Source organism: Nannobrachium achirus (assembly GCF_963921795.1).
Source record: "Nannobrachium achirus genome assembly, chromosome: 19".
Taxonomy (NCBI): domain Eukaryota; kingdom Metazoa; phylum Chordata; class Actinopteri; order Myctophiformes; family Myctophidae; genus Nannobrachium; species Nannobrachium achirus.
The window spans coordinates 8,498,269-8,555,567 of record NC_137826.1 but is presented as its reverse complement, the minus strand read 5'-3'; the positions used below and the strand labels follow the sequence as shown (position 1 = coordinate 8,555,567).

Below are 57,299 nucleotides of genomic sequence, written 5' to 3'. Positions count from 1 at the left end.
GTAGATAATAAGGACTTTTTATGTATTCTCGTGCTGACTGTTAATCATGGCCTCTCTTATGAGAACTCTGCTCCTAATTAGAATGGTGGAAATGACCATGTTACAGATAAGTATTGGTAATTATTACTCCCATGACTTTAACTTGGGTTAATGGTGGAATAGTGAGGAAATACACTCGATAACTTTTTTGTTGCTTTGCTGTGTCAATTCTTTTGCTGGCAGATTTAACGTGATTGTTCCTTGCTGTGTTGAGTGTTCCATGCTAGTTTAGCGAAGCATCAGTTTTTTTATGTTTGGTTTTGTTAAGTTTGCAAGTCAGTGGATGTTTTACATTTGCCATGTACAGTAGGAGTTGATGATGTACTGAACTTCATCCCCCAAGTCACTAAACATGGAGTAACGTGATGTACATCATGGCAGGTATTGTGCTTTTTGAAAAAGGTGATTACAAGGGCCCATTGAAAAGCAGGGCCCCAGATGTATTTAAAGGAGTAGTTCACCGGCACCCCCAAAATTACTTTTCTTTTCTTCTATTGATTACTCACGCCATGGAGACTTGAGTTCAATAATATTTTTTTGTTTTTTGTTGCACTCCTAAGACAATTTGATTACAATAAATGTACCCCCGTTTATTCCGGATGGGGACCCAAATGCATTTGGGTCCGGAATCAATCAATGGGGGGTGAATTTACTATGATACATTTTGTCTTAGGAATGCAACAAATACAAAAAGATATTGAACTCAAGTCTCCATGGCGTGAGTAATCAATAGGAGAAAAAATATATACAGTATATATATTTTTGGGGGGTGAACTCCTTTAAGCAAAAATTACACTAAGAGCAGCAGATGATTATTGACGAAACCAGTTACTTATCCAGCTTAAATCCACAACTCTGTAGAATATTCTTTAATGTAGTTTTAATAGTGATTCTCTTTTGCGATCTCCAGAAGCCATTTCTAGGGCTGTCGGCATGCCTCACAACTGTTAAGCATTCTGGCTAATGTTCTTTTTTCTTTTATTTTATTTTATTACTGTATCTGTCGCAGTCCACACAAAATGGCGCCGGTATGTATTGCTGTGCTTTATTTAGGAGACTGAAACGTAACGGATCAATAAACGTTTATTTTTAAAACAAGGATTGGCGTTCGAATACATTTGACCTTTCTGTGGTGCATTTAAGACCATCCAGCTTTCCCCCAAGAGGTTGTGATTGGTCATTGGCGCTGGTAGGTTATTTTTCTGGTATTCTACTGCTGTAGACCTCCACCTGTGATCCCTTTAATAAAAAGTGTTAATATGGAATCCTACGGCTTGCTTGTTGTTCATATGGACAGAAACACTGCAGCACTGATGCCCATTTATTAGTGATGGAGTAAGTGTGTGTTGGAATGTTTGATTTGTAGGATCAGGCCGGGACAAAGCATGCAGGGAATTTCCCTACATTTTGCCACATAATGGTTATGCAATTTAGTCATTTGCCACCTGAGTTATGCAATTTAGAGTTCCTATTTTGAGAAGGAACATAGTATTATGAAGACACTATAGCAACAATTGAGTACCTGAGACGAATAAGAGTATAAGTCCATATTTGAATTGTTTTGAATATACTGTATATATTTTAATCTGTTAAATTGTTAATGCAATCCCCCCTCATTTTGTTTAATTGTCGGTTTTAATGTTATCTGCTCCCTTTGTCTGCTGAATATTGCTTGTACGGACTTAGACTGTTGTTCCACAAATTGCTGGAGATAAACTGTTTTTCCACTTTCCATAAGTATTATGTCTTATAATTCCTAATATATATGGGTTAAGTAAAACAATCTAACAAAACAAAATGAGGGGGGAGTACATTAAGACTTTAAGAAATTAAAAACTTCTAGTTTGTGGTTTACAGTCTGGTAAATAAAATAAAAAAGTCTTTATCCAAAATTTTAAAATACGGACTTAGACTGTTATTCGTCTCAGGTACTCAATTTATGATCCATAAAAATACATCGGTCGTCCTTTTAGATGAGCCACAAACATACACATATCTATAGACAGAAGAATGATGATGTTCACGTGGTTAGCCTAAGAACTTACAAGAAAACTGTGTGCAGTGCCAGTTTGAACTATCAGGTTTATCTTACAGAGCAGCGATTCCAAACTTAGGCTGTCAAATAATTGCCAAAACACTTAAGATTGTATTGATAATATAACCAATATTAAAAAGTTAATGGCATGGCATCTTTACTTTGAAAACCATGAAAAATTTGTTTTCATTGTGATACCGATAAATGACTTAAAACTTAAAGTATCCTATCGTCGTTGTCGGGTGAAAACCTTGTATGTATGCATTTATCATTTTAAAAATGATTTAAACTAGTGAAAACAGGCGATCTACAAGCACACAACGCCTCGCGGTGCGAGGCGTTGTGTGCTTGTAGATCGGCTGTTTTCACTACCATTGTGCGGCGGCCTTGAATGAAGCAGAGCTTTACTCTGCGAAAGAACGAACACATTTGAAACTTTGAGATACAAGGTTTCCAGCCGACAACGACGCTATGTTAGTTCCATTGATCCAAGCCGGAAATCATATCGATTGATTGATTCATTACAATTAACTTGAAAACACACGCAGCCCACCAATCTGACCTCTCCATGACAAGTGGACAGATGGGTGGGCCGTGAACGCTTTTTGAGATTTCCAAGTGAGCCCTGATCCAGAAGAGGTTAGGGAACCGCCGCTGCATAGCACCCAACAAATGCTTTATTGTTTTCCCGTGGGAGAGTAAATCGATTGGTCACAGATGTAAGCACGGTTCATTTCTCTGTCTCCAAAAACAATCCCCCCATTTTTTTAGATCATGCGAGTTCCTAATGTCAGAGGGAAGACGAGCGTACTCAGAGTACTGAGCACGGTCATGGGAGACGGTGTGTGCATCGCATTAGCACAGAGACACATGACAGCCAGGAGGAGGAAACAAAGAGGCTTTATGTCCGTTGCTGACGTCTTTATCCGCAAGCAGAAGGCATCATTTCTCTTTGAGAAAGCCAAGTGGGGTCAACCACTCTCGGCTATGTGGGATGATGAGGCCTGGACAAAGTTCACCAGAGTTGAACTCCAGGCAAAGCATGAGATGTTAATTTACTTTGCCACCACAAATTAATAATAAAGAAATCGTTCACATGACGCTCACATACTGTAGCTGGAAGTGAACAGGAGGCAAGTGTTCAGTTTGTGCGTGAGTGTGCCCTTATACCCTTATGCATTATTTCTAGGCCACCACCAAAGAAAAACATTAATAGTCTGTCTTGTGTGTGCTCGTGTTGTAGGCACTTCAGTGCATTTTTGAATCCATGTGCTTTTCTATTTTGCTTGTCGTCGGTCGTCGGTTCAGTCGTCCCTCGAATCCCCAGTGTGGCTCTTTTTCACCTTTCAGCAACAATTAGCTTTCCTGACGGTGGGTTTGCCTTTCTCCTCTGTAGTGATTCCTGGGTACCAAATGAAATCACACGGTGTACATTTCACATTAGGAGACACTTTGAAACACGTCGGTAAAATGAGCAGCATTGCAAGGAAACAACACAGTAAACTGTTTCATATAATTATTGAATATAATTGTTTTTCGACGTGTTGCGTTGACACTTATTTCATTTGAAAATGCTTAATTTTTGTCTGCTGACACTGTCAATAGACACTTGTTTTACAAAGCCATAGGACACTTTTTGGAGTTAAATGAATTTGCAGCAGCTGTGTGGCTTACATAATAGTTTTGTATCAAGCTCAGCCAAGCCCTTTAGATAGCTTTGAACCTTTAATTAATGGCAGCAGTCACACAATTTGCCTAATCCCCCTTTAAAATTATTACATGGCATTTTCAATTCACAGTTGTGGTTTCTTTCTGGGATTTTTGGGGGGTGGACAGTAACACAATACATTTAATTGAGTGCAGTCATATGACATTTTGGAGTATCATTCTGTACTTTGCTTGAGTATTATTATTATTATTTATTTTTTGGGTGGTTTTCTGCCTTTATTGATAGTACAGGAGGTAGACAGGAAACAGGGAGAGAGAGATGGGGAGAGACACACACAGCAGAGGTCGTCGGGACTCGAACCCACGATGCATTATTAGAGGGACACCAGGGTTCATGTGGACCTATTGGATGAGCAAACTTTGAGAATCAACAAAACAAGTCAATAGAGACACGTGACCACCGTCTTAACTGATGTGTGTTGATGCTGCAGACACCTGCTAATTAATGCAGTCGTTCTCAAACTGTTGTCCCACTTTAACCCTATAGCGCAGGGGTAGGCAACCTTAGGCACGGGTGCCAACATTGGCACAGGGGAAGGTCATCACTGGCACATTGGCAAATGTGTGAGAGAGAGGATTTTTATTTTCAAATCTAATTTGTTTTAAATGTGGTCAATTCAAATTAAGTCAGCTAATTTGCAGCAAATTAGATTTTGCACATAATTCTACATTCATTAAAGCTGAACACTGACTTGCTCTGAGTCTAATGCCATAACAACGTCCTGACAATCATAATGTCTGAATTTTTGAGGGGTGTCTTGAAAAAATGTACAGTATGTTGACATGGCACACTGACTATCTAGAAAATGAAAACATGGCACCACATTTAAAATCTGGAAGAAATATGACAAATTCTGAATATTTTTGAAACATATTTTTGCAACACAAATCTTCGGATCCCTTGCGCAAATTATTTTCAGATGGGGGTCTGCAGCCATATTCATATTAATTTGGGGGTCCTTGACATGAAAATGCTTGAGAACCACTGGATTAATGAGTCATCATTGAGGAAGCCAACTCACGGATAATATCACTGACGTTCCTCGACCCGTCCTTCTCGAGCTCCGAAAGAACGTTGGCCTCAAACGCAAGAGACGCCACGCGGAAGAATAAGTCCCTGATACCATCCCCTGACAAGAGAAAGAAAGACATACTGTCAATAAAATTGCCATTGTGAGCTTATATATTTCTTTACGGAAACCTGGAGTGGCCATTGACAGGAAGAAAACATTACTTGTGGCCTCGAATTAGCATTTCGTGGCCTCGAATTAGTATTTCGTGGCCTCTAATTAAACTAATTTGATACTATACTATGCCATTTTTGTGGCAACGTAAAACTAATTTGTGGCCACAAAATACTAATTCGAGGCCACGTGTTTTCGTTTTTCTGTCGATGGTCACTCCGTGGCTCAGTACTTTTTGATGTGCTCACGAGTATATTAATGCAAACGTATGTGTCTATTCCCTTCAATTGTACATACATTATATTGTTTTGATTGTATTGTTCTACTTTTGCTTTGGCAATGTTAACGTATGTTTTCTCAAGCCAATAAAGCCCTTTGAAGTGAAATTGAATTGCCATGCGTGTGTGCGAGCTTGTGTCTCCCACCTGACTTGGCAGACACAGGCCAGTACTCGGCTTTGATCTCCTCTGACAGCCTGACGGCCTCCTGCTCTATGTGAGCCAGCTGCTCCGGAGTCTGCAGAGAGTTTACAGCCAAGGAGAACAGGCAGGTCAACCACAAGCAAACAAACAAGGTGAACCACAAGCAAACAAACAAGGTGAACCACAAGCAAACAAACAACCATTCCATCACTCCACTCCACGCCATGTCTCTCGCCATCTCTTCCCAAGTATTTTCAGCTCAAAAGCCAAAAGATCAATAGTCTCTGCCCGGCGGGATACAATACAATCTATTGTGTTTTGAGCTTGTAGATCTGCCATCTTCATAATTTCTTTTCTCCAATATGGATTTTTGTTGTTGTTGAAATTCTTCTTGAAATTGGATTATTTATTTAATTTTAGGAGAATTCAAATTCCTTTTACTCCTTTTAACTTTTTTTGGGAAAATATTCTAAATCAGGGGTCTTCAACGTGTTCAGGCCAAGGACCCCTTAGTTGAGAGAGAGATGAAGGAGGGACCCCCACAAACTGTTAATAGATTCCATATAGTTTCATTGTTTGACTCATTTTGGATTCATGTTAAAGTGTGTTTTCAGATAATTTATTTAACCACTTGAACCTTCAATAGTTAATAAACTTGACCTTTCACTCAGTACTTAGTCTGCTTTTTCCCCCTCTACACCAAATCGCTTTGCCGAGCTACGAGCTCACTGCGATGCGTTGTGAGCTTGTAGATCTGCTATTTTGGGCTAAAGTTCTCAGAATATGGACACTAGGGTTCAAGTGGTTAATATAAAAAAGGGGGTGAAAAAGATTTGGAGGACCCCCTGTAGTAACTCTGGGGACCCCTAGGGGTCCCGGACGCCCTGTTGAAGACCCTTGTTCTAAATAATGATTTACTCACAGAGCTGAAAATAAAGAATCATAAAAGATTTGTCATTGGATGGTTGAGTTGTTGAGATGTCACTCACACTGAGGTCCTTCTTGGTACCGACAAGGAACAGCAGCACACTGGATGGGTCGTTCTCCACCATAGCATCCTCCAGCCACTGTCTACGCACGCACGCACGCACACACGCACGCACGCACGCACGCACGCACGCACGCACGCACGCACGCACGCACGCACGCACGCACACACACACACACACACACACACACACACACACACACACACACAGAGGTTAGAGAGGTAAAACAATAAATAAAAGAGATTTGACATCATTTACATAACTTGTATAGGCATTCACCAAATATTCGAATATTCGAATATTCGAATACCAAAGTCACTATTCGACATTGTTCACCGAAGTCGAATATTCGCTTATTTTAATTGTTTTATTGTTTTCTCTTAAAAATATAAAAATATATAAATCTCTTCATCAAACATATAATTTTCCAAATGTCTGTCTGTCTGTCTGAGTGTCTGTCACAGCGTTTCTCCTCAGTGGCTGGAGCAATTGATCTGAAATCGCATCAACATTAGCATATGAACACACCTAACATAACTGTGAAGCCTGTTTGTCACTTTCACAAATCGTATGCTGTATATTAGCATTTTTATGGTGTATCTACTATCTATTCTGCATCTAGCATGAGGCTTATCTATTCTGCATCTAGCATGAGGCAACATGTTTAACCAGCTGTGTGTGTGTGTGTGTGTGTGTGTGTGTGTGTGTGTGTGTGTGTGCGCGCATGCGTGCGTGTGTGCGCACGCGCACAGGCAGGGGGGCGTGATTATGGATCCCACTGGGAAAGATGGATAACCACGCCCCGGACTCATTTTTGAAGCTTGTGATTGGCTGAACCGGACGTAGGGAGCGCTCCGTTGTAGTCACTTGGACCGCGCGAGGTGCACCAAAACCCAATTATCATTGCGTTTATCGTGCGCTTGCCCAGGCCTTACGGCCTGGGCATAAATAGAACGATAGCATTCACCACGGCTTCGTAACTCGCGCGGCCGGCGGCCCTGGCCCACTCTTCGCGGGCACTCGCGCCTGCGGAGCTCGGGCGCGAAGAGCAGGACCAAGGTCCGCTGGCCTTCGCGCCGCTTGCAATGTCGTGGTCGTGGACAATAACTGAAAACGAGCGCTCTATGCCGTTTCCATCCATCTTTCCCAGTGGGATCCATAATCAGGCGGCAGGCGTGTGGTGGGGGGGGGGGGGGGGGGGGGGGTATGTCTGGCCCTGTTACAGATGTTGTCCAAAAATCATGCAGATCGGTACACAGTATCTCTGTAGCCATTAATCGAAACGGGTATTCTTATATTGACGCTCCTACATATTATCATGTAAGCACCAGTTAAAGTTACTTTCCATCCCTCATATACTGTGCACAGAGCACATCCCATAACACACACACTGCACATCATTTCAGAGCTCATGTCTTTGAACGGGTAAGGGCTAGTGGTTTATAAAGCTTGGTAGATAGGAAGTCATAAGAATGAGTTGTCAATGCCCCTGGTGGATGAATTTGTTAATGCTCTATACCAGGGGTTCTCAAACTTTTTTAGGCCATGACCCCCAAAATAAACATATTTGAACTGGGGTCCCCACCCTGACAAGCACTTGGAATTGTAGGTATTACATTTAATGTGACTCGGTTCCACAGATAAATATTGTGAAAATAGCCGATCTACGGGTACATGCTCACAACGCCTCGCAAATGTTCACCTCTTGCTTACTTAATATTTAACAGTTTGGCAAGTCCTGTCGAATATTCGACTATTCGAATACTTTGAGGTCGAATAATTCGAATACTAAAAATCACTATTCGTGAATGCCCTAATAACTTGTATAATAATGTATTTCAATGGCATAAGATGGCAATAATAAGGCTTACCTGGCATGTGCTAAAGACCCGACATTGCTCAAGTCAAACACCACTATGATAGCTGTGGAAATATGAATGGACAGACACATTAGTGACGGTAGTAAATAATACAAAGAAACGTTTGTCTGCATGCGTGAGATGGTGTGTATCACATTTTTGATGTCATATATTGTTGTTCAGGAAATCGATGCTTCCAGTGGTGTACTGTAAACTAACTAAGTAAGTACATTTACTCAAGTACTTTACTTAAATACTTAGCTGACAGAGTACAGCATCTTGCAATGGGCCTGGTGTACAAGATACACTACACCTCCAAGATACCCATGTACCTGACAAACTATACTTCCTTAAGGTCAAGGATGTTCACGATCACAACACCAGAGGCAGTTCCACTTATCATCATCAACGTAGATTTAACACTAAACAACTTCTAAAAAATTCTTCAATGAATGAATGAATCAATCAATACTATTTTGGGGTATGTTTACTAAATGAAGTACTTCCTTCTAATTTTCAGTACTTTTACTTCTACTCCACATCTCAGAGGCAAATATTGTACTTTTACCCCACTACAATTATTTGAAAACTTCAGTTACTAGTTAGTAGTTACTTTGAAGATTTTGATTATTACAAAACGTTAAATTAAGTAACAAAATTCAGTAGCATTTACCCTGTGCTCCTCTGTAATATGTAGAAGCGATGCACTTGAAGCGCTCCTGTCCTGCTGTGTCCCACCTGACCACAGAGATGGAGAGAGAGAGAGAACAGAGAGTTAATGGCCCTTGTTATGTCTCCCATTCAGTGGTTTCGTGCTGTTTGTGTAAAGTTTGATGATATGCTCACATCTGTAAACTGAAGGGAACTCCTAGCACCTCAAAGCGCTCCATTTCGAAGTCCACCCCTATGGTTGCCTTGTAGTTCTTATCAAACGCACCCTTGCAGAATCTGTGGAGGTTACAGGACAAGTAGGAAAGAATTGCTTGAAACTGTGAACTTTCTCATCACATGGTAATTTGAAATTGAATTTGAGCTAGATTACAGCTTGAAATATAGTTTACTTGGCCTGGGGCAGTAGGTTCATTTTTTGAGAAAACGATTGATCTCTCTTTTTGCTGGTTTGCTGGTGTGTACAATCTGTTTGTCTTCATCTGTGATAGCCCTGATACATGACTGTCATATAATATATTACAGTCACGGATGATCTTCAAAATAGTGTTTCTCCCTTTTTGGTTCATACATGTACATGTACATCATTCAGATTTCAAATATAAAGTGCTTATCCCATGGCCACGGATGTTACAAATATGCACGGCCCCTCAGAAGTACCCGTAGGCTATATTCTGTATTGTTCAATAAAAAGCATTTTAATCCGTTCTGTGGCTATTTTGCTATTTTGTGGACCAATGGCATAGTGGTCCGGGCACCTAGGCTCAAGGATCTCGGCGGCCAATGCTGCGTGTGCCTCGCGCGACCGCAGTTTTCCCGGTGAACCTGAGCGCAACGGTGGGGGCGCGGGAGTGTGGGTGGGGAACACACACCACAGACTATTGCCGATGATGGAGAGGTTATATAGCTTTATGTATTGAGAATGAGAGGCACTCTTGCTGATTTCGTAAGAGACTCGTCGCCAATTGCAAAATATTTAAAAGTTATTTGGGGCCATGATGATAACCTTTTCTTCCCACTGCTAGACTAAGGATTTATATTATCTGTGTTATTGTTTACAACCACAATTATTCACATGTGGCAAGATCGCGGTTCCACTAGTTTTACTAGTAGGCTAGTGTAGGCTTAGAAGCCTTTTCAGAAGTTAAATTAATGTTTTCCATTTAATGATTTCCTTTATCCTCATCTAATCTTGCGCTAATGCACGCAACTGTTTTCGCCAGGTTTTAAGGCCTAGTAGGCTTTTCAGAAGTTAATTTAATGTTTTCCATTTAATGATTTCCTTTATTGTCATCTTCCGCTAATGCACCCAACTGTTTTCGCCAGGTTTTAAGGTCTTATTTTAGTTGTTTCTCATGAGCTTGCGACCCTCCTTGCCCATCGGCCTAGCCTGGTTCCAGCCCATAGACCCGCCCACTCTCAGAGTGGACTGTTTGCTGAGTCTGAAATCAGGCTACCATCGGCCCCCACCGTTGCGCTCAGGTTTACCGGGAAAACTGCGTCGTGTCACTCGCCATCTCTCTCTCCCCATTTCCTGTCAACCTACTACTATCAATAAAGGAAAATACATCTTTTTTCTTTTTTACATAAATCTTCTCTTCTGGGGGTACCCTGGCTGGCACAAACGTTTTCAGGCCAAATAATGTACATGTCCTTGACATAAAAAGGTTTGAGAGGCACTGCAATAAGGGTACATGTGGTGAACATAAACAAACAGCATCAGACTGGATGGATCCTGATAGCTTCCATACCTGCTGATCAGACATGTCTTCCCAACTGCAACGTCACCCACTACAATCACCTTGGCAATGTTTAAGCTGGAAACACAAGTACAAGAGTCAATTTAAATACGGATCCAGTCAGCAGTGTGTGTGTGTGTGTGTGTGTGTGTGTGTGTGTGTGTGTGCGTGCGTGTGTGTGTGTATGTGTGTGGGGGGCGTCTCACCCCTCCTCAGAGGTCTTCTGATGTTCTTGGCAGACAGCCGTCACCTGTGGATGGAAGACATCTTTGGTGTGCAGCGCAGCATCTGGACTAAAGGCCTGCAAAGGTCAAACAATACAGGGACAGGGACGATATGAGAGGCTGGGCGATTAACCGAAAATATATCAAAACCAATATTTAGAACAAATATCTAACTTCATCTTGCTCGTGTAAGTTAATGGAATATTTTCTTTCCTATATGAATCGCCACAAGAAATATATAATTTCTTTATAACTAACTAAATCGATCACTTAACCCTGTGTAGAAAAGACGATCTACAATCTCACAACCCGTTGCATTGTGATGCGTTGTGAGGCAATCGAGGCAAATGTTGGACATAATCGTGATAGTGTTTTGAAGGAATATCACCCTTCATCCTAGATGAGAGATAAGAGAGAGCTAGTGAGAGAGATATTGGGTTGGTGGGATGGGATGAAAGCCACTTCATACACATCAGTGGTTCTCAACCAGTGGTCCTTGGTCCTTGAGGGGGTTCCAGGTGGTCCCCAGCTAAATGATGGAGAGTTGGAACCAAATAGAGCCTTATAGATCATAACTCTCGAGAGACAAAATAAACAATAACAAATTATTCTATGTTTTGGGTCTGAGAGGCTACAGTACATCTCATCAAATGGTGGTCCGTGGCTCAAATGCCAAATAAATAATGGACCTTGATATTATGGGTTGAAAACGATTGGATAAAAAGACATCATGAAACATGGCACATGAGACCATTTATTTTTTAGGTATTCACTTAAATCTAGCTGTAGTTTAGTAGCTAGTGCACTCGCTCACATGAGTGTGTGCGTGTGTGAGTGTGTGTGCGAGTGCATTTTACCTTAGGGAGGTGAGTAATGATCCGGTCCTTTTTCACAGGCAACATAGCCTGAATGTGAAGTGACCTTTAACACGGCTATGCACAACCTCAGCTCTTCAGGTGGTCACTCAGACTGACATGACGTCACTCACGTTCACTGGAAGAGGCAGAATCCCTGTTTTTGTTTTAAGCTTGCAAGTTACAACACCTCAAAAAACACAACTCTGACACACTCCATTCATGGACTGTATAGTTAGTTGCCTGAAGGAAATGTTGGATCATTCAAATGCATGACCAATGGATGTATGACCAATGGCTCTTAGCGGTTCTCAAAACATTTTAGGCCCTCCAAAATAATCATATTACACACACACACACACACACACACACACACACACACACACACACACACACACACACACTCTGACAAGCGCTTGAAATTGTAGGAGTCGAGGCATTACATTTAGTTAGATTCGGTTCCACAGATAAATAATGTTAAAATAGCTGATCTACAACATGGCTGGAACCCCCTGGGCCCCATGAGAACCACTGCTTTGTCCAACTGTCTTCTAAACCAGTGGTTCTCAACCTTTTCAGGCCGTGACCCCCAAAATAATCATATTTTATCATCATTTTCACTTTAGAAATGTGTAGATATCCTCTATCTATACACTTATACTTAATGTTGGTTTGTTTACTGTTGAGTGAGAAAACAATGTTGCACATTAAGTTAATCATCTGGGGACCCCCCAAAATAAATATCAACCCACAGGTTGAGAACCACTGTTCTAAACTGTCTAGACAACTAAATTACCTCTTGACTATAGAGGTAATGTGTGCAAATGACATTTGCAGCTGTGTCTCCATGACAAGAGCTGACAGAGCAGGCATATGAGGTAAACATTGTCATTATTATGTTTGCCCTGTCAGTCTGTCACAATGGTCTGGTCTCTTAGTAACCATGTCACTATCTCAGCACTATAGGCTATAGGCAACCAAGCATGTAGGCTATCACACCCAGACCAAATGTAACATGTCTGGTATATGAGGTGCAAATATGAATATGAATCAGTAGCAGCATTGCTTATATTGAGTATGTTTTCATAAATGTGACATAAATGTGTGGATTAAAAATGTGTTAAATTGGACTACATCAGAGAAAGTTGCATTGGTGGATTGGGACAGAAGAGGAAATAGATAGGTTAGAAATGTTGTATTGAAGGCAATGAGAGAGATTCCTACCACATCACAAGACAGAACATTACATATAGGATATAGGCTACATAGCCTACAGTAGGTTTTAAATGTGTTATAAAGATCCACAAATCTGTACCTTGAAGTTTGGACATGTTTTGAAGAAAATTCCCAAAAAGAAGACAAAAGAGGAAAATAAGAGTCCAGGTTTCTTAGAAACATTAATCCGGCTACTCCTCTGATCTTTTAAGATGAGTAGATGTCCATAAATCATTGATCCGTACACTGCAGGAAGACAACTCGGTGGCTAGAGAGGAGCGGGAGAGCAATCTGTAGCCTACTGGTCTTATGAAACCATGGTAACCACCAACTCCTCCCTGCTGTGATCACTTTGTTTGAAAGTCCACCTCCTTAGTTTTCACGGTTTGTGATAACAACAGCAATAACTAACACAAGATCTAACGATGGCTCTAAAAACAAATCAATGAAGTGTATGAATATTATTATTATTATTTACTATTGAATAAACATGCATGTTAATTGATATAATAAAATCATAGACTAAAATGCGTTTCTGGAGATATGGCGCCATCTAGCGACGGCTTTCATACACTGCACGAATGCATTGTCACGGGTTTACTCTATTTAAAAGAGTACATCACAGATAATTGAAAGATGTTGCATTATTTTATAGTTTCCCTATTGTAGTTTACTTTATTCTATGTGTAGCCTATTTATTAACGCTTTGTACCAAGCACCACCGGTTCTAAACCTATGTTCTAATTTCTAAACGTGTTCGCTGGTTGGTTGCAGTTTTTGACGTTCCACGTGAGACGTACGTGTGTGACGCATTATTCAGGCGACGGTAGACTATAAATACTTTCAGGCCACGATGTCTTTTCTCTCTTCTCTCTGACTGCGCCTGATCTCCACGCTGTGCGGTCGTGTTTTGTTGCTTTTGTTAGAGTCGTGGCTCGTGGTTACCTTTTATTAATGATGGCTAATACCATTATTACCGTTAATGTTTGTTATTTTAATAGGACTAGTAGGCCGATGCCCGTTCGGAACGATGGCCTAGCCAAGTAGCCTAAGTTATGGGATTTATGGACTTCTGGGCTGCAGCCCAGTCATCCTCATGCATGCAGCAGGCCCTCAAGCAGACACGTGGGGCAAGATGTGGATCCCACGCTGGGTGAGATTGATTATCTACTTTAAACATGATTAAAATTAAATGCATGCAAATGCATTAAAAGCAAGCATAAGTGTCTTGTCAGTTATGATGAAATCTAAACTGAAACTAGCTGGAATTACCGGCAGAATGTTTAGTGGTGACTATTTGGTTTTCTGAACACAGGATGGTGACGAATCGTTATGCAATATTAAATGTGTGTTAGGATTTGTCTCCCTTATTCTAATCTGTAAAATGAATGTTCATTCCTCAGATGGCGTTGGCCTCGCCCTAGCTGGAGCTGCTCTTCCTGTTCAACGCTGACAATGGCTGCCTGCCTGTGTCTACAGTTTAAGGAGATCTCACATCTTGTGAGGTTAGTTTTTAAACTAGCTACACTTAAATGTTAATATTGCAGATGTTTTCAGTGATGAAAACTGGAATAGGAAGTGCCATCTGATGCGATAACTGACGATGTTCCTTAATTTCTGAGTCAACTACTAGTAATCCTCTTACCGATGCCAGTTATTATTGAAGTGTTTTATAAAGACTTGTTTGTTTTAATAGGTGAAGCCCTGCCCAATGAGCTGACAGCATTTGCTTTGCAGAGGTAGGTTCATTGTATGCACTCAAAGCAAATAAGATAATTTAAAATTGTCATTGTTGTGATGAAACCTAAACTGAATAAGCTGGAATTACCGTCAGATTGTTTAGTGGTGATAAAAGGTTTTTCTGATGCACTCGCGATGTTTGTATCTGCATTTCTCCAGAAATGACAAGAATGAGTGTTCACCCTGTGCCCACTTGTGTTTCTTAAGGTTGGTGATGCTGATCCAGTGCAATAAATACAAGCATGTGAAGTTGTGAAGGCTGTAAGTCCCATTTTCTTTAAATGTCTTGTCTTGCCAGTTATGATGAAATCTAAACTGAAATAAGCTGGAATTACCGGCAGAATGTTTAGTGGTGACCATTTGGTTTTCTGACACTGGCTGGCAACTTTGCCTTCTATCTGGAAGAGCACTTTTGCATGTCATTAATTCTCAATCTTTTCTGTTTCTATAGCTCAAGCTGTGCCTGTAATGACTGGAGAGGAGCATGGGTTGGTCTTTGCACAGCAGGTAAGATCGTGTTTACTGCTTAACACTTTTGTTGGCAAATTTGATTGCTTTGATGCCTCCCATTGTGTGAAAAGATCTGGTTTGGTTTTAGGGCTCCAACTTAATATGATGGACATTTTCAAAACTGGCAAATCTACAACAAGCTCACAACTAAACATGTCATGATGGGCTATTTGTGCTTAAGTGGGGTATTTCCCCCTTGTATTTGAAATGTCTAGGTTTGAGTTATAATACTGTGCATAACTGTAGTTCCCTTTTCCATAAGGTGGCATGACCAATGTCCTCTTACGGGTCTACAAACTGACTCAAATAGTGCTCCAGATGGATAAGACTAGTCGGCCAAATGGTGGCATCTTTTCACACAATGTTGTTGGTTAAGGGGCCTGTTTCCCACTTAAAGCTTTGACGGTGATGAAAACTTGAATAGGAAGTGCCATCCGATGCGACAACTGACGAGCTTCCTCATGTCCTGAGTCTTCAAAGCTTATTCACATTAATAAATGTAACCAAATGGACCTTACAGGTTGACATTGTTAGTTAAATTAACAGGAATTTACTGTGTATTTGATCAAAGCTTTAAAGTGCCCACCTGCATTTACAGCTATTCTGTCTTCCATTTTTAAAGGTGTGATCCAGCGCTCCAGATCAACTGATGTTTGCTGAAGGAAGATTTCATTCAGGTATTTGGTCCTTAAATTAAACTGGGGTGTGATTGGCAAGAAGTGGATACTGTTGACTGTCGTGATGAAATCTAAACTGAAATAAGCTGGAATTACCGGCAGAATGTTTAGTGGTGACCATTTGGTTTTCTGAACACTGCATTGTGACAACTTCGCCTTGTTCTGCGGTATTATATGGATAAAGATTTTAATATCTCATGCATTCTCGATCTGTTCTGTTCTAAAGGCGAAGGAGTCTTCTGGAAGTGACTAGAAAGGTGAATGTGGTGGTCCATGCACAGAAGGTAAGTTCATGTTAACTGTCATGAGATGCTTGTTTTGACTAACTTGATCTGCCTCCCATTGTGTGAAAAGATCTGGTTAGTTTTTAGGGCTCCAACTTAAAACTTTGGGATGGAATTTTAAAAAATGGGTTAATCTACAAGAAGCTGACAACAAAATGTGTCAGGACAATTTTGCCTTTGTTCAAAGCTTAAGTGGTTAAACATGGGATTTCCCCACTTTGACATTTCTAGTTGTCATATCAACAGATAATGTTCACTATATATAACTGTAGTTTCCTATTCCAATCCTAAATTGGCATAACTCATTTCCACAGACTCAAATGGTGCTCTAAATGGATAAGGCTAGTCAGCCAAGTGGTGCTATCTTTTCACACAATGTTGTTGGGCCAGTTTCCCAAAATGTTAAAGCTTTGTCAGTGATGAAAACTTGAATAGGAAGTGCCATCCGATGCGACAACTGACGATTTTCCTCATGTACTGAGACTTCAAAGCTTTACACATTCACCTTAGAGTGTACACATGTAAATAAATGGACCTTACAGGTCGACATTTGTAGTTACATTAACAGGTATTTACTCTGTATTAAACTTGAAAGTGCCCACTTCCATTTACAGCTTTTCTGTCTTCCATTTTTAAAGGTGTGACGCAGCACTCAATCAACTGAAGTTTGCAGAGGGAGATTTCACATTCAGGTATTTAGTCCTTAAATTAAACTGGGGGCTAATTGGCAAGTGTCTACTGTTGACTGTTGTGATGAAATCTAAACTGAAATAAGCTGGAATTACCGTCAGATTGTTTAGTGGTGAGACTCGGTTTTCTGAACGTTAACATGGAAGCAGTATTTAAGAGATTGTTGCCTGGAAAATGGTTTATCCGAATTTGACATTCAACTCTTTCCTTAGATCAGACTACTGCCAAGGTCGACGTGGTCAAGACTCCTTTGCCATTGTGTGCGTGTCCTGTTCCATAGGCATTTCTGGAAGATGTGGCTTCCCCAAAGCCTGACCTGTCAACCTTGGATTCGGTCAAAGATTGCATGCCCTTCGATCATCTAGAAATGGAAAATCACTTGAACCTAATACTTTCTCATACAAATTTGGGGGGGGGGGGGGGGGCTAGATCTACAAGCTCAGTCGGTAGCGCTGTAGCCTCACAGCTAGGTTCGATTCCCGCTGCGGGCGTGTTTCCTCCTCCGCGTCGTCAGCGCCCATACCCCAGGTGGGGTTGGCGAAACGGCCTTTCTGTGTGGAGTTTGCATGTTCTCCCATATCTCCAAGGGTAGATATGTCACAAAAACATGCTGTAATCCTGGTTTCTCCCCAGGTGTGGCAGAGGGAGGGCAGAAACCAGGATTACAGTTTAGGCGATTGGCACTGGGTGAAAACATGGTTACAAAATCGTGGGATAAAAATTATTGGATTACAGCTTGGGCAAATGGCACTGGGTGAGAAGGGTTACAAATCGTGGGATAATTATTTAAAAAAAAAAGTATTATGACAATGGTGTGTACGTTTTGAGGATTTACTTTGTTCTTTATTTCAATAAAGGTGTAGCACAGAATCTGTCTTGTGTTCAGGCTTTTATTCATTTAAAATTCTACTATATACTTATACTTCGATGTGCAAAAAATGTCTGCTCCTACAAGCTCCTAATGTGAAATTGTAAGTCAGTTATTTTGAAAAATGTCACATGCCATGCCCAAAATGGGGATGCTTGGGTTGAGAAGTAAAGTCTGTAGGTTACACATTTAACCAATAAACCATGAGCTTGTGACCAAGCCTTATTGCGAACGTAGATTGGTTTACTATCAGAGCTGTCACATCTTGACCATGTCTGTATGGGAACGCTTGTCTTTTTTGCTTGACTCATGCTCTGACATCACTAACATGGGAACCAAATCCCTTTTATGCCCATATATGGCGATGCCAGGGGAACCAAATCCCTTTTATGCCCAGATATTTGGAGATCCCTGATGTCAATATTAAGCTCATATCTGTGAGTCAATATAAAATCACTGTCAGGGGAACCAATCCCTTTATTGCCATATGGAGATGCCAGGGGAACCAAAGGAACCAAATCCCTTTGGCCAAATGGCCAACACATGGCTTTTCACCCTTAGGTGTCTTACTGGTCAAATATCAGTGAATATTTGATCGTAAATCTATTGCTTATGAATGACTGGGGAGAGGCAATGGTGAATAAATGTCATTTTGAATGTAAATCTATTACTTATGAATGGATATGGAGAGGCAATGGTGAATGTGACATTAAATATCAGTGAAATGAATGTAAAATATTGCTTATGAATGGATATTGAAGAGTAATTGTGAATGTGTCATTAGGCCTTCACTTGTGTATAGGCCTACACATAAAGTCTAAACAGTGAAAAGTCTCAGCAGTTTTCCTATCAAGCAAAGTTCAATCTGAATCTAGTTCATTCCCAAACCTTTAAAAAGATGGCTGTGGCTGCCCCCCACTGCTAAATGGCTTAAGGCCTCAAAGGTACTTTAGATTAAAAAAAAGGATAATAATAAAAAAGAACTCTGCAAGCTTGTGAGCTTGCAGATTTCCAGTTTTTGAAAATAACCACATGCCCATGCCAGGTTGAACTTGCCTGACTGCGAGCGCCAGACATCTCACACTACGTTCACTACGTTTCACTCCAGCAGGGGGGGGTGATGTGCGGACTGAAGTGTCAGGCTAAGGTTGAACGTGGTTAATTAAACTGGCACAACAATCCTTGAAAATGAATTATTTTCCTTTTCTTGACAAATGGCGCCCCCTGGTGGCCCTCACTTCGAAAACCACTGCTGTAATTGTCTCCTGGTAAGTGTGTAATGTTCCAAGTAACCACCGTTCAATCTCCACAGGAAGAAGTAGTGCTTAAGTGGTAGAAAATTAAACTGAGTTCCATGTAAATAATAGTTTCTGAAGGATGTCTTTAAGGATGTGCCTCTGTTCTGGGCTGATCTCAGACCTGTTTCCACTCATTCGACAGTGTAGAATAACAAATGCCCTACTGCCCTCCAAGCTCATCATCAAGGTCAGTAGGCTACGGTTTTTTATAGGCTTGCTTGTCGCTTTGAAATAACTGACCTTCAACAGGAGGGGAAAAAAAGATGACTGATTGACTTAAAGAATCTGCCTGTCTTCACTGTTAACAACTCGTGCCAATCCCGAACTAGTTCGGCTTTATTAGCGTATCGTAGAGTGCCGATCCCGAACAAGTTCGGCTTTTAAATTTTTTTTTTTTTTTTTTTGAAAAAATTTTTTTTGAATTTTTTTTTTTTTTTTTTGGACCCCATCAAATCTGGTGAACATGATTTCAATCGCGATTTTGCATGTTCCACCCCCATACAACCCCATCTAACATACAGGGCAGCCATTTTTGTTTACATTACATGTAAAACATAATGGCGATTATCTCAAGAATGCCTGAACGGATTTCCAATCGGATTTTTTTGTTTGAAAGCTGTGAACAAACTGCACAAATCCACTCCAATGCAATCCAGGATTGCATTGGATTTTTTAGAGCTCATTCTTCTCTGTTTTTTTCCCATGCATGAGGTGTGCAAGGTTTAATCATGGCTAAGTTGACGAAAATAAGGCTTCTAAAATGCTTGGTAGCCAATAGCTAACTTCAAGCTAACTTCATCCTCTTCCTGTACATGCACAAAGGAAAGTGTTCAGGCAAGTCATGGCTCCAGGGCTTGGGCATGCATTACCAGCATATCTCTATTATTCTCTGGTCACTGGGCGCCCTCTAGTGGTGATAGGCTGGCACTCAATGAGTTAAAACCACACAGGCCTCTCTTTCTTCTTGGTTCTCTCTAGTCTTTCGTCTGTGTCAATGGCATCTTGACAAACAGGTTTCACCAAAATGTAAACATTTAAATATCAAGTAACCATGCACACCTACTGAATGATAAAATAGATATGTTGTATGTCTTTTTTAACAGGAATAATATTCATAACTACATGGCCTTTTATGTAGATTGCACCATGATGGCCATGATAGATTATTGAGTCCTGTGGCGGTTAGGCCTGGTGCAGGTGGCCAGGTCAGTCCCTGGGTCTTCAAGTCTATATGCCTTTCTGTGTTTTAATTGTCTTTTTTTTGTGTGTGTTTGAATGCAAATATTACCTTCCACATAGACCTTTTTTCCAGAGCGCTGCCATGTATCTGTGGTGTTGGCGCACAGCCACACACACATAAATGGTAAATGGTGCATTTATATAGCGCTTTTTATCCAAAGCGCTTTACAGAGATTGTGCATTACATTCACCCATTCACGCACACATTCATACACCGGTGGCAGAGGAAACCATGCAAGGCACCAACCTACTCACCGGGAGCAATTAGGGGTTCAGAGTCTTGCCCAAGGACCCTTCGACATTAACTCAGGGCCGTCAGGGGGAGCCCGGATTTGAACTGGGAACCCTTCGGGAACCCTTCGTGCTCTAATAACGGTTTCTCTACCCCTGAGCTATGCCGCCCCTACACATAGGTGCCGCAGTTATGGTTGTCGCTCTGAGAAACCCAGTCTATTGGTGGCCACTATATGCACTAATGGCCAGAAGGCCATGTCGGATGTTAAGTCATCTTTATACTGTCTTTATACTTCGGCAAATTCAAACATGAGACATTGTTTTAAAGGACTTTCTTCATCTCGTCGTATAACACCAGGACGAAAGCACCACCCATGCCTCGGAAAACATTGGACAAGGCTCCCTTGAAGAAGGCGTTGGCACCCTCGTCGCGTGCAATCTTCCGCCAGCAGTCAATGGTCCCAGTGTACATGATGTCAGCTCCTTTGCGCCCAGACTGCATCATCATGCGCCTACGGACCGTATCGAAGGGGTAGGACACCAGGCCGGCAACGGCGGTCACAGACTGGGCGATTGCCCAGCTGACCAAGATGTGCGTGTTCTTGGGATCCGGAAGCATGCCCTTGGCCGTGTCGTACATGCCAAAGTAGGAGGCCCTGTAGATAATGATGCCCTGCACGGACACGGTGAAGCCCTGGTAGAGGCCTCTAGGACCGTCAGACTTGAAGATCTTCGCCAGGCAGTCGACCAGGCCGTTGAACTCTCTGGTTTCGCCGGCCTTGGCAACGTCGACGGCCAGACGGGTTCTGGCGAAGTCAAGTGGGTAGACGAAACACAGGGACGTGGCTCCGGCCGCGCCACCGGACGCCAGGTTGCCGGCGAAATATCTCCAGAACTGGGTGTTCTTGTCCACGCCATCGAGGAAGATCTTCTTGTAATTGTCCTTGAAGGCGAAGTTGAGAGCCTGAGTGGGGAAGTATCTGATGACGTTGGCGAGATTCCCTCTCCAGAAGGAGAGGAAGCCCTGCTCCTTGGGGATGCGGATCAGGCAATCTATGATACCCTTGTACTGCTTATCTGGTGCGATTCTGCCATGCTGCACCTGAAGGAGAAGCTTCACCCTCTCGATGGGGGCCACGGCGGTCTTAGAGATGGCAGCCGAGACACCACCAGCCAAGAAGTCCTTGGCGAATGATACAAACGTTTCGTTCATGGTTGTAAAGCTGAGATGTTCTTCAGGTGAATACAGACACTACGATCAGCATAAGGTACTGCAGTCAACATGGATGCACACAGACAAGAGAGCCTGATAGAGTGAGCGCACACTTTAAAACCCAGCTTCCTCATATCACATCATCAAATATGTCATCAATCTTGCCCTTTTTATGTCCCTTTTATGCCCATATATGAAGATCCCTTATGTCATCATACACTACAATAGCTGATGCCATCATTGTACTGATGTCATAGAATGGCCTCCAAGTACTGGTACTTTGACCACGCCGGGTATTGCATAAATAATAAGCAGGTTCTAAATGGCATCATTCACATGAGATCCCTGAAGTCATCAACATTAAGCCCATATCTGGGAATTTTTATGGACATAGTGTGTCAATTTCGTGTGGTCTATGACGTCAGATATCTATGATGTCAGATGTCAGTTATCTCCATATTTGGGAAAATATGGCCACATTTTGTCCAACTTAAACATCCAACCAAGTCTGTGATTTTTTTTGGTCAAAGTTGATCCCATGCCAAAGCGCCAGCGCTCGCTTGTCTGCCATCACCCAGGCGGATGCGTGCACGCGCCAATGTGTGCCACCGAGGTCGCTTTTCGCCCTTGGGGTGTCTTACTAGTATAACACTATACAGAAACTTACATCAAATAACATTAATATCATTATGTAGAAGCCTTCATCAAAGTATGACAATGTTAAATAGCGCTTACACCCTCTGCCACTCCCTATTCCCCTCTTCTCATGCCTTGATGCCTGAGTCGATGTAGCTTTGAGTCCCACCTGAGACTGAGATCTGAAGAACGAGCTCCAGACTATTTCTATGCACACTGCCTGTCTGTGTTGTTGCTGGTTTATAGTCTGCATGTCAGGGCTTTTCAGTTGGTTATTTGTATGTCTGACTCTGAGCAGTGTCTCCGTTTTATTTGAGTTTGTGTATGTGTCTGAATACAATATGTTTTATATTAGTACCTTTTCAGGCTTTTCTTGCCTTTATTGATAGCCACTGTACATTGAGTATAGAGAGACAGGAAACAGGGAGAGAGAGAGTCAACCAGGCACTAGGACTCGCTGTCAGGCATCAGAGCCTATTAGTCCATGGGCCATACGAGATGTCGGTATCGGAAAGGTGGCAAAGGTTATCATGCATTTTTGAAAAGCTCTATATCTGTAGATTATATTTTGGTATGATAACCCTTTCTGAGACACAGCTAAATTGGTGTTATCAGCCGCTAGAGTTGGTGTCCCATTAACTTTACATTACAGGGAAAAAAAGCAAAAAGATAATCTGCTTTAAGTAGCAAATGAGGGGTCAAACTAGGGGTTTTTCATGATTCTGAATTCATTTCCAAGCATCTGTTTTGCACAAAAAACATTCCTTGGGCTAAAACGGCCCCCACTAAAGTGTGAAAAGTCATTACTCATCACTTTTCATCACTAAACCATTGTCTTGTGGGGCCGTTTTTTAGCCCAAGGAATGTTTTTTTTGTGCAAAACAGATGCTTGCAATGGATTCAGAATCATGAAAAACCACTAGTTTGACCCCTCATATCGTCATATGCTACTTAAAGCAGAAGTTAATGGGACACCAACTCTAGCGGCTGATAACTCCAATTTAACTGTGTCTCAGAAAGGGTTATCATACCAAAATATAATCTACAGATATAGAGCTTTTCAAAAATGCATGATAACCTTTGCCACCTTTCCGATACCGACATCTCGTATGGCCCATGGACTATATGTGGTACTTACCTTAACCACTCTGCTATTGGCGCACCCTAATATTTTCTCCAAATGACTCATGGTAACTCAAAGTAATGAGGAGGTTTCTTACTATAATGACTTAGTATATTAAAATAGTGATTTAGTATCTCAAAATAATGATAAATAATAATTAACGACTTACTCAAAATAATGATATATTGCATCTATTCTTGTCAATTAATTCTGAATTAACTATGAATTAGACCCGTAAAACATCCACTTCTATTCAAGTATTGACCAACGGCCGGAGTACACAGAGTCTTTAGTTAGAGGTTTAGTATTTTATTATGGTGTTATCATTGTATTATCAATGAATGACATTTTATCTCGCTTGAAGTTCTCTACAGGGTTCATAGTCTACCTCACACACCTTGTAGCTTCATAAAACCTATTTAACATTTATCACACCAACCCGTGTAAACCATCAATGTTGAACATTATAGTATATTTGTCATGTGTTGAAAGGGAACTTGTATCACACGAGATCTGCATTGGATGCATTTATTTGATTTGAAAACAAAATTCTTCTTGATTTACAATTTCAGTACTGGATCTCAGACCTCATATTACTGAATGATTTGTAGTTGACAGAATCATATCAAAAGTTATAAGATACATAGTACAGCACAATCCCTCAACATCAACACAATACAATTATTTCAGTTTAATTTATAATAATAATTAATCATACTAATGATAATAGGGCCTGTTATGATTAGACAGTAAATATAATGCATAACAACATGACAACAAGATCATAATCTACACATGCTTATAAACTCACAGATTAGAGTATTGCTTAAGGATATATTATTCAATTTCACTGTCCTATAGACCACAACATTATGGATTCAAATGTAGTGGAATATCAATTTAAGAGCCAGAGATCTTGTCACCAGCATCCTCATTCTCGTCTTCTTCCTCCTCCTCTTCATCATCATTTTGTTTTTCGAGTTACCTTGAGCTTCCCAGGTAAAATCTTCAGAGGGAGAGTATGACCAGTGTGAACGTATGGAAAGAGTCTCTCGGTGAAAGTGTGTGTGAAGGTGTGTATGTGTGCGTTGGTATCAGGATCAGAGAATGACAGCTTTCCTTTGTTCCAATCCAGGTGGACTCTGATCTTCTGGGGGTTCTGTGTCACTGAGAGAGCAGTGACTGGCCCTTCTGAGGTCAGTGCTGTGTATTTACCGTTATTTAGTGTTATTCTCCAGTATGGTCCCCCTCCAACACCCTTCCTCTGAAAAGACTCTGCTAATACACCCAGTCTCCAGTGTAAATTGTCTCCAACCTCAACATCCCAGCTATGAGTCCCTGAGTTAAAGCCCTCGGAACCCATAACAATGCCATAGTGGTCAAACCTCTCTGGGTTGTCAGGAAGCTGCTGTCTTTCTCCACGACTCACACTGCTCAGGTCATCAGAAAAGACGTATCGTGGACTGGCGGTGTTGGGGTCCAGAATGACAGGAGTGTAGGAGACAATGTCCTTCATCTTGTCCCAGACTCTGTAGGTCAGGTTGCCCAGGTGTTTGGTCACATCAATCAGTGCTCCTGGGCCCAGCTGTGGGTCCGGCACTGTTAACTGGACTCTTTCCGCTGTGGCTTTGTAGTTGGAGATGTGTTCAGCTCTCAGCTCCTCTTCTAAGTCCCATATTGAGTGTGAAAGGGTTGCTATGTCTCTGTTCAGTCCCTCAATCTTCTCCTTCATCATCTGTGTCTTCTTCTCCTCTTCCTCTCTCAGTGCAGCGATGCTGGCCTCCTCTTCCTCCTGTAGAAACTGACGAAGCTTCTTAAACTGCTCCTCAATCTGCCTCTCTGTGTGCCGGGCATGGAGCTTAATGTGTTCTGCTGCTTGGTCACAGGTTGTTTTGACCTTATTGAAGACCTCCAGTTGCTTCAGTAAGAGATTCAGTGACTTTTGGACTCCCTTCCTGTGATTCAGCATAGCTTCCTCGATGGGTTTGAAACTGTGGTTGGTGTGTTTCTCTGAATGAAGACACACAACACACACTGGCTGTTGATGTTCCAGACAGAACAGTTTGAGTTTCTCAGCATGCAGACTGCAGAGAACCTCAGACCCTGTTGAAGCTTTCGGTGCTCTCTCCTGTAAGAGGGCCTCACACAGGTTCTTCAGAGCCAGGTTACAGAGTGAGGAATCCCTTGAGGATATTTGCCTACAAACTGGACATTCGTGTATTTCCTCATCTGCCTCCCATTCCTGCAGGCAGGCTCTACAGAAGCTGTGACTACATTTCAGAATAATGGGATCTTTAAAGATGTCACAGCACACAGGGCAGGTGAGGTTCTCCTGAGATGCCTGGGAAGCCATTTTGTCTCTGAACAAATGTGAAATCTCAGGAAATCAGCCAGTCAGTCTTGGTGGTGGTAGCACTCCGTCTTCTAGAATGTTTCTTGAAGTTTCACTTTGAATCCTGTTTTTTGTAGAAGTCCCATTCAGCTGACAGAGTCAGCAACAGATTGAAGTCATCTGGTTCAGTATTCCCTCCAGTAGCTGTAGAAAGACAGGCTCAATGGAAGTTGTGTACTCCTTCTGGAGGTGAATATTCCGTCTCGGAGTGTCAGCTCTTAAGACTAGGGGGCGTGGCGTCGTGGGATCCTCCTCTGTTTATTTTAAGAACTCATAGGAAGGTGGGTGTGAAGCAGTACTTTGAACTTGAACACCATACTGGACATGTACTGTATTTCAGTGATTTAGTGATCTCAGATTCTGTTTCACGCTTGCACACAGGAGCAGAGTCACATCAAAGTTCTATCACACTTGGATTTCCCTACAGGGTTCATAGTCTACGTCGTATCTTGTAGCTTCATAGAACTTTTGTAAGACCGACTTGGGCAAGCCAACACATAAAATGTTGAGCATACAGTATATTCATTTGCTACAACTCAACTCGTGTCGCACAAGAGACGCTTGTTGTTTTCATTTATTTGTTTAAAATAAATAACCCTTGTCCATTTTTTTTGCTGATTCATAATTTCAGTATAAGATCTCAGACCAAACTTAATGGATCATAATACCAATTTATTAGATTTGTTTTATAGAATATGTCAAAAGTTAATAAATGGATATGGCATTACACTTAGAGAAATTGGTGATTTACATGCTGTGATATACATTATACAGTATAGCACCTTGCGTCCTCAACATGAACACATAATACACTATATTATTGTCATCAGAATCATTATTGATATTATCATAGTTCAATTAATTCACAACAATATTAACAAGAGTGATTATTCTTTGTAGACAGTATACATCAGGAGTAGGCAACCTTAGGCACGGGTGCCAACATTGGCACAGGGGAGGGCGATAACTGTCACACTGGCAGAAGTGTGAGAGAGGATTTGTATTTTAAAATAAAATATTTCTTTAAACATGGTCAATTAGCCTAAATGAAGTCACCTAATTTACAACAAATTACATCCTGCACACAATTCTACATTCATTAAAATTCAGAACTTTGAGTCTAATGATCATTATAACAATGTCCTGTCGCAAATGAAAATGATGTCAGAATGTTTGATGGCGTGTCATTAAAGATTATGTTGACATGGCACACTGACTATCTAGAAAATAAAAACATTGCTGACCCCTTGTATATATACAGTAATGCATAACAGCATGACAAGTGCATTATCTAAATAATATATTGGTGACATCACTGATCAGAGCATTCAAGATAGACTTAATTTTGGCTGTCCTAGACCACAATATAATATGGCTTCTAAGATTGAGTTGAATTATCCTAAGAACCAGATAGATGGCTTGCTGTTATCATCATCATCATCATCATCATCATCATCATCATCATCATCATCATCATCATCATCATCATCATCATTGTCTTCTTGTAGTGACCTTGATCTTCCCTGGTAATATTTTCAGAGGGAGAGCATCACCAGTGAAAAAGTATGGAAAGAGTCTCTCAGTGAAAGTGTGTGTGAAGGTGTGTATGTGCGTGTTGGTATCAGGATCAGAGAATGATAGCTTTCCTTTGTTCCATTCCAGCTGGACTCTGATCTTCTGGGGGTTCTGTGTCACTGAGAGAGCCGTGACTGACCCTTCTGAGGAGTATGCTGTGTATTTACCATTATGTAGTGTTATTCTCCAGTATGGTCCCCCTGTATTACCTTTCCTCTGAAAAGACTCTGCTAATACACCCAGTCTCCAGTGGAAATTGTCTCCAACCTCAACATCCCAGCTATGAGTCCCTGAGTTAAAGCCCTCGGAACCCAGGACATAACGAAAGACGCCAAACCTCTCTGGGTTGTCAGGAAGCTGCTGTCTTTCTCCACGACTCACACTGGTCAGTTCATCAGAAAAGATGTATTGGGGATGGGCAGTGTTGGGGTCCAGAATGACTGGAGTGTAGGAGACAATGTCCTTCATCTTGTCCCAGACTTTGTAGGCCAGGTTGCCCAGGTGTTTGGTCACATCTATCAGTGCTCCTGAGTCCAGCTGTGGGTCCTGCAGTGTTAACTGGACTCTTTCCACTGTGGCCTTATGAGAGTGCAATGAGATGTGGTCAGTTTTCAGCTCCTCTTCTAAGTCCCATATTGAGTGTGAAAGGGTTGCTATGTCTCTGTTCAGTCCCTCAATCCTCTCCTTCATCATCTGTGTCTTCTTCTCCTCTTCCTCTCTCAGTGCAGCGATGCGGGCCTCCTCTTCCTCTTGTAGAAACTGACGAAGCTTCTTAAACTGCTCCCCAAACTGCCTCTCTGTGTGCCGGGCCTGGAGCTTAATGTGTTCTGCTGCTTGGTCACAGGTTGTTTTAACTTTATTAAAGACCTCCAGTTTCTCCTGTAAAAACGTCAGCGATTGTTGGACTTCCTCCTTGTGATTCCATATAGCTTCCTCGATGGGTTTGAAACTGTGGTTGGTGTGTTTCTCTGAATGAAGACACACAACGCACACTGGCTGTTGATGTTCCAGACAGAACAGTTTGAGTTTCTCCGCGTGCAGACTGCAGAGAACCTCAGACCCCGTTGAAGGTTTCTGTGCTCTCTCCTGTACTATGGCCTCACACAGGTTCTTCAGAGCCAGGTTACAGACAGACGAATCCATTGATGATATTTTCTTACAAACTGGACATTCTTGTATTTCCTTATCGGTCCACCATTCCTGCAGGCAGGCTCTACAGAAGCTGTGGCTACATTTCAGAATAATGGGATGTTTAAAGATGTCACAGCACACAGGGCAGGTGAGGTTCTCCTGAGATGCCTTGGAAGTCATTTTGTCTCTGAGCAAAGCTACGCACACTCAGCAAATCAGCCAGTCAGTGCAGTTTACATCCACCTTGAACCTTGGTTCTTGTAGAAGTCCCTTTCAGTTGACAGAGTCAAGAGCAGATCAATGTCATCTGGGTCAGTATTCCCTCCAGTAGCTGTAGAAAGACAGGCTCAATGGAAGCTGTGCACTCCTTCTGAAGGGGAATATTAATGACTGTGTGTGTGTGTGTGTGTGTGTGTGTGTGTGTGTGCGTGCGTGCGTGCGTGCGTGCGTGCGTGCGTGCGTGCGTGCGTGCGTGCGTGCGTGCGTGCGTGCGTGCGTGAGAGAGAGATTTTCTTTGAGGACTGTATGGTATTAATAGATTAGAGCATCTGCTCATATCAGTTCATGTCACAAGAGGTCAGGGAGTGTGGCTCAGGGGACCTCCTGTTTACTTTGTATGAATTCATAGGAAGGTATACAGTAGGTCTGAGTCTTCAATGCTCATTTCTGACAAGGCTTCTCATTTCTGACACTACTTTGAACTTGGAAATTTGATTTAATTGACAAAAGAAACTACTATCTTGTCGAAACGTTCGTTTCCTGAATTTTTGTAATACTTTTTTGCATTGTGGCTGATTTGTGCAGCCTCCTCCTTCTCAACATTGTAATCTGCCATTGTCAGCGCCTCATCAACGCCTGGTGTGCACTCCCTCTCCTCTGTTTGCCAGTAAAAAGAAATACCATGAGAAGAATACATCAACCGATGAGGGTTTTCAAAACCTGGATTGGGTAGGAAGGTTTCTTAATTTGTTACCTTTTTATCTTGTGTACGGTATAGGATACATTAGCTAAAAGAATAAACACAAGTAAAAAACTGTGTGCACGTGTAGTACCTACAGTACAAGGATTGTGCTTGGCTGTTAATATAGGCCTACATATAGAAATGGCATCATACCTATTCCTGGTTGTTTCTACCTGAAAGGTTAATGGCTATGGTCACACCTGTAAAAGAAAGAGAAAGTTGTAATTGCCTCTTGTGTTCACAATATTTAATTAGCTTGTCTGTGATTAAGATGCTTACCAATGGTGGTCAAGTGGTCCTGATTTTGTGTAAGCGACTCCCTTCGGGTTGAGCTTGGGACCACTTGTCTTTGTTCCAAGGTTTTAAAGCAAACGCATGTTGTTTGAATTCATAGAGCCACTGCTGCCATGAATATTGAATCATGTTCATCAGTTCAGTTTGACTGCTTGTTATAGAGTATAGCATGACATCATGTTTAAACAATCAAGACAAGAGGCGATCAAGAAATTATTACAGTACAATATATAATATAAAGCCATTTAACACTTATTGCACACTAATGAATGCTTTTTTAATGATATTTAATGATGATATGTGTTACTTTTGTCAATTGTCATCTTCATAGATGGTGGTCAGCCACAAATTGACAGTCATAACAACTGGCCAATAAAAATAAAAAAAAAGATAACAGTTCTGTTCAGAATTAGTCTCATGTCTTCCACAAAATATTAGAATATGCTCAATAGTGGGCTCAATAAAAGCCAGGCTCAACAAGCAGGATTGATAAGATGCTCATTATCAATAAAAAATATCGAGCTCCTTCCCTAGTCATAATGAGAATCCCATGCAGTTCAAAAGCATTGTGATAATAATTGAGCTATTCTGCCATCTCGTGACTGAATCCAGTACTGCAGAATAAATCTGTGACCTTTGAGCACGAGTAAATGAAGATGAAAAAGTAGCAAATTAATATACTGTATATATTTTTGGGACTTTATATAAGTGGGACATGGGACATGGTCTAAACTAGCAAGACTATGCTTATTGTCAATATGTTTGCTCTTTTGTATCCAGTTGTGTGCAGTGCCGGTTCTAGGACTCAAGTGGCCCTATGCAAGATTATTTTAGGTGGCCCCTCACGTACGCGCGCATCCGTTAGTGAGGGGCCACCTAAAATAATCTGTAGCACCAGATCGAAATGTTCTTTTTGGAGGCATGTTGACTTGCTCATGAATCAAGTACAGGCAGCCAGGCCTAGAGTGAAGTTTGGGATTATGAGGAAGGAGGAAAGGGAGCGCATATTAAAATAATAACGCTAGCTTTTGGATAGGGGATACATGACATAATGTAGCAATATGTTTAAAAAATATCTTCTTCCTGTGATGTGGCCCCCTTATTGGATGTGGCCCTAAGCGGCCGCTTATGTTGCTTATGCCTGGAACCGGCCCTGGTTGTGTGGAGTTGTGTTCTCAGAGCAGCACCATTCAATCGGTAACAGGATAGGTGAGCACCAAGGAAGAGTGAGCACCTCAGTGTTAAATTGGCTATTATTTCCAAAATGTAAAATTTTAAAAGTGTAATATTTGGGAAATGTTCTTAAAGGAGTAGTTCACCCCCAAAATGACTTTTTTTCTATTGATTACTCAGGCCATGGAGAGTAGAGTTCAATAATATTTTTTGGTTTTTGTCACATTCCTAAGACACAAATGTGATAACAATAAATTTACCCCCATTGATTCCGGATGGTGACCCGTTTCGAAACGGGTCACCATCCGGAATCAATGGGGGTAAATTTACTCGAATCAAAATTTTGTCTTAGGAATGTGACAAAAAACAAAAAATATTATTGAACTCTACTCTCCATGGCCTGAGTAATCAATAGAAAAAAAGTCATTTTGGGGGTGAACTACTCCTTTAAGTAAAGTAAAGTATACATGATTAGAACATTGTAGAAATATTAGACCCTAATTGTTGGGCATCCGACAATTAAGGTCAAAATGTTGCTAAAAATGTTGCTACAAAATCTGTATTCCAGTCACTTTGGGGCATAAACAAGAAGTTAAAGGATAATATTAAGTCTGAAATCATGTTCACATCATGTATAAGCTGCTTTACATTACTTAAGACCATTTTTCAAATACAAATACCATTTTCTATCATTTTGTACAAAATAGCAAATGTTACACTGAGGTGCCCAGATGTCCCTAGTGCCCACCTATCCTGTATCCATTCAATCACTACCCCAAGAATCATCCAGGAGGTTGGTCACCAAAGCCATCCGCTCTGCTTCGCTGACACTCCTTTATAAAGTTAGACTCTGAGAGTGTTCAGCATGACTCTCATGCTTCATTCATCATATTCATAGATCATAATTCATACCAGAACATAGCACATCTACAAGCTTGTAGATCAGCTGTTTTCGATGAGATACGCTGGTGTACGGCGCAGTAGCCTATCAGGCTTCAGAGGCAGTCAGTTTCTTTATTTAACCATAGAGTCTCTATTCCTGGTATGTCATAATAGCCAGACATTCTGAGGACCTACACTATACTTGCTTGTGTCGTAAGCTTGTAGTGTGTGTGCATGCGTGTGTGTGAGAGAGAGAGAGAGATTTTGAACAAACTTTTAATAGCTACAATAAAAATGTAACAATAAACAATACATAACTGGGTCAAATGGATCAGATATAAGTACCACAGTGCAAAGCATTCATTTCCAACCCTAAACCCTACAATTACAATTTACAATTTAGGCACTTTAGCAGGATCATTATCAGAAACTGTACAGAAACTATACAAACTATTGGATACCATGCAGGTCAACAATTGAACCTTGAGTCAGTCTAACTAACGTTTCAACCTTTGCATAAGACTTCAAAGTCCCTAAACTCTAAACCAGGGGTCTTCAACAGGGGGTCCGGGACCCCTAGGGGCACTCCAAATCTTTGTGTGATAGGAACTTTATTTTTTCTACACAAACCACTTGAATCCTAGTATCCCTATTCTGTGTGGAACATTAGCCAAAAAATAGCCGATCTACAAGCTCACAACGCCTCGCGCTGCGAGGCGTTGTGAGCTTGTAGATCTGCTATTCTTGGCAAAGAGGTTTGGTGTAGAGGGAAAAGAAGAGTGGACTAAGTATTGACGGTTCAAGTGGTTCAATGTCTAGAAATACACATTAGTCCAACAACATACACTGATGATAGTGCTGTCAAACAAGTCTAGTCTAAGCTGTCTAAGAAATCTATGAATATTTTTAATATGCACAACTTTATACAATACGTAGTGGGGGTCCCTGCTTCATCTCTCTCAACTAAGGGGTCCTTGGCCTGAAAACATTGAAGACCCCTGCACCATAATGTATCTTTTGCAGAAGCTGACCTCACTCTTACAGGAAAAGGGAATGTCGGGGGGGGGGTAGCTACTGTATAATATTGGGGTTCTGAGGCGGGACTATTCTGGGAAATGAACTCAGCCCTCTTTCTGAATACAATAAATGTTTGTATTGTGTTGCTGGCCAGTGTCTCCAGGAGCCAGGAGGCCAGCCCTGTCAGGAATGTATCGCAGCACAGACAGACTGCCTGGGCCATCATTTCCCACTGCTTCTTGGCTCCCATAGCCAGGACATTTACGTCACGTTGTCTCAATTACTATTTATTTCTCTCTGCCCCCCCTCTCACTTCTCTCCTTCTCTCTCTCTCTCTCTCTCTCTCTCTCTCTCTCTCTCTCTCTCTCTCTCTCTCTCTCTCTCTCTGTCACACACAGTGGTGTAACTGTAAAGTAACTATAAGTACATTTACTCAAGTACTGTACTTGAGTACAACTTTTACTTTCCTGGAGTAATTTTCTATGCTTTTAGTTCTACCCAACTACATCTCAGAGACAACTATGCTTTTACTCCACTACAATAATGTGAAAACTTCAGCCTATTTGTTACTTTGTACAGTTTGTACATTAACCACTTCAGCCCTACTTAAACGTTGACTATTTGAAAATATCCTACAAGTTCACAAGCCTGTGAGCTTAGACATATTTTAGACATAATGATGCATTCTGCATAACAAGCAATTTTACTTTTGTTTAGCTTTGGTAGTATATTTTTTTGCCAATACTTTTGTACTAAAGTACATTTTTATTACTGGACTTTTACTTGTAACAGAGTGTTTCCACATTTTGCAGTATCAATACTTTTACTTAAGTAGGAAATGTGAATACACCAGTGCCTCACACACTCCTCTCTTGTCTCCCCGCTGCCAGCCTGGCTAAACTTAGCTCTGACATCAGCCAGCTGAAAGTGACACTCTGTGACGTTGATGGAAGAGGGACGGGAGTGACAGTGTACAAATAGAGACGTGTGCTGCAACAGGTTCCTGAACATCGCCAGGAGCAGCCACAGCTGGGGGAGGCACTTCTCTCTTGAGAGCAGCGAACAAACGAAAGGGACTTCTGGCACGAAGGCACCAAGCCACAGCTTCACCCAAAGACCCATTTATCCATTCATACATTGCAAGGACAAGAGCTATAGGAGGACATCATGCTGGCTCACATGGGACATTGTCATATGAGTTGCCCACAGGTAAGCTTTTATCTTTTTACGAATTGTTTTGGGGCTTTATTGATAGGACAGTAGACTGACAGTAGACAGTAGAAGGTCGTCGGGATGGGGACTCGAACCCGCAACACGCTGTCAGGCATCAGAGCCTATGTGGTATGGACCGGTAGGCCATCGAGGCGCCCCTCCCACAGGTAAGCTGACTGAGGGGCTGGACAAGCCAGAGGGGACAGTGGGCAAACAGGCACTGGAGCTGCTGAAAACAAGTTGAAACCACAGTTTCCATATTCTGTTGTGATTTGGTGAATATTAATAGCACAGTGGTTCTTAAAGTTAATTTCAGGGACTCTCTAGGTTCCTTTATGGTGGTCTAAATTGACCCTTACAAGTCTGTAACTTTGACAGGGTACAAATGGAACCAAATGGACCCGGGTTCCATTTGTATACTGTCAAAGTTAAGAGGAGACCTTCAAATTTTAAAGTTTGAGAACCATATTATAGCAGATCTAATCCAATCTGTCGCAACGCAATGCATTAATGAGAGCTTGTAGATTGGCTATTTTCGGCAAAGGGAATTGGTGTAGAGGTAGAAAAAAAAGAGATTAAGGAGGGGTCTGAGTTTAGATCCTTCGGGTAACCAAAGATAGAGGGTTTAATTGGTTGGTATGTTTGCCACATTGACCAAGCATCCCAGTCCCAGATATCTGTATAATCATGCATCTGAGATCTCTGTATAGAGAGATTCATATTGACTGAATCATGGCAGTTGTAGGTCCTGGTATACCTGTGTTGTTTGCGAGGGCTGTCGTCCAGTCTTCAGTGTTACATGTATCATCTTGGTGGCACTTTATTTGAGTCTAGCAGTGTTCACTGGAGGATTCCTTCAGCCTGGGGCGGCAACACTGTGGGGCCCAAATGTAGGACATTCACACATACTGTAGGGCCACCATCAACTTAGATGTGGGCACAGTGTGTCGGATGGTACATTGGGTCATGTACGAACATGACTCGATGGCAAACGTACAACTCGGTGAATGTATTTGTAGGCGGTCCCTGACCTTGCATTTAGTAATGTAGGAAAGTTAAAGTGAATTTTCTTCCACGGAACAGTGCTCTAAATGACGAGACCGACAGTATGATGCATCAATGTTGTCAGTTATTGACAAGTCGGCTGGTCAAGAAATTCCACAGAAAATCTCAAGAAGGGGAAGTGTACCGGATTGCCTGAGTTATTAATATTAGGAAATGTGCCCATATAATGGCATGTGTCTGCTCACTCATACATAAGATACAAATCTGTATAGGCCTATCAGTTAATATGAGTTTAGTGGAAGGTTGGATAAAGTAAGAGAATGGAATAAGGGTAACCGTAAGATTAGTGGTTCTCAACCTTTTTTCATCTCTGGACCACTTGCATGTTTCAGTTAAATATTGCCTGGGCTTGATATAATCTGTTGCACATAGTTTCGTGCAACAAATTCAAATCAAGCCCTTAACTGTCATTATTTAATTGCAAGCTTTTTCTCTTACATTTTAAAATATTTTCCCATGGACCACCTGCAGGCCTAATTATGCCGTGGACCGGTCCACTAGTAGTCCGTGGACTGTTTTTGAGAAACAGTGGATGCATAGACATGAGATGCATAGGCCTACTGTACAGTAGCAAGTGTTACCAAAACGTTATAGTCCATATCCCCACCCAACACAACAGTGGTCCCAGCTTGATTCTTAGTCAGGGTGGTGGTCCCTGGCTCACAATCAGTTGAAACCCCCTGCCCTAATGCATATATTTAATTCATTGGTTGTCAAAGTGGGGTCCAGGGACCCTCGGGTTTCCTTGAGGGGCTTCCAAACGGACCCAAATGGTCACTCTGAGAGTGTTCAAATGGAACCAAATTATGTATGCTACTGTCCGAGTTACGAGGGCCCTTGAAATGAAAAGTTTGAGAACCACTGACTTGACACTCACACACACACACACACACACACACACACGCACACGCACACGCACACGCGCACACACACAAACACGAGAGAGAGAGAGGTCGCGCAGGCTCCTGCCACCCACTCTCCGGGGTCGGTGCGTTGTGGGGTTGACGTCATTGCCACTAGGAGGTCTGTCCAAAGGTCCCTGTGAGGGAAACCAAAAAGCCTCACATCCAGTAACACAAACGGAACGGAGCTTCCATAGCTGCAGCTCCCAGCCGCTCGCCCGCTTGGAAGACAGACAAAAAAAAGTGTGGGTATGTACTGTTCTGTAGGCCTCGCATTCCTCCCGTCCATGTGGTCGCTCTCTTGCTCTTTTCTCTCCCGTCTCTCTTCTATTTCTCCCACATCCGCAGACTTGTGGACAGTCGTCATGACAGCTGCTGCTGGGATCTATCTATCCCCAGGATGTATGAGATTATACTCAGATATTTTGGCAGTTGCACACGGAGGACATGGGTTTTTCTTGGGTGGAAGTGCAGAGTTCTCGGGAGTGGAAAGATTGTTTCGGATTCGGTTGCCAAAACCCCAAGGTTGATTTGAAATGGATGAGTGACAGGTGCGAAGGACCGGATTCCGGGTTCGTGAACTGTAGTATAGGGCTTCTGTATCTCGTTTAGGTATGGGTCTATAGGCAGGATTGGACGACTTTCACCCTGATAAAGTCGTGGATGCTGCCGGTAAGATTTCCCCTTTCCCATAAAAACAGCAATAATTTGGTTGTTGGCTATTCTTTTCTCACATTGTCCATGATTCTAAGTTAACCACTTGAACCCCATATGGTTGAGAGGAGTCCCTCAGGGCACTATACTAGTGTATTTTCTGTTTTCTGTTATTGTGGGGAAAGCTTTTGCTGAAAATAGCCGATCGACAGGCTCACAACGCGATGCGTCGCATCGCGTTGTGAGCCTGTCGATCTGCTATTTTCAGCAAAAGCTTTCCACACCGTGGTGGTTTAAGTGGTTAAGTAATATTGTATATTGTTCCGCTGCAAGACACTGCAGGGCTGTTGTTACATGACTCTCTGCGGGTCCATCATCTGTATAAAGCCTTTAGCCTTTGATTTCAGGTGAGGATGACATCACTATCATCTGGAAGTCATTTACCAGAAAGAATCCCAGTAATGCCGGCTTTTGAAAACAAGTCTGGTCATGACGATGTGGAAATTTAACTTGGCCCTCGACCACATCTGATGCACTGGCTGCGCCGGTTCATACGTCGAACAGAATGCCTTAAAAGGCAGAGAGAGAGAGAGAGAAACAGAGAGATAGATAGAGGACAGAGACAAACACAGACAAACAGACATTTCTCATAATCAAAGCACCTAGGCAGCCGTTCTCTCCCTTTCCCACCGCGGAGCAGGTGATCAAACTAAATGTCATGGATCTTCTGTCTCTGACCAATCGCCCTCCATCCTTCCAGCCTCAGCTGCTGGGGTCCGGAGGAGGCGCCTTTCCTCCGCCAGCGGCCGCCACGCTGTTCAGGATGAGCGAGGGAGACGTCACCACGCTGTCGTCCGACGTGCTGCCGCGGCCGCGCGACCAGCGCTCCCTGACCAGGCTGTACTGCCAGAACGGAGGCTTCCACCTGAGGATGCTGCCGGACGGGACCGTGAGGGGAGGCAGGCAGGACAACGACGCCTACGGTGAGGAAAAAATCACACTCGTGTGAACTGAGCGGTGGAGGCTGCGTGTGTGTGTGCGTGCGTGCATGTGTGTGTATGTGTGTGTGTGTGTGTGTGAATGTGAGTGTGAGTGTGCCTGGCCTGGCCTGAACAACAGCGCCCCTCCCTTAACATGTGTGATCAGAAAAGGTATTGCAGGCTACATACAGACAGACACGCATACCCACACACACGGCCACGTATAGGAGACGGTGTGACCACCGCTCAAAAACACACACACACACACACACACACACACACACACACACACACACACACACACACACACACACTTTTACATCAGTGTTACATCAGTGTTTCCCAATGTGAGGTTGGGGGGGTCACCAAAGATCACATGGGACCTGAACACTGTGAACAGTCTAAAAACAAGTTAAGGTGAGACCTTGACTGTTTCGTAATGTTATTCTATTTTCTCACTTATTGGGGGTTTCAAAAACTTTGAAATAGCCTATCAAAAAGCTGACAACGCATCCACATCGTGATGTGACACATTGTGCTTGTAGATCAGCTATGTTTTGCTATTCATCTTGCAAGATGTATATACAGTGGGGCTTTACTTGTTTGAAAAATACAAGTGTGTCTGTGTGTTTGTGTGTCTCAGCTTGTGTCAGATGTAAGAAGGGGGGGCTTCAAAGCTCCAAGGAGCTTAATTATCTGAAACAGTGAATAGACAGATAACATACAGAGTGGGCAGAGGCAGGTGTCACCAGGACCCCTGCAGAGCAAAGACTAGGACATAATGGCAAAGTCTACAGATTGGTTGTATCGTATGTGTTTTATTGATGTGTTGTCAGTGGTGGCAGTACATTTACTCAAGTAGGCCTACATAGTATTTCTACATTGCAGTTTTGATACTGAAGAAATGAAGTACTTTTCCCCACTACTGTGTGTTTCTTACCTCTATGGCAGCGAGGTGAACCTGTGTACAGGGACGTGCTGGGCCCCTGATTCAGCCCGGGAAAAAGAGTTGGAGAGGCCCTCATTGCCCGGGCTTTTTCTGGGCTTTTTCCCGGGCTGAATCAGGGGCCCAGCACGTCCCTAGAGAGAGAGATCTCTCTATATCGCTGCTGCTACTCAAAGATTTGCCATTTCAGATCATGACAAGTGACAAGCCAGTGGGCCAATTACATGAGTTATATTTCGTTGTTGTCGGGTGGAAACCTTGTAGGCCTATGTCCAAAACCGTTTGTTTTGTATTTATCATTTTAAAAATGATTTAAACTAGTGAAAACAGCCGATCTACAAGCACACAACGCCTCGCACCGCGAGTGTGCTTGTAGATCTGCTGTTTTCACTACTTTTGTGCGACGGCCTTGTATGATGAAGCAGGGCTTTGCTTTGTGAAAAAATTTACAAAATGGAACGATGGCCGACATTTTATTTAATTTTTTTGATGAGCCGGCCGTTCGGGAGTTGTCCTGCTTTTCCCAATGGCCAGCACGTCCCTGCCTGTGTATACAGTATCTGTAGACCTTGACATTGTCTCTGTGTTGTGTGTTGGTGCTGCAGACATCTTGCGAGTGAAGGCGGCGAGTGCAGGCGTGGTGGTCGTCAGAGGGGAGGAGACGGGCCGGTACCTGGCCATGAACAAAGACGGACACCTGTACGGATCGGTGAGTAGTGGGTCAAATATTGATCGATTGGTTTTCTATTGGTCATTTAGTGTTTCTCAAACTTGTACATGTCAAGGTCTCCCTTTAACTCTGACAGTGTACAAATGGAACCAAATGGACCCGTTATGGTCCATTTGGTTCCATTTGTATACTCCCTGGAATCCTCTTTGAGAAACACTGATTTAGGAGATTCCTTCTTGGACGGGCCATATACGGTACAGACAAATAACTATTCCGGACTTTCATTTATTATAGGCAAACAAAAATCAAATAAAAAGTAGCACAAAAAAAAAACACTTACAAGTCCACATGGTATGTAAAATATGGCATAATATTCATTCAAACTTAGGGACTGTACAATGTTGTTTAAGTATAGGGTTTATTTTCTGAAAACAGATAACCTGTAAACTAGATAAAAGATTCACTGTGATATCTCATAGTGCTTACTGCGGAGCAGTGGAAAACTACTGAGTAGACCCATTTTATGAGCAAAAAATGCGTATTTTTCCCCATAACCTTGTAATCAGCATGAGTAACAGTGAAAGTGGTGCCATGGACGCATATACTATAAATCATAAGATGAGTAAGGAGTAGAACGTCAGACACCGGAACCTTCAGATGTGTCACACCTTAAACTGCATGCTGTGCGTGCAGTACAAATGTCATACCAGGCACACGCAGTAGTTAAATATGAACTGTGGTGGAAGCAGTACTTAGTTATACTGTAGTCAGGGCCGATGCATACTCCATTTTTAGAGCCGAATTTATTTTGGTTTGGGGAGTCACAAACAGCTGAATTAAATAAATACATAAATTAACCACTTCAGCCCTGTATACTGGACATTTCGGCCATTTGAAGCCGATCTACAAGCTCACAATGTGAATAATGCAAGGTCCTATAGCGTCAGAACTTAAGTGGGGACACTGAAACATCTCGAACACTTGCTCTAGAGTCGGGTCATCATCGGTGGTCCTGTTATCAAGTTGCCCACCCGTCTGGAAACGCTTCATCATCATCATCATACATGAAAGCTAGCTAGCTACAAGTATCTAGATTGATATTCCTATGCATTTGTTGTATTGTTGTTGATGTATTGATGTACAGTATTATCTTGCTTATTGTATTGATGTATTACCTGCTTATTGTAAATCGCTCTGGATTGTAAAAGCATCTGCTAAATGCGTAAATTGTTCATTGTAATTGAAAACTTGTGAAATGTTACATTCATAATGAGTAGCCTACTTTCTACCTTTGGTACTTTAAAGGAGTAGTTCACCCCCAAAATGACTTTTTTTCTATTGATTAGTCACACCATGGAGACTAGAGTTCAATAATATTTTTAGTTTTTTGACAAAAATGTGATAACAATAAATTTACCCCCATTCGTTTCGGATGGGGACCCGTTTCGAAACGGGTCCCCATCCGGAATCAATGGGGGTAAATTTACTCGAATCAAATTTTTGTCAAAAAATATTATTGAACTCAAGTCTCCATGGCATGAGTAATCAATAGAAAAAAAGTCATTTTGGGGGTGAACTACTCCTTTAAGTACATTTTGATACCAATACTTTTGTGCTTTTACTCATGTATTTTTTTACATGACTTTTACTTGCAATTGTAACAGAGTACTTACATTGCCGTATTGATACTATTAAGTAAAACACGTGAGCACTTTCTGCCACCACTGAATATACGAGTGTCTCTCTTCCTCACAGCTGGCGTTGACGGAGGAGTGCTACTTCCAGGAGAAGTACGAGGAGAACCACTACAACACGTACCGCTCCCAGAAGTACAGCTGGTACGTGGCTCTGAAGCGGAGCGGTGAACCCAAACCAGGACCAAATACCCACCAGGGTCAGAAGGCCATCTATTTCCTGCCCAGGCCTGTAGGCGGCCTGTAAATCAACTGCAACTCTAGCTCACCAAGGGCTTTGTGTGCGCGCGTGCGTGCGCGCGTGCGTGCGTGCGTGCGTGCTTGCGTGCATGTGTGCGTGTTTTTGAGACACACACACACACACACACACACCCAGGGGCGTCACACCAAATTCTGGGCCTTGGGTACAAGGATTCACAGCGGGGCCCCCCATGAATGTTAACTATTGAAAAATAGCAGATATACAAGCTCACAGCGCGGCACCGAGTGCCGCGCTGCGAGCTTGTAGATCTGCTATTTTTGAAAATTTGTGAAAATGTGTGCAAGAAACCTGTTTCTATGCCACGGACCCCCGTCTCAAAGTATTTCGCTTCAGGGACCCCCCAGAAGCAAAATTTGAGTTATTCGGTATGTTCGCTTAAAAAATACATATATTCAAAGATTTGCACACATTTTAACGACTTTTCAAAAATAGCAGATCTACAAGCTCGCAGCGCGGCACTCGGTGCCATGCTGTGAGCTTGTAGATCTGCTATTTTTCAATAGCTAAAGTTACTAGGACCCCTCCACCTTGGGCCCTGGTAACTCAGTCCCACTCCCCCCCCCCCCTTGTGACGCCCCTGCACACACCATATTCCTTCTATAAGATACTCCAGTATGATACTATATCCACTTCATGAGAATCTGTATGTATTAATAGTATTATTTGCCAGAACACTTCATTGAATATACAGTACACAGACTCATTTCTTCTGCATCTGTGAGTACACGATGCAGGGATATTTGTGATGATGGAGATGAAATGCACAGTAAGAAGTCCATCCAAAAATGTGTCTTTGTTGATGGGCCACAATCTGTTCATTTCGTCTCAGAACAGGATGAGCACGTCAGCGAACAAGCGAATGAACAGTTGTACAACACCCTGTCATTGTTCCTGCCTGGCACAAAGGAACCAGTAGGATAGTGGTCGCATTGAAACGGCCGATAACCTAGTTTAGTGTTTCCTTTCTATGTCTATCCTACCAGAGCCTCTAGTACTGCTGGTCTTCTGTCCTAACAGGACCTCTATACTGCTGGTTTTTAATCCTACCGGGTCCTCTATTACTGCTGGTTTAATCTCCTACCAGGACCTCTAGTACTGCTGGTTTAATCTCCTACCAGGACCTCTAGTACTGCTGGTTTTATCTCCTAACAGGACCTCTATACTGCTGGTTTAATCTCCTACCAGGACCTCTAGTACTGCTGGTTTTATCTCCTACCAGGACCTCTAGTACTGTTGGTTTTATCTCCTACCAGGACCTCTAGTACTGCTGTTTTTTTATCCTACCAGGACCTCTAGTACTGTTGGTTTTATCTCCTAACAGGACCTCTAGTACAGCTGGTTTTATCTCCTACCAGGACCTCTAGTACTGCTGGTTTTATCTCCTAACAGGACCTCTAGTACAGTTGGTTTTATCTCCTACCAGGACCTCTAGTACTGCTGGTTTTCTATCTTATTAGAAACCCGACTGCTGCTAGTTCAAAAGATCAAGAAATAGCTCAATCACTTTATGATGCTCCGCAAACACATTCAATCCACAAGAGTACTTTGTTACATTTATATTTGTAAACACAGTAATAATGGACCCTGTTTAACTTATTCCATTATTATCTGTATTACTTTTCTTAGAACAAGCATAATAGCTGTTCAAATTGTGAATACTGTATGTATTGATGTCATTAATTTATGTTGAATAAGGATGCATAGATATATGTTTATAACAAATTTACTTATTCATATATATACACACACACACACACACACACACACACACACACACACACACACACACACACACACACACACACACACACACACACACACACACACACACACACACAATTAAAGACCAAAAAAGCCTGTTCAGTCACCCTTTTTATGTAAGTATGAATATATGAATGCAATATGTTGACCTATAACATGAATTATTAATAAATATATATTTTTACTGTTGATTCTGTGTGCCACTTGTGCTTATCATAACGTAAATGATGCAAGACTTTATGAAACTACATAAAATACCTCATTCATTCTCTGAAATATGGAATCAAGAATAATGCAATTTATTCCTGGAAGATTATGAAGTATAGGCTGAATGTATCTTCTGCTCTAATGTAAAATTTACTTTTTCATAATATACGTGACTTATAGATTAGTGTGTGTGTGTGTGTGTGTGTGTGTGTGTGTGTGTGTGTGTTTTGATTGATTGATTGATTGATTGATTGATTGATTGAAGAATTTATTAGACGTTTGCAATAGAAAAAAGTACAGTTTCATGACAACACAAATCACTGATACAAGGTCAACTAAAAGGAGATCCTAGAAAGCTCTACGGCTTATTTACACAGGAACGACACTTTATGTATCTCATATAACATTGAAAGACAGACGGATAGCATGGCGGCTTAGTCTATTTACAAGTCACGAGTAGCAGCCGCCTGAAGGTGACTTTTCATGCCAATTTTGAAGGAGGCTAAGGATTTGCTCTCCTTTAAAGGACCTACACCATGAATTTTCACTTTTTCTATTTTAAAACCTTTTTTTGGGGTCCCACTGGCACCTTCTATCCTCACAAAGTCCTATTTCTGACCGTTGTGTCTTTCTCTGGTTTTGGGCAGACAGAGATGAAAAGCTTTCCACGGGTTCTCAGAACAGTGCTGTTCTGAGAGTTGACGAGAGTGACGTCACTCTCGTTTCCCGTTTTTTTTTCAGAGTCAAAAAAAAAAAAATTCAAAAAATTCTTTTTTTTTCAAAACTTTTTTTTTCAAAAAAAATGCAATGCAGAGTAAAAAAAAATTTCAATTTTTTTTTTCAAAACTTCAAAAAAAAAATCTAAAAAAAAATTTCTTTTCAAAAAACTTTTTTTTTTCAAAAACTTTTTTTTTCAAAACTTTCTTTTTTCAAAAACTTTTTTTTTCAAAACTTTCTTTTTTCAAAAAACTTTTTTCAAAAAACTTTTTTTTCAAAAACTTTTTTTTCAAAAAACTTTTTTTTTTTCAAAAAACTTTTTCTTTTTCAAAAAACGTTTTCTTTTTCAAAAAACTTCTTTTTTTTCTGGAAAAACCCCACTAGATGCGCCCCTGAGCAAACAGAGGCCGTTTTGGTATTGCAGCTGGAGAGCCTCATTATAGTAGAGCTAGAACAAACAAAAAGAATGGTCAGAGTGTTTGTTGAGGGTTAAAACCTGTCTAAGACTCAATTTTGAGCATATATTTATACAAAAAATATAGTTTTAAAAGCATGGTGTAGGCCCTTTAAGGCTTGCGGAAGGGCGTTCCAAATGTTGGTGGTATAGCAGGAGAACGAATTGGAACCTTGTTTAGTGTTGTTTACTATGTTTAGTGTGTGTGCGTGCGTGTGTGTGTGCGTGCGTCAGGTTTGCCAACCCTCCTGGATCGGGCAGGAGTCTCCTGAATTTTGACCCCATCTCCTGCGGTGCTCCTGAATTGTCATTTCTCCTGAATTTCTCCTGGATTTTGTATAAAACTCCCAAAATTCACCAGAAAACAGGAAATGACATCTACTATGTTAAAACTTTTCTGGGGGAGGACCCCCAGACCCCCTGCTTAGCGGGTGTGGGAAGTGCATGCAATCAATCATATACAGTAGACATATTCACCATTTAAGTAGTGAATGGTTATTATTACAAATGGGTACATTGCTTCAGTTATCAAATCAATATCTGAAATTGTAGGCCTACCCATCATTTTCCAATGCCAGTATTAAAGCAAGCCTGAAAATGATCAAAACACAGGAAAATACATAGGCCTACTCTGTTAAAGAGGTTTGGTGATCTTTGGTGACATTTTGTGTGTGTGTGTGTGTGTGTGTGTGTGTGTGTGTGTGTGTGTGTGTGTGTGTGTGTGTGTGTGTGTGTGTGTGTGTGTGTGTGTGTGTGTGTGTGTGTGTGTGTGTGAGAGAGAGAATAATCATGAATGAATAAACAGAATTACTTATGAACACATGATGGCGCCAAAGCATGCTTTGAGTTAACGTGTCCTACTCAACTCCCTCTGAGCAACAGGAGTGGACATAATTATAGTCTATCTCAGGCCAAGGACCCCTTGGTTGAGAGCAAGGGAAGCAGGGGCCCCCTCATAGATTCCATATCGTTTCATTGTTTGACAGCACAATCATCAGTGTATTTTGGATTCATGTCAATTTGTGTTTTCAGAGATTTAACCACCGTCAATACTTAATAAACTTGTCCTTTCATTCTACTGAGTCTGCTCTTTTCCCCCTCTACACAAAAGCTCTTTGTGAGCTTGTAGATCTGCTATTTTTGGCTAAAGTTCTCAGAATATGGACGCTAGGGTTCAAGGGGTTAATCTAAAAAAGGATAAACTCTGGGGACCCCCTAGGGGTCCCGGACCCCCTGTTGAAGACCCCTGGTCTATCTCTTAGGTTTGACATTAGAATCGTTTCCTGCCACTCCCCACTGTAACAAAATAAACTTCTCTGGACTGAAAAGTCCAGGTTTATTTTTTAGAGTAATGTTCACATCCTTTTAGAGCTGCTTCTTAAAATTGGCTAAACTCACTAAAGAACATTAAAGATGTGATTTACTGCCTTGGTTCTCAAAGTGAACAAGTGGTGGTCCTTGACATGCATGAAAAGGTTTTAAAAGCACTGGACTAAAGGTACTTAGATTTACTGGATCTTGACTTAAGAGTCAAACCCAAAGCTTGAGTGTATGTGAGCCTTGTTATGAAGTATTTGCGTAGAACAGTGCTTGAGTGGGTTCCAGGCTCAAAAGCAATGTAGATCTGCTACAATCATATACTAGCATATAAATGAATCACCATTCAAAAATAGAGTTCTCAAATTCTGCCCAAACCCGACCCCTAACCCAACGTTTTTCTATTATGAAGATGGCGTTTCACTTTTACTCTGTGTATTAAAAAATAGTGAAAATAACTGATCTACAAGTTTGTAGATTGGCTATTTTCACTATTTTTGAAAATACAGTTTTAGCTTTTTTTAAAAACACTATATGGCCCTCACACCTGCGTTCGGTGCTGTATGTATGTATGTGGGTGGGCAAGTTGGTACTCTGTCGATGTGCCAACTTGCGACTTATTATTTATATCAGGTCTACTCTGTCGATGTGCCAACTTGCGACTTATTATTTATATCAGGTCGCACTTGTCGGTAGTGACCTAGTGACCAAGAACGCTGCTCCCTTATTGGCTAAAAAAGGCCCTGCCTTTGTACTGTGTCAGCCAGAAACCGAACACAGTATTTGCGCGCTCTGCTGGCGCAAGTCATTATGAGGTTTGTCTACCGTCTGAATTTACTCTGGATGTACTGAATGTTCTGCGGATAATACATTTTAAAAACATGTCCCACAGTCAAATCCTCAGTGTTAATTGCGACTGTAGGTCGCAGTTTTACTATCAGAACCGTCACAGCTTGTCCATATCTGTCCGTCCGGACGGACCTTTTTTTTATTTTTTTTATGACTTTATTCAAATGTTAAACATTTTAGGGAGAGAGTCAATTTTCAAAGATTACAATTTCAAGACCTAGTTCTTATGTCATTAATGACTGTCAAGCCCCCCCCCCCCCCCCCCCCCCACACACAAATGACACTTTGGTTCAGATACTCAGATACTCAGATGGATGTCAGATACTCAGAGCAGGGATCTCCATATATGGGCATAAAAGGGATTCTGTTAGGGATCTCCATATATGGGCATAACAGGGATCGTATCCCAGATGATGCCCTGTTAGGAGAACCACACTAACAGAATCCATATATGGCCAAGACAGATGGCCAAGACAGATGGCGCGACCTCGCCCTTTAGGACAAGGTCGCTTTTCTGCCTTAGGCGTCTTACTGGTTTAACTGTATACAATGTGTGCACACTGTCTGAGTTGGGAATGGATACATTTACACTGAGAGTGTCACTGTATGTCACTTCAGCCTTCATAGGAACTGAATTTCAGTAGGCCAACTGTATTATCTTAATTTGGAGAGAAAATCTCCGGTTGTCAGTACATGATGCCTGACGGCAGGGAAAAAGCCCTCCACTCATTCTTAGCTTAAGTACTTTCGCCACATTTTTGGAAGCAAAAGCTCACTAGCATTCCTTAACGCACGCGCTAATCCGCACTTATGTGTAATGGCCGAAACAGATCGTGGCCCTAAAATGCTGTTTCAGGGAGAGGAGGCTTTCCGATTGGCCGGAGGCAGTGGTGGAAGAGGTACTGACATTTCTTTTTACTTTCAGTAAAAGTATCAATGCTGCAATGTAGAAAAATACTCTGTTACAAGTAAGGGTCCGGTATTAAAAAATATTTTAACAGTAGGCCTACAAGAGTAAAATATACCTAAGTACCGAAAGTAAAAGTACATTTCACAAGTTCAATATAAAAAACAAAAATGCATGTGTGAGTTTGTAGATCGGCTATTTTCAACTAGCCAAAGTACATTATTATATAGGGGTGCAAATGGTTCAAAATCTTCAAAGTAACTACCGGTATAACTAAAGTTTTCAAGTAATTGTAAAGGATTAAAAGTACAATATCTGCCTCTGAGATGCAAAATTGAAGTACACTCAAGTAAAAAAGTACCTCAAAACCTGATTTAAGTGTACAATACTTGAGTATACTTTACCCCAGCGGCCGGAGGGGGCGGGGGGGGGGGGGCTGCATGGAACAGAAACCCTGCAGGAAACAGTGGTATGTGGTTTAAAGGTATTAAAGAGGATTGCTCTGGATCCTGGGTTCAGTATGATTCTAGAGGTTAAGGTCTTTGTCGCTGGAATGTGGATGTCGGTTGGAACGGTTATAGAATTGATTCTTTGGTCCGTTTTGGCTCTGGGACATCTAAAAAGGAAATTAGAAAGGGCAGGGGGGGGGGGGCAGGAGTGAACTCACGCACACACGCACAACTCCGAGGATCGTATGATGAGGTCCTTTCCAGGCCAAGGACCCCCAAATGACCATAGAGCCTCCGGCTGTGGCCTCCCTATTGTGAAATGGCTTAAACGGCGAGGATGCAGATTAGCCTTTTCCGGCGAATAGTTTTCGGTCTTGATCAGGAACCAACAGGCCAAGACGCAGTTGCAGCTCATGTCTGTGCCATTATGAATAGAGGGTTTACTGTAACAGCGTCTCGCCCCAAGGACACTTAACAGTACTTCAGCAGCAGTGTGCATACACATACAAGCACACAATGAGTAGGCCTATACGTACAGTATGTCAGGCACGTGCACACATAGACATAAAAGGGGGCTTGAGACCCTGCCCTTTTATCCGTCTGTAAAATATGCCTTCTCCAGACCATGAATGCAGTTTTTACTATGGTGAAAGAAATGCAAATGCCCCCTTTCCATGTCATACTTGAAGACAGCATTCAAGAGAATTGCCCTGTCCAAGCTCTCCTGAACTTGAAGCGTTGTGAGCTTGGAGGTCGGGTATTTTCAATATTTCCACCAAAAGGCCCTTTTAGAAATTTCAGTCCCTGCCTCTCTAACATTCTCTGCACGTCCCTGCTGTACGTACAAAAACACACATGTACTAGGTAAGCCATCCGTGTGTGCTGCACGGTGCTTGGAGCCAGACAGTGTCCAGGACAGTGCAAGGACATTACAGGGCAGTTCAGGAGAGTGCAGGACAGTACAGGACGGGGACAGTACAGGACAGGGACAGGACAGTACAGGACGGGGACAGTACAGGACAGGGACAGGACAGTACAGGACAGTACAGGACGGGGACAGTACAGTACAGGACAGGACAGGACAGTACAGGACAGTACAGGACGGGGACAGTAGAGGACGGGGACAGTGTGCGGGACAGGACAGGAAGACAGCCATTCACTGTAAACTGTACAAGAAGTGACTTCCTCTGGGACTCCCTGCAGCCTGACTGCAGCCAACATCCATGCAACTCAAACCACTCTAGCAGACAGAGAGACACACAGCACGCACACACACAGAGACGCATGCACGCACGCACGCACGCACGCACGCACGCACGCACGCACGCACGCACGCACGCATCTGTTACTTTCCTTTTATCAAATTCTCTTCCTGTCTGTCCCCCCTCCCTATACTGTACTTCCACGCCAGTCAGAAACATGATGTGTTTGCTCAGTGGTCAAGGTGTGTTAGTTCTATATGCTGATTGCATACAGCATGTCTAGCTATTCATACCTGGATGCATTAGTCTCACTTTAACAAGACACACGCACGCACGTAGATCTCAAAGTTGAATAATACTTAAATTAACAGACTGATTCAGCTCCCCGAAAAGCAACGCAATTCCAATCACAAAAACTACCACTAGACCAAAATGAACCCGTACAACCACACACCAGTGCACAGCCGCACAGCCGCACACACACAGCCGCACACACACACACACGCACGCACACACGCACGCACGCACGCACGCACGCACGCACGCACGCACGCACGCACGCACGCACACACACACACACACACACACACACACGCTTGCGCGCGCACGTGGAGGGAGAAGCGGAAGCAGAGGATGTATATCAGTCAGCTGATCCAAGTGGAACTGCTGACACCGGCCCCTCCATCTGCTGAGAGAGAGAGAGAGAGAGAGAGAGAGAGAGAGAGAGAGAGAGAGAGAGAGAGAGAGAGAGAGAGAGAGAGAGAGAGGAATTCTTCAGGATGCTTGTGGCTGAAGCCATACAGCAACAGTGCTTTATTAATACATGCTTTGTGCTGGATAGACACATTCTAATGGCTCTCCAAAACATGCAGGCCTTCTATTTCCCCTGCTCTCTCCCTCTGCTATTTATTCTGCCGGAAGACAGGATGGCATTTGTCAAAGACAAGATTTGCCAGAGAGGCCAATTCTACAAATGCTTTCTAAATCAGTGCTGCTTGGATGTTTTTGTACCAAGGACCTCCAAATTGATATGTATTTGGCTGTGGACCCCCCCATCTGAAAATGTTTTCCCCATGAAGAGAAGATTTGTGTGTGTGTCAAAAGGAGAATTTTTATTCAAAATTGTTCAAACACTTTCAAGATTTTTTCAAAACTTTTCTAAAAGCGTTGGTAATTCAAAATTGGAATAACTGTATGGTGTAGTTTCTTGAGGAAGGAGTCCAAAAGCACCTGTTTGTCGGCCCCTGGAGGCTGTGCTGCTCCTTACACCACCACTAGACCTCAGTGGTTTGAACCGAACCAACGTTGTCATCACAACACACACACACACACACACACACACACACACACACACACACACACACACACACACACACACACACACACACACACACACACACACACACACACACACACACACACACACACACTGAGATGTTCTTCCCGGCTCTAATGTCTCTGAATAATACATCAATATATCAATAATATATTGACTCACAGAAACAAACCGATGCGACGGCGCCCCCCCACAATAGCTCAAATCTACCCTAAATGGAATAGCGATGAGCAGGGTTGCCATTTTGTGCGGAATCGGCCCTTATTTGGGAAACTAAAACATGCGTCCCATATTGAACTGCAAAAAGGACACGCTTACAAGTTATAACAGCTCATCATGTACATATACTGATATGCATATTTTTATGTTTAATCATATCTTTATCGATGAACATTGTTCCCATCTGACCGGTCAACTTCACCCTCCATCTGCGGACTAACCGTGTACTAAGCCATGCTTAGGCCTATACCACTGTCTGGACACAACAACCTTGAGCACACACTCTGATCGGCTCCCATAACAACTGTGATTGTTTTGGGGAAAGCTGGTGTCTTGCAGACACTATAGCCTAGATCAGGGGTTCCCAAACCTTTTTGTCTCAGGGCACCCCATAAAATATATTTTTAATCCGAGGCACCCCTACATTATAATTTTCACTCCCAGCACCTTATATTTATAGCATATCGTCGTTGTCGGTTGGAAACCGTTTGTTTTGTTATCTAAAATATATACTAAACTAGTGAAAACAGCCGATCTACAAGCACACAACGCCTCGCATCGCGAGGCGTTGTGTGCTTGTAGATCGTCTGTTTTCAATAGTTTCTTGCGACGGTCTTGTAACTTGAAAATATGAGATTTCTGCCCGACAGTGATGATATTTTAGTGATTATGTAGCGAGGAAAACGTTGCGATAATAGCCATTTTGGTTAGAACGGACTGAAAATAACTTTGTACTACAAGTTTAAAATGATAATAAATGTTTTTTCAAGCGTCCAAATAAATTCCAAATATTATCAAATGATCTCGCGGCACCCCTGGACTGCCGTCGCGGCACCCCAGGGTGCCCCGTCACCCACTTTGAAAACCCCTGGCCTAGATAGAAGGATCTTGGTGGAAATACTCCAGGACGACCTCACGTGTGGATTTGAGTGACAACAGCTTATCAAATGATTCCACGCTGAATACTGTTCATTCATATATATACGATTGTCAAACAACACCTCATCAGAGGACCCATCTAGCTTGAGTACTGTAACCTGTCTGTTGCCTCTCAACAAGTAAACATGTGTCATATTTTCAGTCTTTATACTATACAGGTTTTTGACCATTTAAACCCTCATATTCTAAGCCCTTACTACTATACTACTACTACTACTACTACTACTACTACTACTACTACTACTACTACTACTACCACTACTACTACTACTACTACTACTATTACTACTACTACTACTACTACTACTACTACTACTACTACTACTACTACGGTGAATCATGGAGTTCACCTTGCCCCCCTCCTCGTTTATGTCACAACGATTTGTTTCCCATCTCCTCCACGGATGACTCAACATCCAGTCAAGTCCCCTCTCAGCGCAAACATCTTTTATTAACCACCGTCCAATTCAAAGTAAGCATGTGACGTCCTTCCTGATGATGACGCTTGTGAGGCAGCGGGGGAGCAGGGGAGAGGAGCAGCTGGATTGTCCATGGATTGCTCACCTCTATCCGGTTGACATAAATGTGTGTGTTTCTGGGTTTGGATTCTAAGTGATTTTTTGCGTTTCACAACGATGGCTTTTGGAATGAACTCACGAGCGCCCACAGTACGATCGGTATGAAACTGGGATGAGCCTACAGTTAGTGGGGTCCAGGGACCCCCAGGGGTCCTTGTGGAGGTTCCAGGTGGTCCCCTTAGCATCACAGTCATTTTAATCACTTTATACATTTATATGTTGGCTATTGTACACTAGCAGATCTCAAGCTCACAGCGCGTTCGAAAAATTACGAAAATCTAAACGTTTTTTCGTTTGACGAAATTGTCATTATATTTAGTCCTTGGTTTCAGTCATATTTTTTTTTGTTTTTATTTCATTTTCGTCAGTGAAAAAAGGTAGTCGACAATGTGTCTGTGACTTGGCCTTGTCCGAATGTCCGTGGCAAATTAGATTTTTTCAGTTTTACACAACGTTATAATGTTCTTATTTTGATCATAAGACCCAATTACTGAACGTCAAGTGAAGTCTCAGAATATGTATGACACTGATTTCTACGACACTATGGCACATTATACACTAGTACTAGTGGTTCTCAAACGTTTTATTTGCAAGGATCCCCATAACTCTGAGAGTGTACAAATGGACCCCATTTGTATATCAGAGTTACAAACCTGTCATGGTCATACAGGACTATCTTTATGTGTTTCTGGTCATATTATTGCCTGCTCATTTTGTATGTCCGTGGCCAAACCTTTATTTTGACAAAAATATCCACCACAATCCAGCACGGCGATGATGACCCCTGGTAGCCGACAAACCTTTTTCGTCACAGTTTTAGTCGACAAAATCAACACTGGTCCGCAGCCAAATACATATCAATTTGGGTGGTCCTATAGGGCACGTAAACGTTTAAGAATCTCTGTCTCATACATACACTACCAGTCTTCTTGTCATTTCCCTGGAAGCGGACCATGGAATAAAGGCTATTCTGGTGAAGTGAGTAGAGTAACAGTACGTAAGCAAAGCAAAGCCAGCGGTTACACCCACGTTCCTCCTCTACGGCGGAGGGGGAAGAGACGTCTGCATTTCAAAATGTTTATCTCTTCCTCTTCCCCTCCCCTCCTTCCTGCCATTCAGAAGATGAAGGGGCAAAAAAAATAAAAAAAGCTGCCCAGACCCAGGCCAGGCCATGGAGGGGAAAATAGATTTGTAAAAGTTTGAACAAACAAACGGTCAGAGGAGCTCTATTTATGGCAAATGCTTCACATTCCGCGCGTCACAGACAGTTTGTGGTGTTTCTGGCTTGCATTGTTGGCCGCGTCGTCGCACAGGATACGGGAGGACAAACGTCTCTTTCTTTCCGTCTGTCTGTCCATTTCTGTCGTCCCCCCCCCCCTCCCTCGCTGATGTAATTCACAGTGTATTGATTGCACCTGGCTTGGACTGGCTTACAGGAGCAGGTATAGTGCTAACGAGAGGTTCCGGGTTTCATTCCCGTCCGCCTCCTTGGCTTTGTGTTGAATTGAGCAGGACACTCACTGAACACACGTTTGGTCCACGTTGGCATCACGATACTGTGTAAAAACGGAGAGATTCTAATGGGCAGTTCACGCCCGCATCATGTCTCAGTATCAGAGTCAGTATCATGGTCAGTATCATGGTCAGTATCATGACAGTATCACGATCAGTATCATGACAGTATCGTGGTCAGTATCATGTCAGTATCATGGTCAGTATCATGGTCAGTATCATGGTCAGTATCATGTCAGTATCATGGTCAGTATCATGGTCAGTATCATGGTCAGTATCATGGTCAGTATCATGACAGTATCATGGTCAGTATCATGTTCAGTATCATGACAGTATCATGGTCAGTATCATGGTCAGTATCATGGTCAGTATCATGACAGTATCATGGTCAGTATCATGACAGTATCATGGTCAGTATCATGTCAGTATCATGGTCAGTATCATGGTCAGTATCAGGTCAGTATCATGGTCAGTATCATGTCAGTATCATGGTCAGTATCATGTCAGTATCATGGTCAGTATCATGTCAGTATCATGGTCAGTATCATGTCAGTATCATGGTCAGTATCATGTGACATACTGTATTACCGACATGATATGGACCATGATACTGACCATGATATGGGGATCCACTGACCAGTACCTTATAGACACAATATGGACAGTACGGACAGTATAGACAAAATGGGCCTGATTCATCAAGCAATTTAAGGCCAAATTTGACCCCAAGTTAGTGGTCAAATTCAACAATGTTTTTTTTTGTCAGGGATTTTGAAGGGATTGTGAAGGTAAGACAGAAATACGGTATAAGCCAGATTTAGTCACTTTATTTCCACTATATTTACGACCATATTGGTGAATCGGGCCCAATGACCACGACCAAATAGACATTAAGGAGTTAGGAGTTAAGTGCCTTGCTCAGAGACACATTTACACATACAGTAGAGCGGGAGGGGAACCAGTAGTGACACACACAGTCTGATTACCAGACCACCTGTCCACCCACTCAACTACGGCCGGCCCAAGGGTTGGCCGGCTCTCTCTGCCAATCTGACCCCTCCGCCCCCCCACCGGTCTCTTCCACAATACCACCCTCTCATTCATTCAGTTTTTTTTTCTTCTTTTTTAAACAGCATCCTCTTCCTTCTTTTTCTTTTTGTGGTTTCGGGCCGGAGGAGCGGGCTATAATTGTCCCCTGTCTGACGGGAATGTCTGAAGGCAAAACCCCGCCCTTTGAAGTGGTCTATTGTCCCAGCCACTGTAGGCGAGAGGGAGGGAGGAACTGGGGGAAGGGGGGGGGGGGGGGGGGGGGGGGATCAAGGGGGTCCAGAACGAGAGAGAGTGAGAAAGTAATAACCAGTGAGTCTCAGTTCCCTCCCTACAGAGTCTGCTTGGTGGCAAATGCCACACCAGCATGTGCACACATACTCGCTCACGACACACACATACGGTACACACACATACGCACGCACGCACGCAAGCACGCACGCACGCACGCACGCATTGGACTTTTCAAGCACTAACAATTACTGCTCTCAACTCGAACTCAAACTTTCAATTCATAACCCACTTTTTTACAAACGACCAACGTCGACCAAAGTGCTGTACACGGTCAAATAATAAATAAGAACAAACACATTAAGCAAGAATGACTGGAGAAGACTATCAGAGCATCACTCATATGACTCTCATGCCCTGGCCTGACATGAGTGGGCTGGGTGGGAGTGTTTGAGTGGGCTTTGAGCGGAGTGGGGTTGAGCCAGGTTGACTGCAGCAGCATGCAGGCTCAGTACAGATTGAGGTGTGATTTATAAGGCGCAGGGCTCCAGGCACGCGTCACTCCAGATTGTTTCACAGCCAGCCAACCAGCCTGCCAGGGTTTCTCCACAGACTCTGTGTTTTCACTAGAGTGCCAGCAGTGGTGCTCATTGTACGCAGTATCACGCCGTCCCGCCAGTCTTTTTGAGCGGGAACACGAGCACACACGGGATGCGCATGCACATGCAGGGATGTGCACATAAACATGCGTTCAACTTTCGTTTTGTGCGCCAACTGCCCACCTGGCTACTTTGAGAGTGCACATAGCCCGCGTATTGCTCAAAATTCACTCCTTTTACCAAAGCTTACAAATGCTGCCGAGTGTCAACAGTGTGAATTAACCAACCCAGTAAAATTCACAATTGACTCTACATGGTTCTCATCTGCAGACCATGTTCATGTGCAAAGTTTTTGGGATGAAAATGTTATCACTGTATACAGTACGTTTTCCGCAAAACATAGACAATGTTTTCTCTGGCGACAAGGCTGGAATGAACATAGGAATGTCATACGTTATACTCGTACGAGAGGTGACTGTAAGCATACAGGTTAACGTAACTTTAATCCATAGAAAGAACAGGGGAGAAGTGAACGGATTTCTCATATTTTTTTTTATCAGGGGCTCTTGGAGAATCCAGGCTGCTGCTATTTTTCTCTGCATTCTATTTTGCGTTAATGCTCCATCTTATACGATGTTAAGTATCTGCTGTACAAACAAAACAAGCCCACGTGGGCTTGTGGAACGGCTATAGTAGACTATAAAACAGTTGTTGCACAGGGATGCATTACGAGGGGAAATCTTTCCGTTTTTAGTCCCTTCTAGGGTTGCCAACTCCCAGAGTTTCAAATACGGGACACTTTCTAAGGAAACATGCGCCGCCAAAGGCGGCGCCGAAAAATCGCATATTTTCGGTTATAAAGTTGGCTAAAACGGGCATTTTCCTATATTAAATCATATTTTTCCTTTCACAATATTAATTCGGGTGTCTTTGGGCCGAAAAAACGGGCATTTTCCTATATTAAATCATATTTTTCCTTTCACAATATTAATTCGGGTGTCTCTCAATTTTCCAAAACATATCGCCTAGGTCTACCTGGTCCTTATGTGCCCACTCTCTGGTACCCAACACTAGTTTAATCATATTGGCATACAGCAATAACCATTAGGTTTTAAAAACAAAATCAACGCATGCTTATGTTATTTCACATACCAGCCTGTCTGGGGTCGCTTTAGTTGGCAGACAAGATTACTGTAGTGTTCCCAGGAATACCAATATCCATGGCTTATTTTCTGTTGCTTGCCTGCTTTTTCACCTTTTTGTTTAGCCTATCACCTAACATGGATTCATGTCTAATATTGTTTGTACACAATCTTCTGTCACACGTTTTTTTAAGACATTAAACAATGTTCTGAGCCGAGCACTGTCGTATGGTCGCTCGCACGCACTCGTTTCGTCTCTCGCAGGCAACTTGTGGAGTGAACCTACAGCCCATGCTTGGGAAGGGAGTGTGTAGGGGGCGGAGACTGTGTCTTAGCAACACTCAGAGCCGTATGTTAATAAGCCAATCAGCTGCTTACAAACAGGCAGCGCCTCTCACAGCAATGGGATGCAGCACTTATCGTCTCAGAGGAGAGCAGAGTGGAAGTGGAAGCTCTCTGACAGGCAGAATCGCTGTCATTTCTCAATTAAATCATCCCGTCATTCATATTTATCCCCCAACCTTAAAATACGGGACAAAGAGCGTCCCGTTTCA

The 57,299-nt window shown here is 42.4% G+C and overlaps 4 protein-coding genes across 4 annotated transcripts; 1 reads left to right on the top strand and 3 right to left on the bottom strand.

Annotated features, from left to right (window-relative positions):
* Positions 1 to 2,528: 2,528 nt before the first annotated feature.
* On the bottom strand, positions 2,529 to 13,185 carry LOC308305004 (ras-related protein Rab-34-like). Its single transcript, XM_080749634.1, has 11 exons — positions 13,058 to 13,185; positions 11,746 to 11,881; positions 10,871 to 10,965; positions 10,677 to 10,742; positions 9,103 to 9,204; positions 8,930 to 8,994; positions 8,269 to 8,320; positions 6,398 to 6,479; positions 5,412 to 5,502; positions 4,825 to 4,932; positions 2,529 to 3,476 (listed from the first exon to the last, which is right to left on the bottom strand). The coding sequence occupies exons 2-11, from the start codon at positions 11,788 to 11,790 to the stop codon at positions 3,421 to 3,423; spliced, it is 762 nt and encodes a 253-aa protein (XP_080605760.1). The 5' UTR covers positions 11,791 to 11,881; positions 13,058 to 13,185; the 3' UTR covers positions 2,529 to 3,420.
* Positions 13,186 to 20,819: 7,634 nt separating this feature from the next.
* On the bottom strand, positions 20,820 to 21,710 carry LOC308305003 (ADP/ATP translocase 3-like; the record flags this gene model as incomplete). The annotated part of the gene is made up of 1 exon (XM_080749633.1): positions 20,820 to 21,710. One exon carries the CDS (start codon positions 21,708 to 21,710, stop codon positions 20,820 to 20,822), a length of 891 nt encoding a protein of 296 aa, XP_080605759.1.
* Positions 21,711 to 21,732: 22 nt separating this feature from the next.
* On the bottom strand, positions 21,733 to 28,747 carry LOC308304573 (uncharacterized protein; the record flags this gene model as incomplete). The annotated part of the gene is made up of 4 exons (XM_080749201.1): positions 21,733 to 21,768; positions 24,455 to 25,829; positions 26,644 to 26,651; positions 27,374 to 28,747. The coding sequence occupies 4 exons, from the start codon at positions 28,745 to 28,747 to the stop codon at positions 21,733 to 21,735; spliced, it is 2,793 nt and encodes a 930-aa protein (XP_080605327.1).
* A 7,531-nt stretch (positions 28,748 to 36,278) lies between these two features.
* Positions 36,279 to 41,378, top strand: LOC308305006 (putative fibroblast growth factor 1). The gene is made up of 4 exons (XM_080749637.1): positions 36,279 to 36,322; positions 37,488 to 37,710; positions 39,259 to 39,362; positions 41,079 to 41,378. Exons 2-4 carry the CDS (start codon positions 37,551 to 37,553, stop codon positions 41,262 to 41,264), a joined length of 450 nt encoding a protein of 149 aa, XP_080605763.1. The 5' UTR covers positions 36,279 to 36,322; positions 37,488 to 37,550; the 3' UTR covers positions 41,265 to 41,378.
* The last annotated feature ends 15,921 nt before the right edge of the window (positions 41,379 to 57,299 follow it).

Coding starts and splice junctions, on each gene's coding strand:
- LOC308305004 (XM_080749634.1), bottom strand. CDS start 11,790: ATGTTGCCTGTGAAAAAGGACCGGATCATTACTCACCTCCCTAAG. Junction 8,321..8,929: donor ATATTACAGAGGAGCACAGG/GTAAATGCTACT, acceptor ATATTTCCACAG/CTATCATAGTGGTGTTTGAC. Junction 5,503..6,397: donor GTACCAAGAAGGACCTCAGT/GTGAGTGACATC, acceptor AACTCTCTGCAG/ACTCCGGAGCAGCTGGCTCA.
- LOC308305006 (XM_080749637.1), top strand. CDS start 37,551: ATGAGCGAGGGAGACGTCACCACGCTGTCGTCCGACGTGCTGCCGCGG. Junction 37,711..39,258: donor GCAGGACAACGACGCCTACG/GTGAGGAAAAAA, acceptor TTGGTGCTGCAG/ACATCTTGCGAGTGAAGGCG. Junction 39,363..41,078: donor ACGGACACCTGTACGGATCG/GTGAGTAGTGGG, acceptor TCTTCCTCACAG/CTGGCGTTGACGGAGGAGTG.